Source organism: Clytia hemisphaerica, unplaced genomic scaffold, assembly GCF_902728285.1.
Source record: "Clytia hemisphaerica strain Z4C2 unplaced genomic scaffold, Clytia hemisphaerica genome assembly, whole genome shotgun sequence".
NCBI classification, from domain to species: domain Eukaryota; kingdom Metazoa; phylum Cnidaria; class Hydrozoa; order Leptothecata; family Clytiidae; genus Clytia; species Clytia hemisphaerica.
Window position 1 is genome coordinate 289,873 of NW_027103388.1, and position 51,194 is coordinate 341,066.

Consider the following 51,194-nt stretch of genomic DNA (forward strand, 5'->3'; position numbering starts at 1 on the left):
AACTTTAATGATAAGCCTGGGACTCAAGGTACACTAGGGTACACTGTAAGGGGTGTAAGGGTCGAACGAAATGAGTAAAAAGGAGAGAAAAGTGCTAGTAAGAGTGCAAAAGTGAAAAACGACGTTTTTCGGACAAAAATTTGGAAAATCTGACAATTCTTTGCCTTAAAAAGGACAAAAAATTTTCAAAAAATGCATCCGTAAGGATTGACTCTCGCCCAAATTTACTCAAATTTGCCAAAGTAAATTTTCTCTGCACTGTAAGGGTCTGATTTTTCAAAGGCCTAATTTTGGGCCGCACATACGGTCGTTTTTAAATCGAGTGTTTCCCGGATTGGAATGGTCTGTAAAAAAGCACGAAAATAAGAAGAGATTTATTTTTCTTATCAGGAGCAAAAAATGTGAGAACAGGAGTGAACAATAATTTAAAGTGCAAAATTTCATTATTTTAAATGAGTATTTGAAAAAGTTTTCCTTTAAAAATAATATAGTTGTTTTTTAAATTAAATAAACTAGCAATATTAAAACTTTTCTCTTCTTAAAAAAAATTGAAATTGTTAATTAAAAAATTTATAAACTGAGAAAAACAAGCATCCAGAGACCAGGGCCAGACGGTGAGCCTTAAAGTGGAGGAAATGCAGGCACGAAATGACTTGAAATTATCACAATAGAAAATGGATTACAGAAAGTAATAATTCTCTCAGAATATGATCACGGACTTCAAAAGATTTCAATGCAACTGGCCAGGAAAAAGCTTTGCATCAGTCAGTATCATTTTTGTTTTGGCCACGAAAGTTTCTCATAAAACGTTGTCTACTCGTGTTAAAGTAGGAAATATAGACAACGCCACAGGGAGTGTATTTTTTTACGTTCTCATGTTTCGTCCATGCTTTCCCTTTCATACAAAACATTATTGGATGCATTACGAACCCATGACAATGAGGTGCATTCTAAAAAAACAAAACAAAACAATTTTTAGAGAAACCGTCACAGGGAGTTGCACTAATTAAATTGTTGACCATGACAAAAATACACAGCAGCACAAGGCACAAAAGAAATTGCGCAATGATTATATCAAGAGAAAAATTTGCTGACAAAGCATCTCGTAATGTTAATGAAAGGTGAAGTAATGTTTATTAAAATTAGATTCTTAAAATCACGTTTTCTCTATCAAGTAATGCGAAACAAGAAGCTGCATTGTGCGTGGAAGTGGTGTAGCATTTCATCTGATTTAGTTTAAAGTTGTGATTTGAGTGAACTTTGGACTAAGCGTTCTAGTAATCAGAAATATTTCTGAGTTCTGTCATCTGATCTTAAAATACTTCAAACCCAAATAATTGCTTATGCTCTATTATTATGTTCGTCGACTGCTATTATGCTTGCCGATGCATAATTGCTCTTGATGATTAATCCTCTTATCACATTCTGCCTGAGTGAGGGGACAACATAAACAACTTACTTAGCAAAAGTCTGTTGACAGCTTGCATAGTAACATCAGTCCCGTCCAACGTCAATATACTCAATCGTGGTGCATTTAGATTGATAAGACCTTCATCGTCAATACGGGTGTGACTTAAGTTCAATTTGACGAGATTCAGACATAGAGAAAGTGACGTCAGGAGCTCGTTATCGATTTTCGTTCCCGTGAGATCGAGTGTGTGTAATAGTCTAAGCGCTAAAAAGATACAAGTAAAAACGATCGACCTAAATTTAGTAGCGAACCAATAAACTGATAACAGGAACAAGATTTGATCACGAATTTCGCATCACTTCACCGACTGAGGAAGGTCCTCAACGATTGCATGGATTTCGTTTCGAATACAACTGAATCTCGCTAATTCAAACTTGAACAAAGAATCGAATTTATTGAATTAGCTTGTCGTAAACCACAATAAACTTGAATTAAAAGAGCAAGCATCCACATTGAGCTGTTCCATTAAATTTCCATAAAAGGGCGAACCTTTCCAAGACAAAAAAATTCTTAAAAATGTGTTGATACTCCCTGGAAAATGGGCGACATTTGCAAAACAACTTTGGAGAAATTCTTTTCATACCTTAAAAATGAGGGTGGATGAACTAAAATCAGTCTTTTAGCCCCTGGAAATTTTGGAATAACCTTTTACAGCCTGGAAAACGAAACAAATATGGAAATTCTTCTCCGATTACCTCCTGAAAATGTTCGTCCACCCCCTGTATGGATATAAAATGGAATGACCCATTTACCGATGCATTCGGTAACTTACCTTCGAAGATTGGTGTAATGGATGAGGTGACATTTGTGTGGCGAAGATTCAATGTCTCCAAATCACGTAAAACTAAAAGAAAAACAGCGACATCTAGAAGTGTGTCCGAAAAAAAAGCGGACACGTTTTATATAAAGTTAAATCCTCAAAACTCATTATCTAAACTGAGCTTACAAAAATTGAAATAGGATTAAAATTCTCTGTTCAATCAATAGCTATTTAATTCCCAAGAAGATCGCATGGAATTTGGAGATTGAAATATTAAGTGTTACAAGTAATAAAATTTTGCATAAATCATGAAAGTGAACTAATTTTTATATAAAGTAAGATCTTTATATAAAAATTAGTTCACTTTTTTGATATTGTGACACACTGCATGAACACCAAATAACAAAAAAGTGTACCCTGGGTACCAGAGACCAAGTTTTCAAAGAGAAAATATTAACGATTATTCGAGCTGTGATACTTACGGTAACAAAAGTGTGTTTTATTGAAAAACAACTCAAGAAGCCTTGAGGCGTTAATGTTGAGCGCGGAGAGCCGAGAACTGAGTTATATAAAGGATTTTGAAAAGGAAGAGAAATACAAAGATTTATAAAGCCCGAAGGGCTAGATGGCGTACTTTTGCTGAAAAGTGTGCCATGGTTAGGTAGGAAATTCTACCTACAATCAGTGCCATAACATATTGGCACCTTTGGCTAATTTACCATTTTTCGAAAATTTCGGGCCTTCAACTTGATTTCATCGATTATTTCGATCTGGGAGGGATTTATTAGTTTCTAGGCTATATTTCAAGCCCTACTGGACCATTGTTGAACTTTTGGATCCTCAGATCCTAAGGTCGTGAGTCTCAGAGTTAAAACTCTACCCTTCCAACCTGCTTTAGAGCACTTGCAAATCGATTGTGGTTTCAAAACTTCCCGGTGGATTTCCCTTTTGTGCCAAGTATTTCGTCACCCATTGTAGGTCACCTGACATTACAATAGAATTTCAGCAACAATATTTTTTTCCGATATTCACTTTTTTTGCCTGCAATGGCTTAAAACACGACATCATCATATAAATCTATGGAGAAATGTTGACTTTACGTAGAAAGTCACAGGACCGATTTGGGGATCTGTTATTTGCAATTTCGGCACCCATTGAATCTTCCACTCGCTTTACGCGCAAGAGCAAGAAGATTGAACGCTTGTCTATAGTGTGGAGGTCGCAGTCAAAATTTCCAAAACCTTAAATATCTAACGGGTTAGGAAGGAAATAAAAAAAACCAACCTTTCAGCTGGATGACACCATTGTCGGTAATTTTGGATAGTTGCGTCAAATACAAGTGTTTCAAACTGGAAATGAAGAAAAAAGTGAAGCTTGAGTGGAATGCAAACAAGTCCGTCCTCACTCTCATTCTCGACCGCATGGAAAAAATTGCAGTTCTACGGAGTTCATTATACATAGTGGTTTTACCGAACTTTAGTCTATTGTTATAGTATTTTTCATCATAGCCTTTTAGTAGGGGACCAAAACTTAGGATCCGAAGCATCTTTCGCGGGACTCAACCGCATGTGATTGGTTTGATAGTAGATAGGATTTTGAGACTTTCTTGAGAGGTGGCCCGCGAATTAGGCCTGGCAAAAGTTTTTATGACCAAAAAATTGACGTCGTAGGCAAAACTCCTAACCCCCAAAATGAGTTAAATATTGAGTCGAATTAAACTAAAATGATTGATACCTTCAGATAAAACATGAAATTCTGAGCAAAAAAAGTATACTACAACAAGTCTTATACTCAAACCAACAAAATGTATGGCCATTTAAAGTTCGAAATCTTGTGAAATCTTTTATGTTTTAAACAAAATTTGTCTTCAATCGTACTCTAACTGAGAGAATTTCAAACTCCAAAAGCCTGTATTTCTATATGTTTGGGTACACGACTTCGGACCATCTTCGGTCATTACCGAAAGAGCTAACAAGAATGATAATTTTCATCTCTTTGCTTTGTACATAGTTAAGCCAAAATATTGTTGTATAATTCCTCAAATCAAACTTATTTTGAAAAAGTAAAAACTGTCATAAAAGTTGGATTGATGATCAAAACTAAAAATTGGCAATACTAAATGAGTCTGTTTTTATGTTTCTTCTTATAAAAGCAAGATTGGGCTCTTCCAGAAAATTTGCCTTGTTTTAGGGGCAAATTTTGCTCTGATTAGGGGTGATTTTGAATGTCCGGGGGGTCAACTGATGCTTGCCCGGGGGGGGGGGGGGGGTAAATTTCCCCAAAATGATATATCCTCCACCCCCCACATTCAATTTTTTTTCTGGAAGAGCCCTTTGCGTCATTAAGAAAGATATCTCGAGTTTCATGAAATCACAAATGAACAGGTCTAGATCGGTTGACATTCGAAGAGACGGAACGAGTGGAAAAAGTTTGCGTTCTGTCACGCTCAATCTCATATTTTTGTTTAGAACAACATCGGATCTTCTTGGTCACCAACGGGTTCAAAATAATATAAATCAAAGGGTCAGATGTGTATCCAAAACCGAACAGAAGTAAACTGATTTGTCTGGCGTATGTGATTTTAGAAGATGTTATCAAGTAATTTGTCATCGATAAAAATGAAGCAGTCACTTGGAAAAGTAAACTAGTCAAAATAATGAAAAAGGGAGCCATAAAGCGTGCTTTGTTTTTGGTTATGAAAGGGTTATTCTTGCGAGTTTTTGTTTTCATTTGACGGTATTTGACGTAAAGGTAGGTGTACACTACGATTGAATTTGCAAGGAATATAGCATCTGTGGCGAAGAAAAGGAAGAATGCGAATCGGTCAACATCATTGATATTTGAAGCAGTTTGAGATATAATCACAAGGGTTAAAGCAAACACTAAAGTGAAACCCCAACACACTATAATAATCATTTTATTAACTCGCGATGTGACCAGGGACTTGTATTTCAAGTGTAGATAGACCTCTAAGAAGCGGTCGAACGCGATATGATGCATCGTGAGTGTATACTGCAAAGCGACGGCGAATCGAAGCAGATGTTCAATAATGAGCGAAACGCTACCGAGCTGGATATGATGTAGAGCTAATGCAAACTTGAAAATCCAAATGATTAAAAATAAGGTCTCCGTGGCGCACAAACTAAACATGATGGTTCTCTGGTTGCCAGTATTCTTTTGTTTCCGTAGCAACCAGAGGTAATAGAAAGCGATCATTTGCATCCCAAGTGCTGTGGCGTATATGAAGAGTAGTATGGTATCGAAAGTGGTGTCCTCGAGCTCTGAATATTGTTCGTGTTGCCCATCTCCCATCATTCTTTGCGAAAAAGTTTCTCGGTTGTGTTTTAAGGTCAACGAACCTTTTGTGAATCGAGCAGTTTAATCTTTCGAGTTTGATATAATGACAAACCAAGAAAGTGTCCAAAAAAGCACATGTACAATTCCGTGCCCAAAATAACAAGTTTGAAGCCTTTTTAAATTCGATAAAAACTTGACAATTCCCTGACTCCAAAGGAGCATTAAAATTTTGTCTTGAGTAGTTTTAGAAGTAAAAAAAGACCTATTTGCTTTCTTCGTTCAAATTTTTGTTTAGAATTGATGTAAATTTTATTGTGAAAGTTCACTATTAAATAAAGAAATGGTTCTTTTAAGTTAACACAGTTTAGATGAGATTTTACTAAAGCTCACAGGAAGGGTACGAAAGCGATCGAATTAATTGGTTTACTATCGTATAGCTGTGTTGTATTTATAATAATCTCGTAAGCAAGTACACCGTGGATTTCTTATACAAGACACTTATTAAAAAAAATCATAATTAAAATTCGGCATCTTGTGATGACAGAGTAGGAAAAGAACTTTCTTATGATACCATGCAGAGAAAATAGAATGACAACTGAAGGAAATTTGATGTTTATCCATTTTGGGAATGGAAACTATTTGAAGATAAAAAAGGAGAAGATAAGAATCGAAAAGGAAATACAATGCGAAATTGAGACACCCGTATAGCATGTATAATCAATAGAAATCGAGGAAATAATTTACTGGACTTGGGAATTTGAGAAAGATGTTAAGTGATCATTTTACGATATTGGGTCAATAACTATTCACACTTTTCAAATTTCGACTTCAACAAAACACCCGCAAGACACTTTAAAATAGAGTCTACACGCTTTTTTTATAAGAATACACTTTATAAGAATGTCCATGATGAAAATAGCCAAAAAATTAAGAATAATGCTAAGAATTTCACCATCATGGAATTTTGCTACTCAACCTAAGAATGCCATTTTTAGAGCATTTTCAATTATAAATTGTCAATTACCCCCCCCAAGTAAGGTTCGCTCCTTTCACAAAAATGCCAGTTTATGCTTGAGACGTATTTACTAAATGTTTTAATCTGGTCTGAATTAGGATCCTAACCTAAGTATGCTGTAAGAATATTTTAGGATGATTTTCGCAAAGAAGTTAAGAATATCCATGATGAAATCGATTTACACCATTCTTATAAAAAATAGAGTCTACGGTGCTAAGCCTAGAGGTCTTGAAAATCAAAACAATCAACATTCCATCAAATTTCACTCTTTAAACACTCATCTACATTATGAAGAAGAATTAAAAAAACTAAAAGTGAAAGTTTGACGATTTAGTTATCACAAAAGAAAAACACCATTTTAGACTCGCAAACGTTACAAAACGAGGAAAAAATTAGACATACAACAAACATTAATTACTTCATTCCTGGGAGGTTCCAAAACAATCAAGCAAAATTTGAAGAAGTCAAAACAGAGGGATATATTAAGAAATCTCAAGTTTCTTCTTTGAATTCTTTTGTTTGCAAAATAAACGAGCAGAACAGCAGGATGTAAATTTTGTTCATAATTTCGAGATATTTTTTTGGTTTTCCTAATCAACTACTCTTCTCTGGCTTATTGTTATTGGTTTTTCTGATAACAAATTAATGCAGTTTCTAAATAAATCTGAAATCTCCTTTTTTATAAAGGAGATTCAAATTCAAGACTAGATTACAAATAAACCACTAATAAAACCAAAGATAGCGTCAGGTTGGAAGGAATCCTTATAGCTTATGGCTCTCCAAACCTTTTGAAAAAGGCTTTAGAGTTTCACTATAACGTTAAACAAATAAAAAACAAAGATTGAGGACCTGGTACGAAAAGAAATGATTAGTGACTTTACCTTAACTTCTAAATTAGACGGTGGCAAAACTTGTATTGTATCGAGCGCAACGAACGCTTAACGAGCTCCTCAAAGAAAAAATAGACAGAACATTGTACGAAAATATGTACCTTTTTACTTTACGTATGCTTGGTATACAGCCATCATCTAGATGAACGAAATTGGTCAAATCTAACGCTGTCAAAGGGAAGTCTTCAATAACTTTGATACTTTCATTAGTGACGTACATTCGATCAGGGAAACTGAATCGCACCAGTCTTTTTGCTAAACAAAGAAAATGAAAAATAGAATTAAGCTGAGCGAGATGTTGAAGTGGGACACATTTTATCTTTCAAGTAAAACCAACCTTTCCTATGAAAACTAAATTTCCACGTCTAGTGTTAAGCCTAGTGAGAATTACTTTATCAACTTTTAAGAATTACTTTATTAGAATTTTACTTTACCATAGATGATTGATGCACAGAACTAATGAGTAAATATAAAGATTCCCGGACAATTCCCCCCTGGTGAATTCCCCCCCCGGTGAATTCCCCCCCCAGTAAATCCCCCCTTGGTGAATCCCCCCCGGAAAATTCCCACCCGGTGAATTCCCCCCTGGTGAACTAAAAAATCATGTAATTTGAAATAAGCGATTTTACTATTTACTAGTCATAGCTTTCACTAAATGCCCACGCAGAAGATCATGTCATGCACTTATAAAGCTTTTAATGCTTTAAAGATTAAAGCATTAAAAATAATCAGGAATAATTGATTGATTTAATTATTGAATGATTGATTAATTGATTGAGGCATATGCTTGAAAAAAAAATTATATTCCATTAACACAATACTTGAAGAATTTATGCAGCTTGATAATTTGATGAAATTCAAGGAAAAGCTTCTCAACAATTTATTTTAAAACTTATGGTATCATTAGTTTACTGGTTTTCACATCTCCTGTTTGTTTTTTTCTCCCAGTTTCTTTCTTACAGCAATATATGTCATGATTATTATTCACAATAGACCTTTTCTGATAATGCCGCAGACATCTTAGATTGTAGGCAAAATATATAGCGGTGAATAGACCTTTTTTTAACAAGAGGCAGCCATTTTGAATAATTATGTACTCCAGCATAAAAACAATGATACAGCCATGCATAATTTTTAAAATATGCATAACACAGTAATTATGCATGGCTGTATCACTGTTTTTATGCTGGAGTACATAATTATTCAACATGGCTGCCTCTTTAAAAAAGGTCTATAAATCAACAAGGTAACCAATCAGAAATAGCCTGAAATAGCTTGCTTTTTTCATTGGCAGCTATATTTCAACACTTCTCTATTGCTACTTTGCCTATAAAACAATAGTCAAGAAAATACTACTTATAAAATTTATCAAAAAGTTCTGCGCCATCTTAAATTGGGTGAAATAGAAACCAATCCTAGTTAAGGCCCGGGCTCCTCTTGTGTACGCTGTGATTGCACTTCGCAAGCAAAATCTTCTATGTTGTTGGTCAAAAGAAAAATAAACGAATGCCATTGTGGTCTATTCAGACTTACAGTCGAGAAAAGTTGAAATGCGCTTTAGTTTTTTTTTCAAGTGCATAGTACTTTTTCATGATGTGATGCAATCTTTTCTCCAAGCTGAAAGGATCGAAGCCATTAAGATGATCGCAGCGCAGATAATGAAGAGACGTGCCTCCAGGAAGCTAGACTTTTTGAGTTTATAGCTATATACTTTCACTTTATTGTGTTTCCGAATGACTGTCTGTGTATCTAGTCTAACCACCGTTAAATGCCTTCGGGAAGGTCCCTCCTAACTTGGAAAGCCAGAATTGGAGCTATTTCACCAAACCACTGGAGCATATAGGTTATTTTAGAAAAAGTTAAATATGCGCATGTAAAGTTAAACGAATGTTAAAACAGTGAATACACTCTAAGTGAGGTAAATCCAAAAGAAAAAGTTTGTTTACATTGATTGACATTCAACATTCATTCAACCACTTTTGGATTCAACTTTACATATGGCCATATGCATACATTCAACATTTTTGAACTTTGCCGGTATCTTGTTTTACTAAGTTAAGAAGGACTTTCTTTCTCTTTGTTATCGCTCCCCCAGTCAGACTTCTGATGAGTTTGAGGTTTTCTCTCGTAAATGGGAGGAGACAATTATAAACATTAATAATTTTTCTCCGACTGCTACAATTTTTCTTGGGGATTTTAATGTCAAGAATTCTGACTGGTGGGGCGGTGACGTCACTGATCCTGGTGGTAGAGATATTCAAAATCTAGCTACCCAGCATGGTCTGCGTCAATTAATTGATGGACCTACTCACCTCCTACAAAATTCTTCTTCTTGCATCGATCTAATTTTCTCATCAGCAGATCATTTGGTCTTGGATTCTGGTATCCTTCCCTCTTTGCACCCTAAATGCCATCACCAGATAACCTTTTGCAAATTAAATTTTAAAATCCCTTTAGCTCCATCTTATGAACGTAAAATTTGGGACTTTTCCAGAGCAAACCCCATTCCTATTCGGAGGGCATTAGACATGGTAGACTGGGATGTATGTTTTGAGGGTCTTGATGTCGACGGGAAGGTTTCTCTTATGACTGAAACTATAATCAATATCATGTCAAATTTCGTGCCAAATAAGGTCATAACCGTCAGGAACAAGGATGCAGTATGGATGACGGCTGGGATAAAGAGAGCCCTACTTGAAAAATCTAAAGTCTATAAGCGGTATGTCAAAAATGGGAGGAGGGTAGAAGATCTTGAAACCCTCCATGAACATCAGTCTAGGTGTAGAAGGGTAGTCAGAGATGCAAAAAATTCTTATTTTTCTCGTTTAGCAACTAATTTTAGTGATCCAAATCTGGGAACGAAAAAATACTGGTCCATTTTAAATCAATTTCTTCATAAGAGGAAGACGCCAAGGATTCCCCCTGTTCGAGACTCCAGCAATAATCTCATTGCTGATGTTCCAACAAAAACAAATATGTTTAACAAATTTTTTGCTAATCAGTGCTCTCTCATAGACACTGATAGTGTTTTGCCACAACAAAGCTTTGCTACAAATCTTGAAATAAACAATATTGCTCTTGATGAAGCAAAAATTTTAGCCCTTATACGCGCACTTACATCTAACAAAGCGCATGGTTGGGATGACATCTCCATACAGATGATTAAGATCTGTGATGAATCCTTGGTTAAACCTCTTATGAAAGTTTATCAATTTTCCCTAGATTCTTGTGTTTTTCCATCGAATTGGAAAAAAGCAAATGTTGTCCCTGTTTATAAAAACAAAGGGGACAAGAGTGTGTTAAAAAACTACAGGCCAGTATCTCTTCTACCTATTTTTGGTAAAATCTTTGAAAAATGCATCTTTGACTCTGTTTACACCTATTTTGAAAACAACAATCTCTTTACTAATTCCCAGTCTGGTTTCCGCAAGGGTGACTCTTGTGTGTCCCAGCTTTTGTCCATAACGCACGACATCCTGGTAGGTTTCGATTCAAATCCACCTCTAGATACTCGCGGAGTATTTCTTGATATTTCCAAAGCTTTTGACAGAGTTTGGCATGATGGGCTGATTTTCAAACTTAAGTTGTATGGTGTGTCCGGCCCCCTTCTTTCATTACTTCAAAATTTTCTCTCAGGTAGGTTGCAGCGGGTGGTTCTTGATGGCCAAGCTTCCAATTGGACGGAGGTCTTGGCCGGTGTACCTCAAGGCTCTATTCTAGGACCGCTCTTCTTTCTGATATATATTAACGACCTCCCTGAAGGAATTATTTCCATGATCAAAATTTTTGCTGATGACTCGTCAATATTCTCCCTTATCCTTGATCATATTCGCTGTTCAAACGAATTGAACAGTGACATGCAGAAGGTTAGTGAGTGGGCTCATCAATGGAAAATGACCTTCAACCCTGATCCTTCTAAACAGGCTGTTGAAGTGTACTTCACTCGGAGGATAAATCTACCTGATCTTCCAGAAATTTATTTTAACAACGCAGCCATTGCTCGACAAGATCATCAAAAACATCTTGGTCTCATTCTTGATCATGAGCTGGCTTTTGACCGTCATCTTGATGAAAAAATTAAAAAAGCCAATCAAGGTATTGGTCTTATTCGTCGGCTTCGTGCATTCCTACCTAGGGATTCACTAGTCACGATATTTAAAACCCATATTAGACCACACCTAGATTATGGAGATGTCGTGTATGATCGTCCAGGTAATTCCACTTTTTCTGAAAAACTAGAATCAGTTCAATATGATGCTTGTCTTGCAATAACTGGATGTTTCAGAGGAACTTCCAGAGAAAAAATTTATCTTGAGTTAGGTCTTGAAAGCCTGTCAGACAGGCGACTAAGTCGAAGACTAATTTACTTTTATAAAATAATCAATGGCTTTGCACCTGCTTATCTCTCAAATGTTCTTCCTCCCCAAAGAGGGGAGGAGGAACGTAGGGCAGGGCGGAGGATACAACCACCATTTGAGGCACCATTTTGTAGGACTGAACGTTACCGTGCCTCCTTTTTCCCCTTTTGCATCAATGAATGGAATAACCTGGGCGAAAATATACGAAATCTTCCTTCTATTTCATTATTCAAACAAGCGATTCTTAAATTTCTCAGACCTTGCGCTAACTCAGTTTTCAAGGCTAGTGACAACGATGGCGTGGTTCTACTTAACCGATTAAGGGTTGGTTTCAGTCATCTTCGGGACCACAAATTTAGACATAACTTTGCAGACACAATCGACCCATTCTGCAACTGTCGAAGTAATTCTGTTGAAACAACACAACATTTCCTGATGCATTGCTCTGATTACTCCAATAACAGACTTGTTATGTTCGACAGCCTTCTTCAACTTGACATAACCTTGTTTCCATTTAATCCCAAAACATTGTGTAGAATACTTCTTTATGGCGACCCCGATTTTAGCATTATCCAAAATCATGATATATTGAGTATAACGATAAAATTTATCTGTGATACAAGCCGTTTTGGGGGACCGTTATTTTAGTCTACTCCAACTGCTCTCCTAGCTCTTTTAGTTTTTGTTTTTTATTTCTGTTAGTATTTATCCTCTGTAGTTTGTTTTCTTTTTTCCATTTATTAGTTAATTTAATAGTTTATTGTTAGCTTAGTAGGGTTCCTACCTCCTGGCGGTATGATCTGGTGGTCCTTTTGCGGGAGGTTAGGAACCTTTAGTTTTGTACTATTTGTTCGTGTTACCTATATATAGATAAAAAAAAAAAAAAAAAAAAAAAAAAAAAAAGGACTTTCTCGAGTTACGACCATATTATGGTATTTAAAGCTCAAGAAGCTCTATAAGCAATAAAGAATAAAGCTAGTTATTAATATAATAGCAGACAAAGATAAATTATAGTTTGAACAAAAAATATCAAATATCAAATGTACGTACATTAAAAAACTTGAGCAAATTTCTTTAAAGATTCCAGAAAAAGAATTGAAATCATTGCTGAAATGAACTTCTGACTAAATTACAGTATTTAGTATTCAGTTTCAAAGACAAGAAACAAAATTTGACATACAAAACACTTTTTCCAGTCACGAATGAATCAGCTCAACATCATAACCAGTCTGCCATTTTGTTTGTTTTGATTTGCACAAGTAATATTGTAATTCGTGTTATATCATACACTGTTATAAATAATTTGCATTTATAACACTCGCTTCAGCTTTTCAAAGCTAAATCAAAACTAATAATTTGTAATACGTAATAATGGTAATAGCATATAACGTAATATGAAAATACGCATACTACTAAAAACCGAACATTTACGGAAGAGACTAACTACGGGGATGCTTGCGCGACAAAACAAAAAAACAACAAAATTTCGAGATTCCAGTCCAATATCTATGCGTGAAACTATGAGTGCCTCCTCGTCGCTGCGCTCCTGCGGGGGCAATTATATAAAAATATGTGTAGACGACTATCATGTAAAAATCTTTAATTGTTTTCTCAGAATAAAAAAAAATGGGCGTTGTGATTCTTAAAACTTTGTAGACTATCATGTAAGAATCCTTGACCCTGAAATCGGAGGTTTGTTTTGAAAGTTTTAAATTAGTCTCTCTAAGGGTCGGAAAATTCAGGATTTTTAGGAAATTTTTTGATTTCCAGAGAAAAAATTGTAATAAAGTCTCTCTAAGGGTATGACTTTTTTCAAAAATCGAAAAAAAAATTCAAAAAGTCTCTCTAAGGGTCACCTTTTCAGCAAAAATCAGTCTCTCTAAGGGTCGGATTTCGGAGGTCCCGTCCGCACATACCTCTCATTTGCCAACCCTAGTACCCCCCGAGGTTACAGTCCATGATTTCGAAACTTAAAAGCACATATGAAAATATATGGGTGGGAATTCACCAGGGGGGAATTCACCGGGTGGGAATTTTCCGCGGGGGAATTCACCAGTGGGGAATTGTCCGGACACCAAATATAAACTTGACGTAAGTTTCAAATAGCAATAATGATACAGGTTTAAACAGGGGGTACACAGTTAGTGTACTGGACCAGTGCCCAAAATGTGCACTTTGACTCAGAAAATTTTTTTGGAACCACCACACCTTTGAAAACTTGTAATTTACGTTCAAAATAGGTTGACCACCCCTTACAGTCTGTTATACCACCCACCCAGCAGTGGTCCCTATAACTTACTACCGATCCCCCTCTTGGTTTAAAGACTAAAATCAAAATTAACTCAAATTAATTTGCTGTGGTTTAGAAAGGTTCAAAGAAGCTATATTTTACCATGTAGATGAGACAGCCCTTCATGTGTAATATGTGTCGAGTGAAGTTCCAAAGCGTGAAGATGTTTCAATGCAGCTACAAATGTCATATCGTTGTCACTGATGGAAGTCTTCTTGACGCTTAGAGATCGTAGGTTGCTCATCTTCTCCAGAAAGCTTAATGATGTTACCTAAGAAGTGAATGAAACAGTTGCCAGTATAAAATAGTCGTTGTTTGAAAAATGACGTAATTGCTGAAGTCAGCTAAAATTCAAGGACCACCCAAAAAAGTTTGTTTCTATCAAATTTAATAGAGGACCTTTCAATGACCTTTCAGCTCATTGGGGCTAAACAAATATCAAAATGTTTGAAGAAATGAAGAAATCACCAGGTATTCTACTAAGGGACCAGTAAGTGTGCAAAATTCAACTCAAACCCACAATTTATGGACGTGGCAAATGTGGCTAGTAATCAAATCTATTTTCAACATTATAAATCCTTCCCCAAATTGAGTGGGGGGGGGCGAGGGGTGACTAATGTGGGGGGGGGCGAGGGGTGACTAATGGGGCTTATTCTCATTACATTCTGTCCATTACTACCATGCTTGCGGCTAATATTTTCTGCCTTAAAATTCTAGCCTTGTTCAAGCTAAATACTCATCTCGGTCCATGAAAAAAATTACGCCCGGGTATTCACTAAAGTAGCACTTCATAGAAAAGGAAGAGAACTTCTTTTTTCATCACAAAAACCTTTACATAGATTACTCACCTTACTCTCGTCAACTGATAAAGCGGTAATCGACGGAAAATCTGCAAACAAAAAGAACGCATCAGCTTGATAGTATTTCATAGAAAAGAATCTAAATGGGTAACAAAAGACAGGAAAAACTAAACAAGGAATAAAAATAAATATGATAAAAAGCTAACCTTCTTCGAGATCGAGAGCAGCATTAGTGATGTTGCACCTGTTGAGCGATAGCTCTTCCAAGTCTTTGGCGATCGCCATACGAAGGAAGTTTCGAGTGTATTCATCTTTCAGCTATCGAAGGAAAAATGAAAGATTTAAAAATGAATTGTATACCACTAAAAGGCCAAAAAAAATCGGAGTGGTTTGAGTTTTGCTAAGTTAAACCATAAATTAAGAACTATCGAATAGATTTACCGTCTCAGCCTCTTTTTACTTAATATCATACATTTTTCTTGCGGTTTCGCCAAAATTCAGATTTTAAATTTTTCGAACCGACCAACTTTTGTGAACATGGCCAATCGCGAAAATCAATTCATGCGAAGAGTAATCTTAAGAAAATCGACTCCCTTTTCAGCAGCCACTTCAAAAGCAGATCCCGATTGACCGATGGCGTCAAATTTGTTAATACAAAATATGGACCGGTACAGTAGCGTAGACAAGAGGGGCGCAAAATTTGTGAAGTAGAACATATTTTTATAACACATTAATTATCTCTTCATATTACGAATAGATAATAATAGCATAATAGCCCTCCTACACAATTTTTGCGCCTCTCTTGTCTACGCTACTGCGGTAAAACAAGCGGTCGAGACCTATCAAAATATTTGAAGAATGAAGAATGATATGAAACAAAAATTGATCAATTCCAGACCACTTTGAAAACCATACTAAGATCAGTTCTAGTTACTAATGATTGTAAAAAGATCAACGTTCAACAGTGCCAATTCTCATGCCCCGGGGTTTCACTCAGGAAAAATAAAGCAAGGGGGCTGGTTAGGATTCTGTCAAAGCCTGAGCCCTTAGATTTTCGTGATTACTGTAAGAATAAAAAATCGTGCACGAATTTGTGTTTCAATAAAAAATGGATTGGAAGGGATGTGATGCAAAAAAGAAGAACTCGGTGAAATTTTCATCCGACACGCTAAAGCTCTGAAGGTCGGGAAAATTTTCAACATCTGGAAGGTTTACATTACGGAATTTTGCACGACTGCGTCAAGAATTTTTCAACGGAGGTCTGGTAACCCATCCTTCGTATTCGGGGATTGGCGGGTCCAACCGAAATATTTATAGGTTTACGCACAAGGGCTGTTGAACCTGACTGGGGGTGGGGCACATCAAAGGCCGACTATCATTTCTCTCCGATGGGAAATTGGTCCGCTCCTTTAGGGCTTTAGCGTGGGCGGCCGCCAATCCGCCATGCCATCGGAATATCAGATAACCATTAGGAAAGCGAACGTTCGATTTGCGTAAGGAACCGCCTCTACAGATTCAAATGTCTGCTAACATAATGATGGAAATTACGTAAATTAACAAAGTATGAAAAACAAGCACAATGCATACTGGACCTACCGAATGAAAAATATATAGAATGGAAATAGAAAAGGAATTAAAATAAGAAACGGCATATTTCCGGCATTTTCGGCCTGAAAGAATTTTTTCTCGAAAATCGGAATCGGCCTTATTTTGGACATCTTTTGATATCAAAGACATTAACTTGGACAAAGAAAAATGATAAAATTACATACCTTAGTCCGACTGAGGTTCAACGACTTTAACCTGGATAGACCTAGAAAAAGAATGCAAAAAGTATTTGAGACAAATTGATCAAACTTTTCAACATTGGAAAGTCAGGGGAAAAAAATTAACTTTTTGAGTTATGGAACTGACTGACTCGGTCGGTCAAAAGTTATGAAGTAAAATCAGAATAACACTCTTTCAAAAAAAGAAACAAAAAAGTCATGAATGGCCAATCGCCATTTTTAGCTTTCTCAAAAAGTCAATACAAAATCTGTACACTTTTCTATGAAACACCCGGTACAATGAACACCGTGCTTACCTATAATAACCCAAACAACCCAACAATTACTGTCGAACGTGCTAACCGCACTGGCTCAACTTCAGTATTTTTGAAATCATTCGTAGGCCCAATTGTAAACTTAATGGCTTAAGAAAAATTATAGCATTTTGGGTTTTAGCCTCGTTTAGGCTAAAAACTCGTCCCCAGGCCCCAAAAATCAAAATTTTGAAAAAATGAAAAAAACACCCCCAGGGATTTGCCCAAGGATCAAGTGTGCAAAATTTCAACCAAATCGGACAATTTTTGAAGTCTCCAGCCTGCCCCAAAGTTTTAGCCTCGTTTTGGCGAAAAACTCGTCCCCAGGCCCCAAAAATTAAAATTTTGAAAAAATGAAAAAAACACCCCCAGGGATTTGCCCAAGGATCAAGTGTGCAAAATTTCAGCCAAATCGGACCATTTTTGAAGTCTCCAGCCTGCCCCAAAGTTTTGAGGTGACAGACAGACAGACATTCTCAGATTCTAGCTCAACTGAAGTTGAGAAAACGTATCAAAATTACAAGAAATTATAGGATAGTGCTGCGGTTTTGCGCTCTATCCACGAAAGACTTCATGTAAAGCCTTTTTTTTAGCCGGCCAGTTTGGTTTGTCTCTCAAATCGGATGATTTTTCATGTATGAATTCCAAAAAAAGGGATAAAAACTAACGAAATTTCGAAGAAAAAATTCATGGATTCCCGATAACGAAACAATTTCAGAATTCCGAAATACCGAAGGAATTTTACCTGAGCTCCTAATTCCGAAGAAAAAAGGGTAGATTTCCGCTATTCCGAAAAGCCGTACGCCTCCACTAAATTGCTTGAAATTGAGTAATCGGATTTTTAGCGGATAAAGATAAATATACAAACCTCTAGTGGCGGTGAGAAAACTACCAACGATAGCTTCACAGTCTGATAAATTGAGGTACGTTATACGTGGAATATCTGAAAATGAAGGAAAATCAACATAAAGTTACCCTCAGGTGTATAATGGGACTTTTCAAATTCTGTTAGACGAAGGGTTAGGGTCCTCTTTTGCGTGGGGGTTTGCAAATGTTTTTCTATAGTTTGAAATAAGGCGATTGTGAGCAACATAAGGGCCCTATTTTATGGTAGTCGAACTATTTTCAAAAGTTTAATAAACGTTGTCTTTTCCTGGTCAAACGACGAAAATGATTCCTGACCTTGTACCAAAATCTTTTAATATCTGGAAGTTGTTTTGATCTTTTACATCAAAAGTACAATAAAAAAACACAATTCTCATTAATAGTTAAATTTCCCATGCAAAAGATTGAAAACCCTTACTTTTGACGAGAGTTTCAACGAGACGGTCAGAGACACAAGTCACCGACTTCAAGCTGATCCTTCGTAAATTTTGATGTGATCTAGAAAAAAAAACATACCGAGTTTCAAACAGTCACTCTAGACACTTGAAAGATACATTCTAAGAGGTCAGGTGTTTGGTTAAAGTCTTTTTGTTTGAAAATTGCTGCTTGCTTCCTTATAAAATATCGAAACACGAAGAACTTACCCACTCTCCGGGGGGGGGGGGGGTACTTAGGCAAAAATGGGTGCTGGGTATGTGCGGACGGTAAGGGTCGTTTTTTTCGTCTTCCAAAGTCTCTCCAAGGGTTGAAAAAATCAGTCTCTCTAAGGGTCGAAAATTCACGATTTTTAGGATTTTTTTTTCGATTTCGAGAGGGAAAATTGTAAAAACGTCTTTCTACTCTAAGAGTCACCTTTTAAGCAAAAATCCGTCTCTTTAAAGGCCAGTCTTCGGAGGTCCCGTCCGCACATACCCCAGTGCCCTCTTGGGCCCACTCTTCGTTTTCAAATCACTTTACTAATCACTTGGTGACTTTTCAATACTCATAATTTTATTAAGTTGTGTGATTGTTTTATGCATGGCATAGAAACGTCTCCATAACTCGACTCACGCAAAGGGAAAATAAAGTTTGTTAGAGTTATTGAAAATCTGTGTTATAAAGACTTTTTTTAGCATCTGAAGAACCAGAAGATTTCTTCGAGTTTTAAGGAGAGATTCGAGTTATGTCAGATTAATTGTAACAAGAAAGTAAAAAAATTGAGATACCTTACTTTAAAGCATATAACAAATCAACTGATGCCAATCGACAAAAATCCAAATTGATTTCTTTTAGCTTACTGGAAAACAGAAAATAAAGATTTTCAACGTAAAAACTTGATTTTCCAATGTAGGAGAATTTTCCTGGAAAAGTAAAGGGACGGAATCAAGAAAGAATACAATAGAAGAGAAAGGGTACCCAATCGAATTTCTACTATTGAACTCGCTATGTGTTTCGAGTTAGAAAATCAGAATTCTCCAATTATATTAAATCCTTCTCTATAAGGCAAAGAAAATATCACTTGGCCTCTCATTAATAAATAAATTAGGTAGAATAACTGCGAAATACCATGGCTGTAAAATATTCAACAGCTCTGTGGTAAGATTGTTGCTTCTTTGTAGCGCTTTAATGATCAAGTCCGCCGTGGTTGAGTTCAAGTATTGAATGTTTTCAACGATGTGTTTTTCTTTCTTTATGAGTTGTTGAGCGATAAAAACAGCTGAAGATTTTTGTAAGGACGTGATACGTCTTGATGAAGCGTGGTAATCGTGATTGCCTTCCTGCGCTTGTTCTGTAGAATAGAAGGGATTATTGAAGCCTGATTCGAAGACCTCTATACTTCCTAAATACTATTATGGTATTGTCATTCCCAGCGAAGTGGAATGGGCCATTTCTATTTTTTTTGACAAGTGAAAGAATTTGCTAAAAAAAGATGCAAGTTGAAAATGGCGTAAACAAAGAATATAAAGATGCTAATAAAGAGTGACTGAATTTTTGCTTCATTAATTTTTGCACATTCAATCGACTCTCGCTTATTTGAACTTTTATTATTTAAATCTTTCTATAAGTTGAAGTTACTCTCAGTTCCCGTCAGGGAGAAATCCTCTTAAAATACTCTCTGTTATTCGAACAAATAATACTCCCGGTTCGAGTTCGAATTAGCGAGAGTCAACTTTGCATTACAGTTAGTCCTTGGTGATTGAATATCAAACTGGGTTAACACTGGTAGAAACAATATCTAGTACTAGCCGGTACCCGGCGTCGCACGCCGGTTAAGCTTTAGCTGAACGCACTAAAAGTCCTTTGGATGTTGAAGCTGGCTTTAAAAAAACGATCAAATGAATAAAATGATATCTTCAAAGTTTGACTCTAACCCTCCCCCGGAGATCTTTTTCTCGCTTCGCTCGCATTAAATACGCCGTCCAGTTTTCGACAATTTGAGAAAATGTCATGGTAAAGAGGAGTGAAATGGTAAAATGACAATTCTTTATGAAGAAGCGGGAAAGCCACAAAGAATATAGTGCAACTTTGTTTTTATCAGATCTAAAAAGATAAATAAGTCAATTCTAAATTGTTTTTTTTAAACCCTTGTCATAACTTTTCGAATTTAAACATGTAAAATAGCGTACACAGTTAAAGAGATGGACTACTACTTTCTTCTCTTGCTTTTTATCGCCCTTTGAATGCTGTTATTGTTCGACAAACTTTTTAAATTTATGTTTTGATGGGTTGATTTACATTTGAAATGTTCTTTTCTATAAAAGAAACTTGTTTTGTTTTGAAAAGAATTCGAAAGTCATTAATAAATACGATCGTTAAATACATTCGAAAACATTTCAAACAAAAGAAAAGAGAAAAACAGGATCAGGCAAAGCTGGGCAGAAATTAAAATTACTAAATGTAGATGGGCTTTAAATTTCAAAACAAAGGCTGAATAAAGTCTAAACCAGGCCCTATCCGATCTGTCAATCAAAACAAACTTATCGAGAACAAAACATTGCTTGCGAAATCTTTTGCAAATGGCGCGAATCCAATAGAACAAATTTGTGAAGCAAGAGACTAAAAGTCATAATTCTAAAACACAAACAAAGCGAAAACGAAAGTGGTGACACACAGACACACAAAGCACCGCTATTAATATATAGAAATGACGATAAAAGCACTCTTACCTGTTAATCTCCGTTGAATGGCTTGTTGTATGAGATCGGGGTTTGCAATATCTTCATCTGGTTCTTCGTCATCACTAGGATTGCCAACATCCATCATTGCATCGTCCTCGATGTGATTGTCCAAATCACCTTCGGAGAAAGAATAAAATGTAAAGTTGCTCAATCGATCAATCTCAGTCAAAATGATTGTTATTTGAATTTAATTATAGAACATTTTTTGGCAAATTGCCCGTTTCAAATTCAGATTTAAAGCCTTGCCCTTCGAGAAAGAAATATAATAAACACTCACCCATGAGCACAGAATCTGGAAGTAAACTTTAACGAAAAAACATTGTTTGAGAATGACCCTAAAAGCGTACCTTGCAACAGCCTTGATCCTAGACATGGTCGTACAGCAGGAGTAGCCACCATAGGCTCCTCAGCTTGACCAACTGCTTGGCTTTCTGGTGATAAAAGTTCTATTGATGGTTCTTCAGGATTCGGTGATTGTTGATTTGGTGTCTCATTTAAACCCGATGCATTTTGTGGTTGTGAAGCTGTTATGTTTGGAGAATCTGAGTTTTGTTCATTTGATGAGGGTTGTTGATATGGTTGGAGAATCAGTCGACAAGAAGGACATAATCCTAGCTCTTGAAGTGTCTTTGTGTAATGATCTTCAGTAAATGTTTTCCTTGGAAATGTCTAATAAATGAGTGAAAATTGGGTTTTGCCAAATTTTCTGTATCTGTTGAGGATATCCATTTTTGTTCCACAGCCCCCTGGATTTCTGGCCTAAAAATATATAGTCTCTCTGGATATCCGACATTAAAAAAATCACCCCCTGGATGTCCAAGTGGATGGAAGGGTTGAGGATGCATTTTGTTCCGTACTGGATTTGGATTGTACTTGGATTTCCTCTCTAATCCATTTACCTGAGCCCCTGGATATCCTCTCTTATAAAGTTCTACCTCCTGGATATCCAGATAGTATTTAACCCCCTGGTCTTATCTTCAACTGGGGAGGCTCGGACTATGTCTGGAAAAGCCCACTGCAAAGAAAAATACCCGATGGAGTCCTAATTTTAGTATATATTTCTTAGAGAATGTAAAGTTAAAATGAGGTTACCTGAACGAACGAATATTTGACATTATCGCCGGTGGTTGAAAGGTGCTCAGAGCAAATGTGGTTTAGATTCTCTAAAGTACTATCGACAGGTAACGTGTAATTTTGACTGCTCCTGTCTGGAAAATTGACCTGAACGAAGAAAAAAGATTGAGTTATTGGAGGTTCTGAGAGTTAACAATAAAGGGTTTCTTTTGCTTGAAATTTTGCACCGCGCCAGATTAATGGCAGAAGAATTAAGGCAAAGCCAGGTAATTATCCAGGCTACCACAGAGCTTTACATTGAGTTTGAAGCCCGAAGGGCTAGAGACGGAACTTTAACCCTTCCCAGGCAAGAGAAATTGAAGCCACTTATTTCCCATCTAAAACGCGCCGTAATCATGACGACGGAATTTATCTAGCGGTTCCTTTGTTTTGGAGGACTACATTTTTGAAATCTAGCGATAGATTTTAGTTTCAATCCGGCGTTTGTGTAAAAACTACGCACGGGCGTTCTGGATGGGAAATAAGTGGTTTCATTTCCCATCCAGGAGTCTCGCCTCTAGCCCTTCGGGCTTGAAATCCAATGGGACTGTTTGGCCCAAATGAATGGAGTAATAGTCCTGTCACTTAATCCTGTTTTTACGAATAGAATTCTATATGGTCAATTGATTTATATAAAGTGAGCACGAATCACGAGATCTTAAAGTCATCAAATACTTGGTGGATTGAAACCCCCCTGGAATATTTCTCCTCGGTGATAGAAAATGTAATTCTTTCACATTTTTCAACAGAAATAATACCTGGATTCTGCATGTAGTTTTCTTTTCGGGGGATGTTTTAACATTGGAGCTTGTAGGTGTCTGTCCATCATCAACAGTAAGAGTACCATCACTGATCCCTTGGTGAGGAGGGGATGCAGCACGGTGTTTCTTGGACTGCTTGTCATTCTCAATTTGTGTTAACACACGCTGACGTTCCTGAATAAAATTCCATTGAGAAAATCAATAAATTTTCCCCTCGAATTTCTTATTAACCTACTCGAGATGTGTATAAATCGTTAGGCAACACTAAAATTAAATTAAGTGTATTAAGTTTTGGTGTGTACTTTTAATTTGACGCTTGGCAATAATGCGATTTTTGGCAGGTATTTGATTTGGCGAATGACAGAATTTGTATAATTTGGTAGGGATTTAATTTGGCCAAAGGGTAAATTTTAGACACTTGTAGATAAAAAATTACTTGGTATTTTGATTATAATCCCCACAAAATTAGGTAGATCTATACATTGAATACAAGAAAAGTTACGTCAAAAAGTTTAGGGGTGCGGTTTTTTTTTAATCACCCTGTAATAATAATTCTTAGAAATAATTACCATCTTACCTTTCGTTTTTCAGCTTGTACTCGTTTCCAATCCTCTGCACGTTTCTCTTTTTGTTTAGCTTCATATTCTTCTCTTTCTTTTCGTTTTCGATCTTTCTCTGATTGCTGCTACCGAAAAAAATCAAAAACTTAAATAAGTAATACGTATACGTAAAGTGTAGGAAGGGAAGAACACTATTTATACAAACGCATTGCAATGTTGTATGAGCACGGAAATTAGGTTACATGGTATCCTGCAGGTGGCGAATATGATATTCAAGGTAAAATCACTGCATCAAATTTTAATTGTAAGTGTGACATCCAGATGGTTCGAGAATGGCATGAAGTTCTATTGACGAAGTGGGAGATCTACAGGGTTCTAAGAAAACTTTCGAGGTTGAGGAGCGAAAGGATAATAAGCTAGCTGAGAGAGTCACTTCCTGAGGGATTTGTTTAAAAAAACTCTTCAAGTCCTTTACACCACCTTTTGACAATAAGCATGAAGAATGTGTGTTGTAAACCTCATTTTGTACCTGATCGTTGGAAGTACTGGAAGATTGGTTGTCATCTGTCAATTTAAAGTGTTGTTTTCGATCGCTCTTTATCTCCTTCAAAATATTCTGTTTCAGCTAAAATTCAAGATGAAAACTATCATTAAATAGAATCCAAATATACAAAGTTGGGGTAAAGAATATGATCAGGTTGTTGGTATCATTTTGCAAAATTAGAAATCAGAAAAAGGTTTTATAGTTTTATTGAACGAAGTTTGTCTGGACATTGAGTTTTGAGAGGAATTGACTTTAAAGTTACGAAACTTAAAATTTCTTTGAAATCAAAGTTATAAGGTAAGAGTCCTTTAGTGGAAGCCTCAATTATTTTTTGTGTGATCTACCTCAAATCAAATACAAGCCAACTTTGCAAAAAAAACTAATTAGTGGATAAAGGCTACATTTAAAAATGTATAAAATACCTTTCTGTCTTCAAGTCTTTGTTTCTTTCGAAGAAGCTCTGCTTGTTTGAATTCACTCTTTTCAAATTCCTCTTGCTCTTTTCGTTGACGTTCATAGCGACTCTTCACTTTACTGCTTTCTTCCTGGAAAAGAGGAACACAATTTTGATAAGAAAAAACGATATAAGAACACAAGGCTTCGATGACCAGAATATTCAGAACGGCTTCACTAACTGCAAAACAGCCAATTTTTTTAGGAAATCGTACAAAAACACTAATAAAATGGTGAAAATAAGATTTAATAAGAACATTTTTAGTCTGAAAACTCAAAAGGTTAAGAACATCCGAAAATTTTGGATATTCTTATCAAAAAAACTGTATCAAGAAAGACATTCTTCAGAACTGACCATCGTCTCATCGAACACGAGAAAAAGTCACACTCACTTTAATTGATGCAAGAGTGGTAAACATTTTAATTCAGACTCTTAGAAAGACGGTATCGTTTTTCGAGACACCCGGCATTAATTAGGTGAAACCTTTTTGACCGATTTTCTTTTATGGATTCCCCTCATTGCCAGAGAAACGAACTATATCATGTTTAAGCAGGTTAAAGACCGAAATCTTTCGAAAACTTAATTTTTTAGCTCAGTTTGGATTACCCCAAATAAAAATGACTACGGAAGCACGGAAAATGTTTTTGTCATACTCTTATTAAAAATATTTTCAAGAAACAGAAAACTACAACTCATTTGGATGGTTTGAAGAGATGGTTATTTTGTCAATTATACTAGCAATTATTTACTGTATATCTGAAATTTTCTAATTTCGATTGATAAAGATGATTTTATTGAAAAGACAAATATTTTATATACGTAGCTGAAAATACACAGAGATTGAAGTCAAACATGACTTGAATTTAAAAGACCAGTGTTTTATTTTCTCGATGAAGTCTCAAATTCCCTAGTTGCTAATATATATTTTGAAAAATCGTTTTTGTCCTTATCATTATTACAAAGATTTGTTCCAGCGCGGTGAAATGGTGCATCGACAATGTACATGGTGTCTGATAGTAATTTATGTTTTGAATATGAAAATTAACATTATTTCACTCATGGAACAAGGCTTATCAGTGCAGACCGTTGGTTTATATTCAGAATGCCGGGACCGAAAGGGTGGGAACGTAACAGAACACAATAAGCTTGCTCGAATCATGAAATGGAATGTGGAGATGATAAGTGGTTCAGAAAATCGGATATTAAGAGAATCTGAAATTCTCAACTTAACAGTGCATTCTTTTGATGTTTGTATGAACGTGACTTTGATGTTGGATATAATCACCACACTGACACTTGGTGAAAAATACGTCTTCAAAGAGGGTAACAAAATCTACAGGGCTTCATCAATTGCTGCAATTTTCACATATATGACACCAGGAATAACAAGTATTTTCAATTCGATAGTACATGGTTTACCCTTATTTTATTACAATTTGGGAAGCGTTTTCGATATTGAATTTGGACTGTATTGTTCGTTTTTATTACAAATAATCGAATCAAACAAATGGAGAAATCTAATGTTGATTTCAATCCGTTCAGATTTAGATTTTCTTTATCACGAATATCATACCAAGAGCATAGAGCTATTCAAGAAGAAAAGGTACTGCCTACACTTCAAAAGTGTTAACTCGACAAATTTGAGCATGAAAAATGATGTAAAGTTTACCAAAGCTTGGTTCGCGAGAAATAAACCTACAATTATTTTGTTTGGTGATCCAACTCGTCAATTACAGTTCATCGAGAGAAACATCGAATTCTTAGATGACTTAAACATTCAATTGCTGGTTCATGATCTGTTGAAGGATGAATACATACAGAGCATCTACGCCACGTACAAAAACTTTCCAAAGTGTATGACTTATATCGTATCATAATGAAAAGTTTAATTAGAAGATATTTGGCACAATCAAACTCTAAGAAGACTGCGTTCGAGTCAGGGTTTTTCTCTCATACGTTAACAAACTATGGTCGTTATATTCAACAGTTTACAAATGCAGATAAATTTGTTGAAAGACGTGAACAATATGCTAGTGAGAGAGGATTCTTCAAAGAGCGGTTAGTCTACATACAAGCTTTAACAACAACAGGGACCACCATGCTTTTCAGGAAAAATAGATATGACTACTCTGATATTACAAAAAATGTTCCCGAAAAAGTAATGGCCAACCATACAGCTCCGCCGACAGAATGTAACCTATCCATCACCTGTAGACCCGGTTTCCACTTAAGGTATGGTAACGTCTACAGTGGGACTACCTGGGGGTGTGAACCATGCCTAGAAAACTTCATTAAACCAGTGTACGGAAAAACTAGTTGCATCCCTTGTGTTGGTATATTAAGTATATCTAATACAGAGCGAACTCAATGTATTGATCCCTACACACGAATCTCAAGAACTGAATTAACAGGGGAAAAGATTTATGCATTGGTCATTTCTGGAATAGGCATGTTTACGACCTTATTAACAATGACCGTTTTTGTTGGAAAAAGAGAAACTCCAGTGATGAAGCTGTCAGATTTTAAGCTCTCTCTGTGTCATATGAGTTTGAATTGTTGCATCTTCACCACTTTATGTTTCTGGCTTATAAAACAAGAGCGAGGATCTGGTTACTGCATAACAAAGATATTAGTTTTGAGCATTGTTTATGTTCTCAGTGTTGGTATACTGTTCGTGAAGTCGCAAAAACTACTTGACGCGTTCCTTACTAAAGTTCGTGTCACTCCAGGGGAAATGAAGCGAGCCCTGGTGCAACAAATATTCACTGTAATCTTATTTGTTACCATAGTTAATGGATCCTTAACCGTTATTTTGATTCAGCATCCTATCAGAGTATTGGAAGTTAGAGACTCAGTAACTCTTACCAAACACCTCATCTGCAACACGCATAATCATATCACTATGGTCATTAGCATCACCATGATTCTACAATTAATGTGTTCATTTCAAGCGTTCAGAGGACGACATTTGCCAAGCGTTTTGAACGACGGGGTTGTTTTGACATTCACCACTTTCATATTAACTGTTGTTTTGTTATTGTGCACTTTCAAAAGACGGTGGAGCATGAAGTCTTCTACATGGGAGCTGTAGCCTCCAATACGTTGATTATAAGTAGCTTAATTTACGGTCTGAAGGCTGTTCGCATGGTCATGTATCCTTATCAAAATACAAGACATTATGTAAGAGAACAGACCTTGATTGAGCTTCAAGATTTGGCAAGATCGAAAGTGGATTCTTTTTCATGATTTATTAGGATGAACAAAAAATGGGCTTTCTTCTTTAAACTGACAGAAATTTATTGATTTTTTATGCAAATTTTCATGTCGTCCTTTTCACAAGAATGTCACCATGATTATGACTCATCGAAGTGGATAATCTCAAAAGTCAGGAAGTCACTACTCGGAGTCTCTAAAGGAAATTAACCTTGAACCGAGTATGATAAAGTAAGAAATTCTTATACGTTAGCAGAAAGATGCATAATAATTACTGAATGTTTGAGAAAATGTTCAGCATGTACACTTACAGAGGGTTGTTGCGAAAATTGTTGCGAGAATATGGAAGAAGATTGTGTTGGTTCAACGTTTGAAGGAGTTGTAACAGTTGTGGTTGCTTGTTGTGGCGATGGTTGCGACGATGGTTCTGAATCAGGATTCATCAATCTGAACACGAAAAATATAGGGATTTTGAATGAATTGAAATTATGATTGTGGTTTTTCAGTACTGTAGTAATAGCACATTATCACAGTAAAAATAAAACATTACAAGGTAAAATTTAGGATTAAAAAAATTCCGAACCGACGATGAGCCTGTCGAAAGTGCGGTATTGAAATAGAGAAATTTTGGGACAACTCTAAATGAAAATTGGTGTCCACATGGAAGATGAAATTTGAACAAGGGATAACCTTTGCACTGCATCTTCAAGCACAGTGATTCCACCATCAATAACTTTACGACAATTTTCATATTCGAATCCCATTGACATCAAAGCCAATAACAATTCCTCTTGGTCCGCAGATGAAGATGCCATTTTTCTTTCAAATTGATTTTCACTTTGTATTTTTTTCTTATTATTTTATTCGAATTTCACTAAAGATAAAATTGCACACAAGATACATTAAAATTATCGTAGTCATTATTAAAACTACATAACAAACGATGGTAACTTGAAAGTTTCAAACATCAAAATCTCTTGTATATACTTATTTCATGTCATCAAGACATAATTACTAAAAAGTAGTGGTCAAAAATCCAAAATCATTTCTATTTTCTGTTTATAAAAAATTTGAAAATATATCTATACAATAAATAATAATTATCTCCAAAATAAAACGAAATATGAAAAAAACTGTGCATTATAATCAAATAACCCTGGATTATAGAAAGGCCAAGACAGAAAGAAACAATTACCCTTAAAATGGGAATCTTTTCACTGACTATCATAAAAGATTTACAACGGAGCAACTGCTTTTATACTTCAAATCTTAAGTTAGGTCAAATCAAACCCTCAGTAGACCCTTATTGATCACTACAGTTGACACTCTCTAATTCGATATCTAATTAGAGAGCACCAACTGTATTGTATAATATGTTTAACAGATATTAAGTATAATGAACTTGTAGTAGCATCTCATTTTCCAATAACTTTTTTATGAGCTTGTACACAATCAATAGTGCAATATTTGAATTCAAATCTATCAAAGGCTTTCTTATCATCCAGCGGATTCTTACAATTTGAACACCTACAATCGAAAGAAAATTGAGTTAAAATTAGCCTCTCATCTTAGAAGCCAAAACGTAAAACATAAAAAAACATTTCCTTTTTTCAGAATTTTCTTGACCGTTCAAATCAAATATATTTATTCTGATAATAAACACATCTATCAGTACTTATACTAGGAAAATGGGAAAACCGGTTCAAGTTTAATAGGTTCGACGAATGACCACATAGTTCTGCTTCTATGACAATATCTTTAACACAATGACTCTCCTTCAAAAACGGAACACTTTCATACATTTACCGCAAAAACTTTAGTTTCACTGAAATAAGTAGATATAAATAAAAAAGGTATCTCAAAAAAGCTTACTTCAAGGAAGATGATAATTGCGATGCGAATCTTCTCTCAGCCATTACTGCTCTCTGTAGAGTACAAACATTAAAACATTACATGCATTAGACTAAAGTAACGGTTAACTATGGAAACCTCTCAATATTAGAAACTCTTTGGTCCAAGTTCAATTCTTAAAATCATCTTTGTGAAGGTTTGTTGCCGAGACAAAAAAACTCATTAGGGAGGGTGAGAGTGAAAGAGTCCTGTTGTAGCAGGTAGTTAACCTCATTCACTAACAAATAGCTTCGAGAAGAATACTTTTATTACCTTTTCTCTGTCCGACAAAGAGTCAAACGATTTCTGTTCTTTTTCCGCACGTTTTTCTTGACGTTCGATTGCTTTCTTTGCCTAAAAAGAAAGAAAGAAAAAAATTAGAGAAAAAAATTATATCATACAAATAACATTAAACAAAAGATTGATAGTGATATTTTAAATCTTCTCTAAAAACATTAATGGAAAATATTTTTTCAAGGAGAGAGGAGATTCCCACGCTGCACTACATCATAATGAATTAGATCTGTGTTCAAATCCAAGCACTTTGACAAAGGGTGCTAGGGGATGTGGAAATTGAAGAAAAAAGAAAAATTAAAGCAATATAGATATACTTTTTGTTTTTCTCGTCTCGCTTTCTGCTGTTGTTTCTTTTTCTCTGCAGCTTTTCGTTGTTGTTCTTGTTCAAGTTCAGCTGTCAGAGGACTTGGTATCTGTCAATATAATGGCAACAATTGAAAATACTGATTTTCTAAGCTAAAGGTTTGTGGGTTGGAGAACTATCGGCTAATACACTTTTGATTTTTAGAAAGGAGATCTAATTTTGTTTCGAAACTGTAAGTAATAGTTATCACACGGTACCGAGTACAATATGGGATATATATTTCGAGTTTAGATTTTTCGTCATATTTTCCGAGCCGAGATTTGTATCTCTTCTTTACGATGGCTCTGAGGGAGAAATTCTCTTTTCCTTTTAAAACAAACAATAGGTTCTATTGTTTAACAAAAGGAGAAGTGAATTTCAAAAGGAGAATTATTTTCACCTTTTGTCAAAAGGAGAATTTTTTTCACTTCACCTTTTGTCAAAAGGAGAATTTTTTTCACCTTTTGTCAAAAGGAGAATTATTTTCACCTTTTGTCAAATGGAGAATTATTTTCACCTTTTGTCAAAAGGAGAATTATTTTCACCTTTTGTCAAAAGGACAATTGTTTTTTTTAGACTAGTCGTCATGCATTTTAACCTTGAATTTTAACCTTAACCTTAATCGTGAGTTGATGAGGAAAAGCTTAGTATTTCCCGTTGTCTTCGGACCATCTTTAATCTGGCGTTTGTACGTTAAACCATGCGGGCCGCGCAACTTATGTAGAAAACAATTTCCTTCAAATTCTACATAGGAGATTCACTTCTATCATTCGGCTTCACTTCATTTTTCCCTCCTCACTCTAAATGCGGTCCGTTTTGTTTCTGGGAAATCTAATAAAGGTTATCATGTCATGGCCTGGCTATTAGCTAGTACTGCAGTTCATATTCAACACGGATGATTGTCCACACACGTGTGCATTCCCCTTAGAATTCCCATTTCCATTTTGTCAAAAGGTGAAGTGAAAACAATTCACCTTTTGTGTTAAATTCAAAAGGAGAAAAAAATTCACCTTTTGATTAAAAGGAGAAAAAATCACATTTTGTGTAAAAAGGAGAAAAAAATTCACCTTTTGTGTTAAAAGGAGAAAAAAGTTCAACGTTTATATTTCACTTCTCCTTTTCATTAAAAGGAACGGAGAAATTTTGAAAAAGAGAATAAAACCGCTTTCTACGATGGCCCCGAGGTTTCTCCACTTCTAAAAAAAGTTCTGAAAGTTTCAAGAAGAGAAGTAAAAATTTAAAGAAGGGAAGTAAATATTTCGAGAAGGGAAGTAAAAATTTTAAAAAGGGAAGTAAAATGTCTTTAAGTATCGAAATTGTGATTAAATTTCTACATTGGCGAGCTGCCAAAATGGTTTTAACCCTTTTTAAATTGTTTAAAGCACAAGACAACGTCTAAAACACGTGATCCTACAATAAAGATTATATAAATATAAGTACTCCAAAGTGTTTTTATAATTTATGAAAAGCTTTATAACTTTTGCTTAAGGGATAGCTTTAAACGTTTAATCACACTAATCAACATAATTGCCATTACAAACATCCTTTGGAGTCTGGTAAGGGGTCTCTCTGTAATAACAATAAACTTTCTACGTCAGGGGTTGTAATCAAAACCACGTGGTATTTTTGTCATTTTTTACTTCTCTTCTTCATTTTTCAAAGCTTGAAAGAGAAGTAAAAAAATCAAGAAGAAAAGTAAAATTTTCAGTGAAGTAATACAAACAAGACGACTTGAAGTCGAAAATTTCGCCTAGAATTTGAACTACATGGGAAAACAAGAAGTAGATGAAGCTAATCTGAAATCTACTTTACATCGAGCCTTGATGAAACAATTTTACAACAAGAACAACGAGGCTTAAAATCGCTAAAAAAATAAGACCAATTTAAGAACAATTGTCGTTTAATTTTTAAAAACTCTCATAAAGTATATGCTTATAAAAAATAGATATGCTCTTATTACACGCCATCTCTTGTTTACTTTGTAAGAACTAATTACCGAAAGGTTTATCACCATCTATCAAGAGTTATTGATTTGATTCTTATAAAGTAAATGCTTATAAGAAAAATAAAAATGCTCATATTGTACATCAACCCTTGTTTACTTTTTAAGAACTAATTACCGAAAGGTATATCACCATCTTTCAGGAGCTATTGATTTGATTCTTATAAAATAAATGCTTATAAGAAAAATAAATATGCTCATATTGTGCGCCGTCCCTTGTTTACTTTGTAAGAACTAATTACCGAAAGGTTTGTCACCGTATATCAAGAGTTATTGATTTGATTCTTATAAAGTATATGCTTATAAGAAAAATAAATATGCTCATATTGTACACCAACCCTTTTTTACTTTGTAAGAACTAATTACCGGAAGGTATATCAGCGTCTATCAAGAGTTATTGATTTGATTCTTATAAAGTAAATGCTTATAAGAAAAATAAATATGCTCATATTGTGCCCCATCTCTTGTTTACTTTGTAAGAACTAATTACCGAAAGGTATATCACCATCTTTCAGGAGCTATTGATTTGATTCTTATAAAGTATATGCTTATAAGAAAAATAAACATGCTCATATTGTGCCCCATCCCTTGTTTACTTTCTAAGAACTAATTACCGAAAGGTATATCACTGTCTATCAAGAGTTATTGATTTGATTCTTATAAAGTATATGCTTATAAGAAAATAAAGAAAAATCAAAACTGTGAAGCTAAAGAGACGCAAAGATATAATGACGTAATCCAAAGAAAACCTGCGAAGATCTTCCGTGGTTATACGAGCGTGTAATTTGTAAATTGATTTTAGTGAGTTTGTCCACCGTATCAAGTACTTTCGTTTTCTAAATTTTCGTCCGATATCACACCATGCCTATCGTAATACTTTCGCTAAGGCGAAATTAAAAAATTACTTCTCTTCTTAAAATTTTTACTTCCCTTCTTCATTTTTTACTTCTCTTCTTGAATTGTCTTTTTCTAGAAGTGGAGAAACCTCGGGGCCATCGTAGCTTTCAGAGCCATCGTACTTCTTCTTTGTTTTGTTTTTCTCTTCCAATATTTTTTTCTTTTACTTCTATTTAGATGAAATCAACATAAAAACATTCGAAAAAGAATCGAATGGTAATTAAAAAGATCAAAAGATCCTTTTCATAAACTCTTTTGATAAGTTGTTGTGTATTGGAAGCAAAGAGAAAACCTTTCTAATCATAAAATTGTACAAAATATGATTTCTCGCTTACCAGACCGTTTTTGAACACGGTCTTGTAATTGTACGGTACAATATGAAATACAGCATTTATGTACGGGTTTTTAGCCAATCAGATTGCTCATATTTTTCATGTTGATGATAAGTCTTTGTAAATTTCGTCAAAATGTACCTCCTTTTTTTTTGAAATCAACAGTTGGAATGTTATCTATTGTTTATGGAAATTAAAGCAATAACACAATTTCATCAGTATTTAAAACCTAGCTAAAACTTTCTGAATAAAATTTTACCTTCGCTTTTTGATAATCATATTTGTCAGGATGGTTGGCCATGTATTTTCGAAATTCATCCCTAGGCTTTTTCGTTGTTGCCAACTCATATGGTACTTTGCCTTGTTTGTTACTAAAGTAAAGAAGCCCAGAGGGCATGAAGGCCCAGCGAATAAAAGTATGAACTGAACAAGACTTGAGTAGCAGAGGGGAGTTGAACCTGGAGTCGCTAATACAAGCCATAGACGCCTTAGACCATTCGGCTTTCTCTTATTTACAACAATAAGAAATAATTCATAATATTTAAATCTTATATACAGAGATGTTTTTTTCCTAACACGTGAACAACTGAACTGTTCACATGATAGAGAAATGTAAAAACAACTTTTTAAAAGAACATCTTCCTAAAGAGAAGAAGGTTTGTTACGGTTTGTTAAATTGTTTTTCTTAAAACACACTACATCTGTTATGTTCTTATAGTTTTAATAGTTAATTGTATTTTCTCCTTTTATGTTTTTAACCAATAAAGACGATTTCAATTGTTTTTTATTCTGTCAATCATGTTCTAACAGCCAATCAAATCCTTCACAATCTGAATTAGCCTGTGCTTGAAAACGCCATATATGAAAACGCGTATCGCCTAGTAAATTGTTACACACTGACACCGGGCAGAATGCTAATGAAAGGCCCAGTACGCTAAAGCTAGCTGGGCCAATAAGAGTAAATAATATTAGATTTCTAATAATCTCTAATAATGTTGATAGAACTTTTAAATGTATAAAAGCTTGTGCTTTAAATCAGATATTGTAAGCTTATTTTCAACTAGTCAGCAACAAAGAGCTTTTAACAATATAGGGGTCACTTTCACCCCAAGCTGATAACTTCAAGTACACACAAGGAGTTAAAAAGAAATCACTTACCTTACACAGGGGTCTGCACCACATTCTAGTAGAAAGTGTATTGCTTCATTATCATTCTGTTTGGAAGCTGCATGTAAAAGAGTTTCTTCCAAATCTGGTGATATAAAATCTAAGTAACCATTGATGAGAAATGCGAATCTCAGCTTTCTTTCATCAGTATCAACATTATCAGAGTTATCGAGATCAGCAGGAAGGAGGAAGGTGGTCAATATTTCTTGTTTATCATCTATTATTGACTTGTGTAGTTTGTTCCATTGAATTTCAAATGCTATAAAATTGAAAGTTATTTCAGTGTTATTCATTATCCCATTTTAAGGAACTAATACCTAGCCAATAAGTAAAAGTTATCAGACGGTACAGAGTACAATATAGGAGGGGTATATTTTTTCGAGTTTAGAATTTTCGTCATAAATATAGAAAAGTCTGAACGAGAAAAATATATCCAATATTGTACGAGTGAAAGTGTGATATAATAACTGGTTTATCATCAACTTGAAAAATATCAACAAACTTTTCCTCTCCATTTTGTCTTTCTCTGTGTTTTGTTTTTTTCACTTCCTGTATTATGGTGAAATCAACATTTAACAATTCAAAACATTCTTAGTTGACCTGATTTGATAACTTTTTTGTGATTTGAGAGGAAAACGAAAACATTTCTGGGAATAAATTTCCGTAAAAGATACACCAAGAAAGTTCAAAATGCGATCTCTCGCTTACCAGACCCCTTTTTTGAACACGGTCTTGTATTTGTATGGTACAATATGAAATACAGCATTTGTGTACGCATTTTTAGCCAATCAGATTGCTTATATTTTTCATGTTGATGATAAGGGTATGGTAAGAATTGTTTTATTTGGCCAGTAGTGTTCAATATCTGTAATTTCTTACGCTCACTACAGAGATATTATCATGTGAAATATATTTCTTGAAAAAAATAAGTTGGAGACATTGATCATTAGACACTAAAAAAAGGCTTCCCTGAAGAATTTAATATCATATTACCGTTCAACACTCTAGGAGGCAGTTTTTCTTTTATTGGCTTCTTTTGATTTTCTTTTCTCTTTTTCAAATGATCTTGTTTCGGAGAGGCTGTTTCTTTGTCAGTGTTTTTATTTTGGTTTGTTTTGACCGGCAACCCCTTCTGTGTTTGTTTTTGAGGTGTTGAATTTTCTATCAAGTCTTCTAAATTTTTTTCAGTTATTGAGCATAGCCCTGAAAATAGAGTGACAGTACCTATGTGATTAGAAATATCCAATGACTATTGATGTTATTGTCAGTATTATGGGAATAGGACGTACAACTAATTGTGTTGTTAATCAACCAACATTATTACACATGTAAGATAGTTCAAATGTAAAAATTACCATAATGATCAAAGGTGGAGAACAGTTGGTGTATCCTTTGAACCTCCTTGAACGTTGGTCGATTTGTCTGCATTGAGATCTTAGAGACTCGTTCATCATCTAAGTGGAGACAAAGTATATTTTCAATAGCTCTCACTTGTTAATGAGGGGAAATCAATTAATCATTTTTAATAAAAACCCATCAAAAATGGACCAAATAAATAAAGAGAAATCTAAATTCATGGTGCGTAATTGATCTCAATCCTCAGAGACTTTAAGTTTGCTGAGACGTGCACGCCTCAAATGATGCAGCATGTACTAGTTTTGAAAAAATTGCAAAAACATGATGAGTTTTACCCAATTTCTCTAATAATAAATTTTTCCATCAAAATATTTTATGAGAGGTAGAATCATACTTACCTCGTTTAACAGGTGTTTTATCATTGAACAAGACATTCATATGATATGATGAGCATTTGTAAAATATTTTGTCAGATGTTTGTAATTCCTTTGTCCATCCTATCAGTAGGTTTTTGATATCCTGGTAGATAAAAAAAATAAATTTTGTGTGAAACTCTTCTTCAGGGAAAAGATTAGACAAAATACATTACTTTGTCAAGTTGACGTACCATTGTGTCTTCTTTTTACTTTGGTAATGTGTAAAGCTGTTTTAACCAAAGGAACGTTACAATGAAACCTCTTTTCTTTGGTGTGACACATAAACATTTTTTTCAATGATTTAAAACCAGAAAATAGGTACCTACAAGACACAGGTCGATTTCTTCTAAGAATGCTTTAAAAAGATGCTTAGCAAGGTATCCCTTACAATAGGTAAAGTCAGAGGTTAGGCTATCCAATGATATACTTTGATATAGGGGATGCTTACGGTGTATAAAATTCCCTTATTTTGGTAACATGTTTCAATTTTTTTTTAAAGGTTCAGAAATCCAATGATTGTTTCAACCTCTCTAGCCATTCAAACTTTTAACTCAAATTTAAAGAAATTTAGATTCAAGTTTCTACAACTGAAAAACAAAAAGAAATGGGGTTACTTTGGGAAGTTTATACACGATACACATCCCCTATATCAAAACATATCAAAGGGGATGTGTGTAGCCTAAAGAAAAATGAAAGAAGGTCTCTTACTTCTGCCAATGCAGCTTCATTATACCTCCTGATTTGACCACCTGCTGATCTACACACAAAAAAGAAGGACATATTATCAAAACAGATAGAAAGAAATATTGTATTGTTTTTGAAAGAAAAACATAGAACGTAGTGGTCTAAGAAAAAGGAAAAGAAACGATTATTCTTTTTTAGAATCAACCTTACAATCTAGTTTTTATATTTATAAAAACTAGATTGCTGACGTGTGGAAAGGAATGTCGGCGTGACTGATCCTTTTGTTTCGATAATAACATCAAAGCGGGAACTTTGATGTTATTATCAGTGTCAAATTTTCCAATTCTTGATTTTGTTTTCGTGCTCATCACTTTAATTCTGAATCACATTTCATGGGAGTGAAGAGATATCGACGCGTTATGTAATGTTATTTGCTATTAGTAATCACGTGTTCAATTCGAATCTATGATCTGTTCCCTCTGATGCCCTTATAACAACCGTATTTTATAAGCACTGAATACTGAAATTCAAATGACAACCACGCAAGAAAGATAAGCAAACGATTGGATCAAGGGTCAAACATTTTGACCCGGAAATCAATTATCATGCTCGCTCACTCGCCGGCTGAAAGTGAAAGTGAAAGTGAAAGTGAAAGTAGTGAAACTGAAACTGAAACTGTCAGTCACCAAACGCAGGCGCAAACGCCTATACCCGTTCTTCTATATCTCAGCCTTGAATAATCACTTGTGGTAAAAAAAAGATTGAAGAAAAAAAAAACTTAAAAAAGTTCTTATTAAGTGATGCTATCATAGCTTATCTAAACCTTACACAGAGAGCGGAGGTAATATATGCTAGTTACTTGTTTGATTGACCTTCATTTTAATAGAAAGAGAATTAAAATAAGAAATTTGAAGAATTGAAAAAATTGACACCCGGAGGGATCGAACTCGGAAACCCAAGCTTATGAGACAGATGCTCTAACCATTTGAGCTAACCACGCTTGGGAAAGTCTGAGGGAAAGCTTGAAGTTATGAGAAAGACAAAGGAAAGAAAGAAACGAGAAGAAAATTAGTTCCCGCTTTGATGTTATTATCGAAACAAAAGGATCATTCACGCCAACATTCCTTTTCACACGTCAGCAATCTAGTTTTTATAAATATAAAAATTAGATTGTAAGGTTGATTCTAAAAAAGAATAGTCGTTTCTTTAGACCACTACGTTCATAGTTAGGTGGGCTTTACTCTAATTTGAAATTATATGATCTTAAATAACAGCTACTATATTATACAAATTGGTTAAAAAACTTTTACCAAGCCCTAGTCATGTTGCTATATCATAAAGGTATTTCTTACTTTGCAACACCAGATTTTTTGTCTTGTACACCCTGAATTGTACCTCTTTTGGCACGCACTGTGTATCTGTGAAACGTTTTATGAGCAATAACTGTTTTCCTGAAAAAATGGTGAAAAAAATTTATTAACATTAGTAAGGGGCCATTCCTTAGGATCCGTGACAACAATTTCCGGAGTGGAATTTTAATCGCTGAGCTTAAAGTTGATTTACTGACCATTGACCATTTGCAGTTTTTCTACCAAGAGACTCCTAAAGCTCCATTTCTCCAATAAACTCGATCAAATACCTCTTTATATTGTCCACTTATATCTTTCCATTTTTTCGCGACTATTTCAAAATTACTCCATGTTTCGTCTGATGGATTTTTCTGTTTTTCCGTACACTTTCTTTCGCAAACAAAACAAACTTTGCTATGACCAGCGCTAAATTTCTTCATCCCAAACGAACTTGATGCACCCTCTTCGCATTTTTTGTCGCGGTTGTTAAAAAAAGAAAAGAAGCCATGGCATTGAAATGCAATGCATAGACTTCTTTTTTAAGACCTTGCTTGGACGAGTTACCGAAAAGATATACGCTGGTTTCAAGAGGACAGGAACAATTTTTTAAGTATAGCGGAATGTATTCATCATTAATATAGACTTCTTTTGACGTCAAATTTATAGGTTCGACCTATTTCACCTACCCTACTACGAATCGATATAACTCGTTGTAAGTTTATTTTCGAACCATAGTTGTGAGTTGATTTGAAACCAGGATAGAATTTCCAATCGAATGGTATATAATATGCTGATATTCCGAGATATCGCTCTTAAGTGAATTTTTGACTTGGGCCCAAAAGGGGTAATTTCCAATTTTGGCCCAAAAGGGGTAATTTCTGATTTTGGCCCATAAAGATTTTTGCTGGACCTAAAAAATTTACTCCCTCTCAAAAAAGTTTTGAAATAAATTGTTCTTTGAAATGAAATCATAAAATTCCACTCGGGAAATTGTTGTCACGGATCCTAAGGAATGGCCCCCTACTAGATGTGACTTTTCTAATAAAGAGAAAAGTTAGCAAGTGGAGTTCTGGACTATTAAACTGAAGGTCAAGAGTTTGGCTGCGGCTCTTTCAAAATATAATATTGAAAAATACTTACTTGTCAAACACAGCAGCTGCAAAATGACCACCAGATATCAAAAGATAGGTCCAGATACAACTACTCTTACATTGCTTGATGACAGAAAATGACTTTTGATATGCTTCTTCTGGCTAAAATAAAGAAAGCTTTCTCTGAGTTTTTTCTATAATTTGGAAAAATACTAGTTTGACTAAATAAAAACAGTAAATGTGACCACAAAAAAATATGACGAAACTTTATCTTTATATTTGTTTGACCTCATCCGGGGAGGGGAAGTTATTTCGGGTGGATTGAAATAAGAAGGAGTATGTTATAAACCTGATTTAGAACACCCCTGTGAAAGGATACAAGCATTAGATCTTGGGTGATATAAAACTTTTTGGTTGGGTGCATGGAAAATATTGACGTTTCTTCTTTAATTTCTACATCACTCATTTGTCGAGTGATGGCCGAAGTGGGTTCCAAATCTTCCTCTTCATCGTCATCGGTATCTGAACCAGAAATACTGGAAAGTTCCCCTGAAAAAAGTACATTATGTATAACGTAGTGGTCTAAGAAAACGGCTATTCTTTTTTAGAATCAACCTTACAATCTAGTTTTTATATTTATAAAAACTAGATTGCTGATGTGTGGAAAGGAATGTCGGCGTGACTGATCCTTTTGTTTCGATAATAACATCAAAGCGGGAACTAATTTTCTTCTCGTTTCTTTCTTTCCTTTTTCTTTCTCGTAAGTTCGCGCTTTCCCTCCAAGTCTTCAAGCGTGGTTAGCTCAATTGGTTAGAGCGTCTATCTCACAAGCATGGGCTTCCGAATTCGATCCCGCCGGGTGACAAATTTTCCAATTCTTGATTTTGTTTTTGTGCTCATCACTTTAATTTTGAATCACAATTCACGAGAGTGAAGAGATATCGACGCGTTATGTAATGTTAATTGCTATTAGTAATTACGCGTTCAATTCGAATTTATGATCTGTTCCCTCCTAGTGAGGAGTTTAATACCCTTATAACAACCGTTTTTTATTGAACTGAATGACGACACGCAGAAAGATAAGCAAACGATGGATCAAGTGCATTTGACCGGAATCAATTATCATTCTGTCTTTAAGTATAAAACGAGAATGATCGAGAAGAAGTTATTGACGATTCTCTTATCGCTCGCTCACTCGGCTGAAAGTGAAAGTAGTGAAATGAAACGGAAACTGTCAGTCCACCAAACGCAAGCGCACGCCTATTCCCGTTCTATATCTCAGCCTTGAATATCGCTTGTGGTAAAAAAACGATAGAAAAAAAAACTTCAAAATTCTTATTAAGTGAGCTCTCTCTATTAAACCTTACACAAGAGCGGAGGTAATATATGCTAGTACTTTGATTGACCTTCATATTTGGAAAAATTTGACACCCAGTGGGATCGAACTCGGAAGCCCATGCTTGTGAGATAGACGCTCTAACCGATTGAGCTAACCACGCTTGAAGACTTGGAGGGAAAGCGCGAACTTACGAGAAAGAAAAAGGAAAGAAAGAAACGAGAAGAAAATTAGTTCCCGCTTTGATGTTATTATCGAAACAAAAGGATCAGTCACGCCGACATTCCTTTCCACACGTCAGCAATCTAGTTTTTATAAATATAAAAACTAGATTGTAAGGTTGATTCTAAAAAAGAATAGCCGTTTTCTTAGACCACTACGTTGTATGTAAGATGGTTATATACTAATCACTTGGTAAACACAGGAATAAGCACGAAACCAGAAAACGAAAACCAGAAGATAGAATAAAATCTAAAAAAACTAACTTTCGAAACCCATATCATAGGCTTTTAAATACTTTTTTTTAAAGAGAAATTAATTTCTCTTGTCTTATCCACCTTTTTTGTTCAATTTAAAAAGTAAAGTCTGTCTCAAAATAATTTGCAGCTGAGAAAAAAATGGCTGTAACTTTTGATAGAATTCGATCAAGTTACGATTTTGTGCTCATTGAAAAGATATTTGGGAATAGAATATGATCAAGCAAAAAAAATTGGAAAAAAAGAAAAATGAAAATGAGAAATATAGAAGAAAAAAATCAACTTCTTCTAGAAATGTGGTATGATTACCATTTTCACAGGAGTGATTCTTTAATCTTAGATCATCATCACTGTGGAAAAATCTTTCAAAAATATTCATTCAATCAAAAGATATCAAACAAAATTATTACTGGTTGACTCTATAAAGTAGTAAAAAACAACAAAAAAACAGCCTTTTGTCGATCAACCAACAACAAACTTTCTTTGATATTTTTTGATTGAATAAATATTTTTGAAAGATTTTTCCACAGTGATGATGATCTAAGATTAAAGAATCACTCCTGTGAAAATGGTAATCATACCACATTTCTAGAAGAAGTTGATTCTTTAATCTTAGATCATCATCACTGTGGAAAAATCTTTCAAAAATATTCATTCAATCAAAAGATATCAAACAAAATTATTACTGGTTGACTCTATAAAGTAGTAAAAAACAACAAAAAAACAGCCTTTTGTCGATCAACCAACAACAAACTTTCTTTGATATTTTTTGATTGAATAAATATTTTTGAAAGATTTTTTTCTTCTTCATTTTTCATTTTCATTTTTCTTTATTTTTCAATTTTTTTTGCTTGATAATATTCCACTTACAAATATCTTTTCAACAAGCACAAAATCGCAACTTCATTCAAATTCTATCAAAAGTTACAGCCATTTTTTTGTCTCAGCTGCAAATTATTTTGAGACAGACTTTAATCACGCTTTATAAGTTACTCCAACAACACAATAAGTAGTTAGATTTGAAGTTGATCATTAGGGTAATTAGAATATCAACAGTTTGATAAAAATAAAAAACAGTTGTTCACTTCCTTTCAAATTACATTTAACCTCTTTTTTTATTTTGAGAAAATAAATACCTGAAACTTGTTCTTCGAATTCATCTTCAGTCAATAATGGCTTTCCAAGACACTTCTGTTTGATATTATATCTATGCCAATCAAGCTTGAAATGCTCTCTCTGAGAAGGAAAAAAAAAGATAGTGGTCCTTGTGGCTTTTTTCTCTCAGTTGCCACAAAAACTTAAGAAAATCTTAATCCATTAGATTGATCACGCTGGATTTTGACAGAGATGGAACAAAACAACATCTTGAACCTTGGAAATTTGAGACAATACCTGCAAGAATGGGGAATCAAACCAAACATCACAAGTGGTACATGATACTTTGAGTGGCACTTCTCCTTCTGAATTTTTGGAGCCTAAAAGAGTTTTATGTAAATGTAATATGGGAATATTAAGGAGGCCATGTCAAATCAAAATAATGTTTATTGTTTCATAAATAAAAATGAAAAAAATCTGTGTAGGTTATATTTTGAACTTGTGAACTTTGAGATAAGAAGATAGTAGAAAAATAACAAACAACAATGGATTACAGGCAGGTAAATAAATTGTGTCTTGACAAAGGCAAAAACAAAAATCATTTTCCAAAAGAATTCTCACACTTTTTTTGAACTAAAATATATAACATTTTATTAAAATGAACGTGAAAGGGTGTTGTGATGTGAAGAGAATTGATTTGAGAAGAAGTATTTATGTTTTTAGATGTTATATTTCATGAAACCACAGTTAACATGTTTCGGCCATTGGGCCTAGTCATCATTCAGGCTTTCATAACATTTTATTACATACCTGTAGACAAGAAAGCAAAACTTTTATGCTTTCTGGAAAAAACTTTTAGCTTTTCAAGCCTAGTTGTCTGAAATATTCAGTTAAAAAAAAAAATTCTCTGACAGCACGAAAAAAAAATTCTTTTTTGTGGTGACTTTCAACAAAGTTCACCTGGCTGATTTCCAGAAACAAGACATTCTATTGTCTATTTCATGAACAAACTTGACTTTTAGAAAATTATTAAAAAAGAAAAATATTTGAATCGCTGTGCATCGCTTGACTATTTACATAATTCATGTTTTGTTTTTGCCACTAGGAATATAATAAAACTAGCCGGTTGCACGCCGGTCAAGCTGTAGCTGAACGCACTAAAAGTCCTTTGTATGTTGAAGCTGGCTTAAAAAGAACAATCAAATGAAAGAAAAATCTCTTCAAATTTTGACTCTAGCCCTCCCCCAGAGATCTTTTTCTTGCTTCGCTCGCATTAAATACGCCGACCAGTTCTTGATAATTTGGAAAAATTGTATGTCATATTAAAGAGGAGTCAAATGTAGAAACGACAATTCTTCAGAAAAACCAGGGAAACCACAAGGAATAGTGCAACTCTTTGTTTTTATCTGATTTGAAAAAATAAATTAGTCAATTTTGAAAAACCCTTGTCATAACTTTTCAAATTTAAACATGTAAAATGACGAACACAGTTTTTAACAGTATCGACCACTTGAATGTTTTTATATGAAGAAAGAGGTGAACTAATTTTTTATTTTTTCTCTTGCTTTTCATCGCCCTTTGAATGCTGTTGTTGTTTGACAAACTTTTTGATTTTTATGTTTTGATTTACATTTGAAATGTTCTTTTCTATGAAAGAAACTTGTTTCGTTTTGAAAAGAATTTGAATGTCATTAATAAATACGATCGTTAAATAAATTCGAAAACATTTCAAACAAAAGAAAAGAGAAAAACAAAGGGACGGGCAAGCCTAGGCAAAAACTAAAATTACTAAATGTAGAGAAGCCTTAAATTTAAAAACAAAGACTGAATAGAGTCTAAACCAGGCTCTATCCGATCTATCAACCAACCCAAAGCTATCGAGAACAAAAACATTGCTTGCGAAAACAAAAGTGACACACAGAAAACAGACTACGGCTATTAACATATAGACATATATTCAATAGGTTTTCGTTAGTAATTGGATTTGTTAACCCTCGGTGATGTATTTAATCACATAATCATCGTACCTTTACATCACCTTGGGTTAATAAATCTCAATAACTAACTTTTACGTTATTGAACGTCTGCTTAATATCAACCCACCTGATAATTGAATATTGTTTGAATGTTGACTTGCCACTTCCTCTCCATCATCATCACCATAAGAGAAAATGAACTCATGTCCCACTTGCTCTGGGCTTTGAGGAGTGTTACTTTGTCCAGTATACACTTCAAGATCCTCTAAGATTCTATCTGATGTAGAGTTAAACAGGCTGAACTGCGTTGAACAAGGAAGAATTTTCTGAAAGGCTTTAACATTCATCTTTTGGCTGATTTCTGTCCTTTTTCTCAAAATAAAAAGTTAATAAAAGCATTTCATACATTCTAACCCAATATTTGGGTTCCTAACATCCAGAGAGAGAGGCCAAATGATTTCAAACCCTTGGAAAAAAATTGATTTTGTATTGGAAATATTTCTTTATACACCCTCCTCGTGATAACACCTGCTATTCTCATCCTGTGTTTGAAAATAAGCCTTTATTCAATTTGACAAAATGTTGGAAAAAACATCTGCATCTGTTATGAGCACTTTCAAGTTTCAGAAAGTAACTTTTTTATTCAATTGAGCATAACTAATGATTCCATATCTAATGAACCTTTTTGTGGTGCACCCGGTATAAACATTGCATGTGGAATACTTTTGTCAATGTGTATATTATGTGTCAACTATGTAAGAATTGTATTGTATTATTAAAAACTAAACACACAGTATTTCCTAAGCTGTATGTCAGCTTTGTAAATACCGCGTTACAGAAGCAACTGAGAAGAAAAGACCACTTTCGTCTTTAATGATATATAAAAATTGCATGGGGAATACTTCTGTCAATGTTTATGTGTCAACTATGTATGCATTTTATTGCTGGAAAAGAAAAGAGAAAAGAGGTAAGTTTAGCCTAGCTTAATTGTCAACTATCAGGGGGAATTAAAAGAATATGAGAGCTTATTTATATAAAAAACAAAACAAACAGTATTTCCTAAGCTGTATGTCAGGAGGCGTTTTTTACCAGAGCTTACTGCTAAGCAAATTTATGAGCAAAGCAGTTTTGGTACATTGTGTACGCAGGTACCTTTAAACTTCTATCCCAAGGGAAAATTATGGTACCCTAGGAGTGAACAACAAAATAGTTGCCGGAAGCCACTGACCTAGAATCTGAAGTTGGTCAAATTGCTGCACGGTTCTTCGGTTTTAATGTTTATTTGCTGTTAAATGGGAAAAAAATAGTTCGAACGGTGACAGACAGGATCTTCATCATTCCTTGACTTTTAAACAGCAAGTATCAAGTATCAATCAAGGTCAATGAATGAGAGGTTTTTGCAAGTCGCACGGGCCACGAACTAAACTTACCTTACAAAACCAAGTAGATATTCAATGATAAAGAGGTACCGTAAGTTGGTCTAATATCGACATCCCTCTTCTAATTCCGACACCCTTCTTTCTGTGTAAGTTTGAATCACTGATTGAAAAAGGATTATTCCTCCCTGACAACTGAGCAAAGAAAAATGGCTTTGACCTTTCTATCAATTTCAGCTGATAAAAAGATTGTCGGGATTAGATGAGGGATGTCGACATCAGACCAAGTTACAGTACGGAGGTAATCAAATTTTTTTCAAATTTGTCAAGAAAATAAATCAAAACTGGCCAAGAACCAACAAGCCAAAGAAAGAGCGTTGCGCGGGGGTGGCGCCGGGTGTTGTGCTGGCTGTGCTGCGCTGCCGTGGTTTGTGTGGTGTGTTTGGGGTATTATGAGGCTTAAGACCCTGTCTCTTTTGGGGTTTTATCAGAGTGGCTCTTATTTTGCTAGCAACTTGCGAATTGAGGTGAAGTCTGTATCGCTTCGCAACCCTTATACAATACGGCTAGTTTTGCTATCGCTAGTAGCAGCAACTCTTGCCAGTCGAGCACACTGTCATATTTTAAATGACAAAAAAATGAGTAATCACATCATTTAGCGCCACGCTAAACAAAAGAAAAAAAAGAAAGATCAAAGGCTTAAAACAAAAAGTACTTAAAACGTTCAATAACACGTCGTGGTGAAAACAAAAATACGATATTCGTTTAGCGGCTCTTATAAGGAACACATTGATATAAATCTCTGCTACCCCACAACTTGCAGTCGAAAAATTGAGCAAAATATTGAAAATATTTCTGCGGTGAAGTTTTTCAAATTTCCTTATAGAAATCTCATGTTTGGCACTCCTACACGGTAGAAAAAGTGAAGAGATGAGAAATATGACGTAAACACGATGCAAGTAGTAATTATATTCCCAAGTTATTACGAAAAGTTATTCTTTCAACAATGGTAAGTTTTTTATTACGTCTATTAGGATGACGTCTTTGCAGATTCTTGTGAGAGTTACTTTAAGAAGGTCATTGACATGCGAATGAGTTCAAGGATATTATCTAAGGCCCTCTTTATATCACAATCAATAGGGGATAAAAGCTTGCTTTTTTATGCTTTCTCACAAGCATTAATGTATATTAAGGCAACGTAAAAGCTCGGTAAAATAGTGGGAAGAAATATTATTTTATCAGATACGTATTATCCCTGTATCACGCGAGTGGTATTTTAGCTCTCCCGCCTCTCGCACCTCCCTGTGTCACAACAAAGGAAATATACCTTATTACATCCCTGTGTCATGCGAGTGTGCGAGTGATGTTTTGCTTTCCTATCTCCCTGTCTCACAACGAAGGAAATACACATCATGTCCTTGTCGGAATACACATTTACATCTCTGTCTTGTGCGAGTGGGATTTTTTACTTTCTCGTCACTTTTGTCTTATGAGCGACTTAGAATTACCGCTATTATTACCTAAGTCGATTAATTTTCGCATGTACTTTTTTTTAGAGAATTGAGAATTTTAAAAAATTCGCTGCGAAGCAGCCTCTTTTTCACTAGATTTCACCTAATTTCTTTAGTTTTAACGGATTTTCAATTTATAGCAAGAACTAAGTTTTGCGAAAAGGGCCAAAACTCATGAAAATTACGAATTTACCATTTTCATCGACCTCTAACGTTAGAGGTCTATGCCATTTTCAATTACTCCACGCGAAGTAAGAGGTCGATGCCATTTTCAATTACTCCACGTGAAGTTTAATCCACCTAAAGCGGCAGATACGTAAGGTATTTGAGTACAGAATTTCACCGGTTTGGGGACTGTAAAGATCTTCTAACGCCACATGATGGACATTTAAAAATGTTAGAAAGGTTTTGAAACACTGTTGTGTGTCAACTGTTTCATATTTGATTGGTATTAAGATGTGGTTTTGCCAGTTGAAGATTAAAATAATTTGAATATATTGCTTTTGTTTCTAGATATTCCAAATGGACTTGCCGAATAATGGTACAGCTATCAAGTATCCCGGATCGAGAAGTCAACGCATCGTCATTTCCGGGGGGGGGGGGTACTAGGGCAAGATGGGTCACGGGGATGCTCCGCTGGTCAGGGTACCTTTTCTAACCTCCATGAGTCCCAGGTAGGGTCGCAAAAACACCAAAATAGAAAAATCAGTCCCTCGTAGGGTGCCCTTTTTTGGAAAATTTGGGGAAAAAGTAGAGTATTTTTGAATTTCAGTCCCATTCAGGGTCACTTTTTTCGCAAATTTTGAGTCCCACGTAGGGTCCAATTTTCGGTCGACAAGGGTAGTACCCCCCCTGGGTCATATTGCACATACAACATTAATTAGGAAAAGATATTTCGTTCTCGAATGTTTCACCTGGTTTTATCATCATCCTTTATACCATTTTCAGCCCTCGAAATTCAAGTAAAAGTAAGTCGGCACGGAAAATTTTGCCGACCTAAGCTTGTTTTTAGGTCGGCAATGCCGATCTGAGCTATATTTTAGGTCGGCAAAGTTGTTTAAAGGCTACGGCAATGTTTGTTTTTTTATTTGAGTGCGATATGGTTCTTATTAGAGACTTTCATTTTACAGTTACAGGATAAGTTCCCTCTAAGACAAATAAAGATTGTTTTTCTCTTTTAATACTTTTTGCTGTTAAGGTCGGCTTTGCTGACCTAAAAGATAACTTATGGTCAGCTGCCGAGAGAATCAATGAATATGGTCGGCACACTCTTTGGTCGGCTTTTAGGTCGGCACTGCCGAATGCCGACCTGAAATTCGAGGGCTGCATTTTAATATGTATCTTTTCTTCTAGTAAAATAATTTTGTCATACACCCCTATTTAAGGTTGTTGACTTCTATCTAAAGATAAGCTCAATAATATAATGAAGCCCTGAATATACCGCAAAATTAGTTTCATGGCAATTTTTTTTAATTCATTTGTTGCCTTTTATAGGGACCACTGGGTGAACCGATAATCGAGATCGTTCTCAGGTAGACATGACTCTTAATTGTCAACTTGACTAAAACACGACAGAAAAATTGTTTGTTCACCATCGAAGTGCGAAGAACTATGCACCCGATTGTATCCACAGAGATTAGATATACAAATTCTTTTATTACACCCCTATATCAGTGACCCGGTCAGCTCCACTCAATGATGAATTACCCGATGAAAGAAATTGCATAGAACCCAAATCAAAGATCTTATTTATGGTCTTACCGTCTTACCCCGGTCAATCTCAGTTTTTTTAAGAATTCTTGAATATTAGTTGAAAGTCAATTTTTCCCTACCAGAGGAAGTTAAAGGTTATCACTTAGTGAGGTTTGGAGATCTAAGACCCGGTGGGTTTCAAAACTTCACTGGGTCATTGAGAAAGGGGTGTTCTATTATATATGAAATATAGAAAATGTACGTCTATGCGTGTTAGTAAATGTCCCGGGACAATGTATATCATGCGTTATGAATTGGGGAGAGAAAACCCATGATAATTAGTCATCTGAGGGGTCAGATAGCCGATAGAACTTTCCAAAGGGGATAAACTTGGAAATTTGGGGAAATGATGAAACTAGAAGAGTTAACAAAGGTACACGCCGTCAATTTTTCCCGACCATTTAAAACCAAATTTCTTCCCCGTAAGATATTTTGCAATAGAAATTCCCGCTGTAGGTCCCACGGGTTCTGTGTACAGAGTATTGTGCAATTATTGTTCTTCTATTGCTTGCTTATCCTCTGACATATGATCTTCACAGCTTTGGTAAAAAAAAAACGCAAAGCAAATGTTTGATGAGTTTTTTTGTTCTTATAAAAAGTCTTCGTTTCTTGCTCCATCTTGATTCCAAAGAAGACAGGCCCTAAAAATGACCAGACGGTGTCAATCGAACGAATCGAACGCCAAATCAATCGAACGCAATTGAACGCAATCGCAATGCAATTCGATCGTCGAATCGCAATCGAATATTACCCAGGATACTGTCGATTGATTACGTTCGATGATTCAATGTATTAGATTTATTCGCTTTGTATGGTACTTAAGCACTCGGCCGCCTACGTTAAAAAGCTCTAAAGAGGATCATTGATTTAACGCAATCAAACTCATCGAATTAATCGTAATCGAAAAATCCAATGTAATTGACAATCAATCGAACCAATCGAACATAGTCAACTATCAATCGAACATTACTCGAACGCAATCGAACACAATCGAATATTACCTCTGAATCGGCCGTTCGATTAAGATTCGATTATGTTCGACAATCGAATCGTAATTATTCGATCGCGTTCGATTACGTTCGATTGGTTCGATTGCGATTTTTGTTCGAAGTTGTTTGATTGACACCATCTGGAAATGAAATCTGAAAAACGATCAAATTATATCTAATCTCACTAATTATGCCAATTAACTAAGTGTTAGTAACATTTTCAAGTTTCAATTTATACCGTTGCAAAATCAATTTGCTTGCGTGTTCTCGAGTTTTTGGATATCGTGGGATTTGAAGATTTCTAGTGTTTTAATTGCTTTGACAGTTACATCAATATGCCTTCTTACCTGTCTTTAAAAATATAAATAAAAGTAATCACGGAAAAAGGACGCAAAAAAAAAAGACATAAGTGTGAGAACAGAGTAATCAAACTCGTTAGAAAAAGTACCACTTGAAGTCATAAAAAATCAACCGAATAAAATGCAATCGAACTTCCGAGAACTGCTAATTCCCCCAAACAACATTACATTACTTGTCGACTCCCATCATAACTTACTTACTCAGTAGACTACGCTCGCCACCGAAGAGGGTTTTTTGGAAGGGAAGAATTTAGTGTTCGCTTCTTTTTAAAGATTCGCGGGTTGGAAAAATATGAATTTCTTGTAGTTTTATACCCAAATATTTAGGAGGCTGAGTTTAAAACGATTGTCAAGTGAAACGAACGAAAATCAAGGTCTGTTTTATTACCCCCTGACTTAACAAAAGAGACTTAATCGATGTACAATCCATTAGTGAAGTTTTCTCGGCCGTTTTATAATAGCGAGACATACGTTCTCTGATTACGCAATTTCATTGACCTTTCGAGGCATTTTGAGTAATTTTGATAGATTCAACACAATTATCTGCGGGGAACTTATGATGTCTCATTCGATAGGTTCTTTTTGCTTTTTTTTTGTATAGAGAGACTTAAAGAACGCTCAGTACTCGCGACTGCTTGCGAATTGAGAATCAGAAAAAAAAAAAACATGGTCTTTCCCAAGCACAATCACAAAAAATAACAGACAAAAATCAGTGCTTAAAAAATGTGGAAGAAAAAATATCAAACTTTCTCAAAGAGCAAAGAACAACCACTAACCTCTCTTGTTTAGTCAGTTGACTTTGGTCAAAGTTAGAATGGTCTTACACTTCATCCGGATAAGGATACCATTTT

General features: G+C 35.0%; 2 protein-coding genes across 3 annotated transcripts; both read right to left on the minus strand.

The window, feature by feature from the left end:
* Positions 1-438: 438 nt before the first annotated feature.
* LOC136824836 (uncharacterized) lies at positions 439-28,525 on the minus strand. Of its 2 annotated transcripts, none has more exons than XM_067080810.1 (22): positions 28,340-28,525; positions 27,961-28,096; positions 24,405-24,527; positions 23,968-24,063; positions 23,456-23,560; positions 22,876-23,052; positions 22,097-22,225; positions 21,352-21,673; positions 20,993-21,121; positions 19,392-19,614; positions 19,057-19,122; positions 18,265-18,344; positions 17,830-17,904; positions 16,654-16,694; positions 15,088-15,199; positions 14,930-14,970; positions 14,184-14,352; positions 7,535-7,688; positions 3,516-3,580; positions 2,244-2,315; positions 1,460-1,675; positions 439-950 (listed from the first exon to the last, which is right to left on the minus strand). In XM_067080810.1, the coding sequence occupies exons 1-22, from the start codon at positions 28,462-28,464 to the stop codon at positions 874-876; spliced, it is 2,733 nt and encodes a 910-aa protein (XP_066936911.1). In that variant the 5' UTR covers positions 28,465-28,525; the 3' UTR covers positions 439-873. The 2 variants fall into 2 exon arrangements, with proteins under 2 accessions (XP_066936911.1, XP_066936910.1); XM_067080809.1 differs by having other exon boundaries at positions 23,456-23,563.
* A 150-nt stretch (positions 28,526-28,675) lies between these two features.
* Positions 28,676-44,759, minus strand: LOC136824837 (tRNA endonuclease ANKZF1-like). Its single transcript, XM_067080811.1, has 16 exons — positions 44,484-44,759; positions 42,678-42,760; positions 42,422-42,521; positions 39,823-40,022; positions 39,523-39,635; positions 38,386-38,484; positions 37,058-37,106; positions 36,332-36,452; positions 35,933-36,031; positions 35,571-35,780; positions 34,569-34,836; positions 33,670-33,781; positions 30,151-30,249; positions 29,813-29,893; positions 29,522-29,574; positions 28,676-29,176 (listed from the first exon to the last, which is right to left on the minus strand). The coding sequence occupies exons 1-16, from the start codon at positions 44,701-44,703 to the stop codon at positions 29,065-29,067; spliced, it is 2,019 nt and encodes a 672-aa protein (XP_066936912.1). The 5' UTR covers positions 44,704-44,759; the 3' UTR covers positions 28,676-29,064.
* Between the last annotated feature and the right edge of the window lie 6,435 nt (positions 44,760-51,194).

Coding starts and splice junctions, on each gene's coding strand:
- LOC136824836 (XM_067080809.1), bottom strand. CDS start 28,464: ATGGCATCTTCATCTGCGGACCAAGAGGAATTGTTATTGGCTTTGATG. Junction 16,695..17,829: donor TTTTCTCACCGCCACTAGAG/GTTTGTATATTT, acceptor TTCTTTTTCTAG/GTCTATCCAGGTTAAAGTCG. Junction 15,200..16,653: donor TGAACCTCAGTCGGACTAAG/GTATGTAATTTT, acceptor TTCCTTCGATAG/CTGAAAGATGAATACACTCG.
- LOC136824837 (XM_067080811.1), bottom strand. CDS start 44,703: ATGAATGTTAAAGCCTTTCAGAAAATTCTTCCTTGTTCAACGCAGTTC. Junction 40,023..42,421: donor ATTCGAAGAACAAGTTTCAG/GTATTTATTTTC, acceptor TACTTTTTTCAG/GGGAACTTTCCAGTATTTCT. Junction 29,177..29,521: donor CAATTATCATCTTCCTTGAA/GTAAGCTTTTTT, acceptor TTTCGATTGTAG/GTGTTCAAATTGTAAGAATC.